A 72,089-nucleotide genomic window follows, 5' to 3' on the forward strand; every position below is an offset into this window, starting at 1 on the left:
GTCCAGGGAGAGATGATGATGGGATTATAATAACTGAAATTAGATAGAGTGGCCAGCCAGTAAGGGAAAGGGAGATATTAACGTTGACTCTAAAATATTTGGCTTGAGCGACTGGGTGGATGGTATTCCGACTAGGGAGACAGGGAAAATGGCATAGAATAAAAGGTTTGAATAGCAGGGTTGGGAAGGTGAATCAAGCATATATTTTTCTGATTCTTTCTCTTCCTCTTTTCTTTTACCATCTATATCTGTATGCCTATACATACTTTCACAGCAGGTAGACATCAATTATATGTAACACAACAAATGTATTCATAATATAAAAATAATGATGATAATCTTATCAAGTCTTTTCCGTAGAGATCAGAGATTGTGCTAGTTGCTGTATATACATTATTTCTTTTAATTTTGACTATAATCCCAGGGCCTATTCCCTGTTTTCTATGAGGAAACCAAAGCCTCCAGAGTTTAAGTAACTTGCACAAAGTCACATTACTTATCTGCCTGGTTATCATCTATCTGCTGAGATTTGAACAAAAGCAGCCTGTTGACACAGTTTATCTACAAACTGAAGTTAAGCCTTTTGAAATGTTAAATGTTTTTACTGTTTTTATGACACTTTCAAGTATTTCTCTGGAGAGAAACATTTCCTTCACGTTGCCATATAGCAGCTGCAGTTCATACTTGTTTACCACTTGTCGCAGGACTAGATCAGTCTACAAATACTGTATTTTGTACCAACAGAAGCCTCCTAGCTGATTTCAAATATGCTGAAACTGAGCCTAGAATAGAGCACAGTGAATTGTCAACTCCACGGTGTATGATGTTCTAAAGAATTTCTATATGCAGTTTCTATTAATGAAAAACACAGTTAGATAAATTTTTTTTTTCTAATCTTGAACAGATTCTTTTGATTCAAGACTATGAATGATTCTATGTCTGCCAGGAAACTGAATATTTGGATTTATGGATTACTGACCCTTCTTTATTGCGCTCTGAGCCCTGAAATCTGCCCTGGACCAGATTGAGTAAGGAAGGGGGTGGGTAAGGAAGGGGGTGTCTTGTGGGTAAAGTACAGATAGAGGGTAAGGAAATGGTTCCCTTGTGATGACTGAGGAAGGGGATAAGGAAGGAAGACTTTAGTGGGAAAAGTACAGGTAATGGGGACCAGCTGGTCTGTGAACCTCAGGCTGCACTAGCAGAGGTGTGGCCCAGGCAGAGCATGGGTCAGGAAGCACCAGATGCCAGCTACTATGCTGGGGGCTCCATATACCATCTGCTTCACACCAAACCGCAGAGGAAGAAATTGAGACTAACAGCCAGAGTCTGTGCTCTCACCTCTCCATCACACTGGTGCTCACCATTAGGGTAGTCAAGGGTTAAAGCTACATTTCAGCAAAGCCACAGAGATCAGGTGCAGAGTCACAGCTGAGGGTCTGTCCCTTGGGCAAAACAGTTGATTTCCAGTCTTACTTTAATACCTTCTTTATCATGATGATTTCTGTAATATATCCAGCAGCGTTTCACTTCCTTAAAGACGTCCTCCTGCAGGGGTAAAGGAAAAGTGTCCCCTTTGCTCTTGGAAGGTTTGCTAAAAAATCAACTAACAGAAAATTAATAAGAGAAAAAGAGATGCAGATTTGTTACTACCATGAGTATACAGGAGAATCACAGAGTGATTGCCTAATATCCCAATGGGATACAGCTTCTTATGTGCCCTACTTCTTTGGGAAAAAGGAGACAGGAAAGTGTGGATCATTTTAGGGAGATAGTAAATAATGTTTAGGGGAATTCAGTGAGCTTGAAGAACATACAATGGTTTGGGACAAAGTCCGTTGGGCCCTCAGAGTGGATAAAGTTGTGACAAAAATTTATCCAGGTTTCTTGTCAGATTTTAGTCTTCCTTCCTGTGATATGGGTTCAGCTAATGAAAACCTAAGAGAAAGGACCAGAGGTAATTGTTTTCTTCTTTGTTAGGTCTAGACTGTAGGCCTAGATAAGACAGCTTCATCTGTGCTTCGGGATAGGGAGAGGATTTGAAGGTGTGGGTGTCGAGATGGATTGTTCTCCATTGTTCTTGGTGGGTCTGTCTGATGTTTAATTCAAAACACTCATTATGCCAAATAGCATATTTTCAGGTGAAGTTCCCTGTGCTCCTTCATTCTTTAATCAACAGTTTTTTCTTATTCCTTTTCACATCACTTTATATTAATTACTATTACAATTTCAATTTTTTGTTTACAAATGAATGGTCATTATATGAAATTGAGACATAACGCCAAAATAAAAATGAAAATAAAACATCCATATTCACACTACCCAGATATAACCTTGGTTGAAGTGCATATTACCTTTCAGATTGTAAACGTATTTTCAGAATCACATTAATTTTGTAAATACTATTTTACTTTACTCTCATTTTAAAACAATAGAACACCATGAGAATCTTCCCATGTTGTTACCTATTTGTCAAAACAAAAACACTTAAAAATATTTATAATCTTCCAGCATATAGCTATGGCATAATAATTTCCCTATTGTTTGCCATTTAAATTTGTGCAAGGAAAGGTGAAACTGTGGTAACAGATGTACCAAAAATATATCATGATATGAACATAATATTTAGATGTACCTAACAGAAGGCGAAAGAAAATTTGGAATAGATACACTTGTTCTTTGGTTAATGTTGTTATTATTTTGAAACAATCTCAAACTAACAAAGAGTTGCAAGAATGTTTTTATTCATGAAACATTTGAGACTAAGCTGCCAACAGTAGGCCTCACCACCCCTGAATGTTTTAGTGCATTTCCTATAAACAAAGATATTCTCCTTTGTTACAATACCACCAATCCAATTTGTGGAAGTTGACATTGGTACATCATCACCATCTAATCTTCAGACCCCATTCCAGTTTCACCAGTAGTCCCAACAATATCTATTATGTAAAAGGATTGAGAATCACATTGCATATTATTGCCATGTCTCCTTGGTTTCCATAAATCTAGTACGGTTCCTCAGTATTTCCTTGATTTTCACAGCCTTGGTACTTTTGAAGATTACACATCAATTATTTCTTGTGATGTCCCTCATGAGTTTCTTTGAGGTTTCCTCATGATTAAATTCAGGTTATGCACCTTTGTCAGGAATATCACAGAGGGGGGGCTCTATTCTTCTTATCACTTCTTACCAGGCAGAACACTACCTAGATTTGTCCTATTACTAGTGATGGGCACATTAAACATTTGATTAAGGTGGTATCCGTCAGGATCCTTCAATGTAAAGTTTATTTTTCCCCTTTTGTCTTTAATGAGTATAGTATTGAGACGGAGCAGGGATCCCTATTAGGGGCCTGCCAGCCTAAGGCCCCATCCCCCACAAGCATGGAAAGAAAGGGAAATCTTTGGTTATTTCAAAGGAAATTCCAGGCACCTGGCTAGCCTGGAGAAATAAATGCTCAACTTGATAAGCAAGAAGGTAATAGTAGCTTAAAACAACTGCCAAGGAAGTTAGAGTCACAAGATGTTTGGTTCCCTGTAGAAACTAAAGATAACAGCTTAACATCTGTCCCTGAGTTGTTTTTCAGAAACCCCCAACTCCCACGAAATGGAAAATGCTATCCACCTGCACACAGACCCCAGCTAAGAGGGAACCAAGGCCTGAACTCTGACCACCATTCTTTCTTCTAAGTTTCTTCCTGAGGGGACTGGAGGTAACACCCATGGGCCATAGCTAGCATTCTTTTCTGCTGACCTTGAAATTTGAGACAAATTTTTGTGTCCTGAACCAATCACAACTCAGAAAAGTTTTGAAGCCACCTATGACCTGTAGGCCCCTGCTTCAAAATGTCCGTCTTTTTTTTTTTTTAAGTCAACTCAATATACAGCCTTCATGTATAGATTTATGACGTTGCCTGGAACCTCTGCCTCTCTGCGTCGTGTATAGATTTATGACTTTGCCTGGAACCTCTGCCTCTCTGCGTTTAACAACCCTTACATATAATTCACTGGGGAATTCAGGTCTTAAGCATGAGCGCTCAGCAATAAATGCCTCACTTTTCTCTTGCTGCAAATCCTGATGTCGGTGTTTGGCTTTGCTTCATTGGGTGGGCAGAACTACATTCAGTTCAGTAACAGTATTTTGAAGGGAAGGATTTTGAAGTTGTGTTATCCTACTGAAGCAGCATCATTCATCCTTATCGGGGGTAAATACCCGAGGTTCATCATTTCAGGCCAGGGAATTCAAGGACTCAAACACACAAGAAGTGAGTTTAAGAGTGGAGCCACTGCACTCCAGCATGGGAGACAGAGCAAGACTCAGTCCCCAAAAAAAAAAAAAAAAAAGAGTGGAGGTTTAATAGCTGAAAGAAAAAGAGAATAGCTTTGCCTCCTGCAGAGAGAGGGGGGCTTTCAAGTGTTACTTCCGGTCAGCAGGGACGTGGACAGGATTTTATAGAGCACTGTAGCTTGAGGAGGCAGTGTCTGATTTACATAGAGCCCAAAGATTGGTTGGACCAGATGTGTTATTTACATAGCACATAGAGAAGCTGGCCACCCACTCTAATCTTTTATTATGCAGATTGGTTCTCTACCTGGCCAGTGCCATGTTGTCTGTTCCTTACTGTACATGTGGTTGACGAAAGAAAGGGAAGATGGAGCTTCCATGTTGCACATGCCTGGCCCCCAGGTAGCCTTTCCTTATGGGCATAGCTGCTGGTATTCACCTGTGCAAGCTTCCAGCTTGCTTATCTATGTTCACAGCTTGATTTTATAGGCTGCTTTTTGTTGGAAAATAAATTATTTGGGAGCTGCTTTTTATTAAATGGAAAATCTTACTGAGGACTCTGTTACCCTCATTATCGGCCTAAATAATTTCTTTTTAACTCCTATATCACTACATTATCCTACTTTGCCTCAAAATTTCAATTATTCATTATTAATTTATATCAATATAGACTCATGGATATCTATTTTATTCAATGGGGTGTAATCTATTTTAACATTTATTTTTATATTTAAATAATCCCAGACTTGGCCAGTGGAAGTTCCTACATCCTTTGGACCTATCTTCATATTTTTTAAGCTCTTTCGTATTTTCCGGCACAATAAGATGTTCTAGACCCATCTTGTACTTTCCCACCCTAGCCCTGGAATCTGCCATTTCTCCAAAGCGCCCTAGTTTCTTTTAGTGGAGATTGGTTTATGTAAACCTGTCATCATGTAAACATTTATAGTGTCTTCCATTATGTTTATATTAGAAAGTCCTTACCCATCAAACAAATTATTTATTTTACATTTTCTTCTAGTTCTCTACCAGCTTGCTTTATTATGTTTAGTTCCTCATCTGGAATTCAATCGGGGCATGTTATAAGCTGAAACTCTTGTTTATTCTTTCAAGTAATTAGCCAATTTCCCATGTAATTTATGAAATAAATATATCCCTCCCCTGTTTATATTCTATTTTCAAATAAATTTCAGAGCTGTTCATTCTGTCTGCTGATTCCTTTGTTATAGCCATCCAGTTTTCATTATTGTATAGCATCCTATTACAGCATAATATCTGTTAGGGTAATTTCCCAACACAAAAAATCTTACATGTAAATGGACTAATATTTTGCTGTTCCCAGAACACATGGAAGCCTGGGTCCAATGATCCAGAAAACTATTTGGAGTTTGAGGATTTTGTGTCATTTCCCAAATGTTATTACATGTCAATCTGTTTCTTTTGATTGCCCTGGATTTTTGAGAGGGAAGAATATATGTTGTATACAATATACTGGCAGGATATAGACATGTTGGTGGCTTCTCACTAATGGGACAGTTCACCAAAGCATCTGCAGGGATAGTGTAACTAACCAGGAAGGTAGATTTTGATCCTTCCATACAAAGAAAAAAAAAAAACACCTCAGCTCGCTCAGTTGTATTTCAACAACTTTCTTACCCGCTTCTTTTGCTTCCTAATTATCAGGTGTCATTTGTGCCGAACAATTTGCATTTGAAAGCACAGCTAGGGAACCACCTCAGATAGCGGAGAGGTTAAAAACTAAATTAACCTAAGAATCAAAAATTAAAACAAAGCATTAGAAAATAAACAGTTCTAGTTTTCTATAAAACTATTAAAAGAACCAGAGTTACTATAAAATCCAGAAAATTTATTTCATTGTACCTGAGTCTGGTTGTTACTGTGCCTTATTTATTCTTCCTAGTGACTGAGATAATGGTGCTCATTTGAAGGAGTGATGTTTTAGCTGGATGTGTGGTAGGCAGCAGCAAGGCAGCAAAGCAACTCTACACCTTGTTGTTATTGGTATTCCACAGGCAGGGCAGCTAGTGTGTCCTTAATTTCTTGCTTCACTGATTTACAAATGGTAACTGTATAGCTGGGAATAAACACAGTGGTAGACTAAGGAGGAAAAAAAAATCCCTAATCTCTTAAATGGCCAGCAGGCAACTGTCCAGACCACATTGTTATCTGAAACAGCAGAGTGACAATGGAAACATTGATGTTGGATGATAATGAGTCACAAAGCTAGATGAGGCTACTGGGTCATTGGTGCTTAAATGTTTCATATTGTTTTCAAAGGTGCAACTTTTATTATTCAGTTCTGCAGTGGCACGTTTGCACAGAAAATACTAAGTGGCTTTTAGATACTATTACATTAAGCACGACCAAATAGAAAAGGCCTTAAAGAGAAACAGCGCCATCAATATTTCAGCTAGAAAGAGATCTTCCTAGGTGTCTGCATATTCACATTACATGACTAAGTCTATTTTCTCTCATTGTTTAAGAAATAGCCACATTTATATAGCACTTAAGGCTTGTAGAAAGCTTTCATATATATTACCTAAACTTTTTAAACAGACACACATTTATTGAGGCCTTGTTCAGCACCACACACCATACAGAGAACACATAAGCAAGGATTATCTCATTAAATTCTTGCAAGGGCTCCGCAGGGTAACTTTCAGGTTAGCGTTTTTACATAGATGGAAGAACAGAGGTTAAAGAGCTCGGGTAATTTCCCAGTGGTTACTCTCCACTTCTAGCGAGTGCTAAGAAAAGAGACAGCTATTCTTTCTGCATTTGGTTATCCGGGCACAACTTCTGTGGATTTCAGAGGATACTTTGGGAGCGTTTATTGATAAACTGATTTTTCCAGTATTAGATATCCTCTGATGTTTCCTTCTGTATTTTTCCTCCCCATCTTCCAATATCTTATGGAAGCAATCACAAAGGGAAGGTTACTTCCAACACAGAGGGAACACCCATTAACTCAATCAATTGAAAGGTTGTGGAGATGAGACAAAATTCAGACTATCAGAGTCTGACAAAGTATCTAAAATACCTTAGACTTTAAGGGATGCAGACTAATGAAGTTCCCCTCTACTAGCATTGGGGTATAAAATTACACATCTTGCTATTGCCAGGTAAAATAAGAAAATTCATTCTTTTAAAAAATTATTTATTTATTTGAGACAGAGCCTGCTCTGTCACCCAGACTAGAGTGCAAGGGCACGATCTCAGCTCACTGCAGCCTCTGCCTCCTGGGTTCAAGTGGTTCTCGTGCCTCAGCCTTCCAAGTAGCCGGGATTACAGGTGTGTGCCACCATGCCTGGCTAATTTTTGTATTTTTAACCTAGAAACAGGATTTTACCATGTTGGCCAGGGTGGTCTTAAACTCCTGGCCTCAGGTGATCTGCCTGCCTCAGCCTCTCAAAGTGCTAGGATTACAGGCATACGCCACCATCCTGGCCAGGAATTTCATTCTATCCCTTCACACCAGGAATTTAAGAAAGGAAAAGTCCTTTTATTCCTCCTCCTCTTGATCTGTAGTCCTTAAAGCTCAGGTCTGAGTTTGAATCTTGAATCTTGGATACAGCCTTTATAGCTATGGGACTTCGAGAAGTTACTTACCCTTCCTGAACTTCAATTTTCTTGGTGTTACATTAGGGATAATAATAACAATGTTTCTTTATGGTGTTGTAATGAGACCTAAACTAGATTGTATCCAGGCACAGAATAGACACAGGTAATTTTGGCAATTATTATTTAAAAAGAAGGACTGTGGAATTTTTAAGTGATGCTTCGTTTCAGATACCAGATGCTGGTACCAACTTTATTTTTCACCCTCCATGACCTCTTCTTCCTCACCACTACCACATGGGCAGCCCTAGACATGGATTGAGATTGAAGATCATTCCTGGGAGAGCTCCGATACCCTTCTTGGATTGTATGCAGCTTGGTTGTGTACAGAGTGGTTCTCCAGGGCTCAACGACAGCATCCCCTTTCCTTGCTTCTGGCACCTGGCCTGTATCTGGTTGTTTAGTGGACAATTCTTAGGTGTTTCAAATTTACCCTGAATTTACCATTATAAATCCAACTCAGCACATTTTTCTCTTTCCTGCAAATTGCTCTACTTTCTGATTTTCCCATGCTCATTCTCTCTAAACTTTAGAATATCTTTTATTACTTTTTTTTTTTAAGAGAGATAGGGTCTCACTATGTTGCTTAGGCTAGTTTTGAACTTCCGGCCTCAAGTGAACTTCCTGCCTCAGCCCTCTGAGTAGCTGGGATTACAGATGAGTATACTCCAGAATTATGTCAATTCCCTTCTTTTGCTTAAATATGACAGTTATCAAAACAGAATTGTTAGCTCTGTTGATGGTGCCTTTACCTGGTACCTCTATTTTCAACCCTTTGTAAAGTTTATACTTATTTGTAGGTTGTTTGTTAAATCACTACTGTTGTACTGTATAAGTGTTCTTTCCTTGTAAGGCTATGAGCCCCATGAAGTCTGGGTCATATCTGGTTTCTCAGTGACAGGATCCCTAGTACCTAGCAAAATCTCTGATAATGATTGGCACCTAACAAATACTGGTTGACTATTGATCTGTTCTGTGTGGTACTTTTTTGCTCTACTCCCATCTCACTGTTGCCAATGACACCTTCTCTAGTGAAAACATCAGCGCCTCTCACTTGGACTTTTAAAGATGCTACTGTAAGAATATTTGGGCCATCAGACACAGAAGAACTTAAATCCTGGTTCTGCCACTTACCAGCCATGTCATCTTGAGAAAGTTTTTGAGCCTCAATATTTCTATTTCTAGAGTAAAAATGATAAAAAGTACCAATAGGATTGGAGGGTTATATGAATTAATCTATTTAAAGTGCTTTGGAATTGCCTGGCACATAGTGAATTCCCAAAGCATGTTGGCTAGAGGAAAATGCAAAATGAGGAACATAAATGACAACTTTCTCCCTGATTTTTAATATGTATTAGATTACCTACTCTGGAACTCTTTTTCCTTTAAATCTCCTTTAAATCCAAATGTCTGAATTTTATTCCCTCAGGACCTTACTCTCTGTGCTTGAAACTAATGGTTAATCTGATAAACTAATATATGCTAATGGCTGATCTCTTAGGGGCTTAGTATGTCATCTCTCTGGTAGTATATTTCATATTAACAGATCCTCTAAAAGACTCCCTAAAAGTTATTCTAAAGATAAGACATTTGAGCACACGGCAGAAAGCCTGGTGGTTTCATCTCCTGCCAGCGTTCTCATACAGTATCGTGTTTTTCTTCCCATAGCTCTGCCTCTGGACTCCTTCCATTGGGCTCAGCTTCATAAAACCCTAAAAGGTCAAATCGACCTATACAAGGGACAGAAGGATCAGTTCTTGCCTGACACTCTGAGACTCTGAATGGGTCCTTCTGTGGCCGGTTCAACCCAAATCTGAGGTTTTCTGCCTTGTCTTGTTGGAGCACCATTGTCCTTCTAGAAATATGGCTTGCATTCCTCTTTCTAGTCTTGTTTCAAGAGACTGGCACCCTTGCTTTGAATCCTAGAGTCCCCGCCAGTTTCTTGCTGTGATAGATTTTCCTCCATGCAAGCACTCTTTGCTTACCTGATCCTAAATAGCATCCACTTTGGAATTACCTGTGCTTCTTTTCTATTTTCTATTTGTGTAGAATACCCCTTCCCTGCCACAGGGCACCTCATGTCTGTTTTCATAGATTCTGGATGTCCAGCATTCTCTGCTTGACTGATATCCCTCCTAGAACCTGTTTCTGCAGCATTTGGCCAATCCAATAAATTATGTCTAGAAAACAGCACCTTCCAGCCTGACTTCTTCACCTGGTGGAATTAACTAATTTCTCTTAGCTGTGATCCCAAAATAAGACAGATGCAGAGGAGATATGCAAACCAGTTTTTTTGCTACTGTTCAAATCATTCTGTGCAGTTATTTCTTCTACATGAGAGCTAACATTTTCAATTCCTTGAGCTAGGCGCGACTAGAGAGGTGGTTAAAAGCACTTTGAATACTAAACAAAACATAAACAAAAACACAACCACAACCACAAAAGAACCCCACATTAAACATTATAATTTACCCTAATTTCCCATAATTATGCTTATTATTAAAGTATCTTTAATATAATTATAAAAGTTACTGCAGTTGATACAGACAGGAGGCAAGAAAATACTGAGTAGAAGAGGGCAGTTCCCTGTCAAAGGCCCCATCCTCAAGCCTGGAAACCTGTGGCCTTAAATGGGAACAGGCACTCCTGTTTTTGAACCCAAATGTTGCCTTTTTGACCGTCCACACCCTTGTATCCTGTACCCATATAACCCCAAACAACAGCCTCCATCAGCAGATGATCAGACAAGCAGATGAGCAAAAGAGCAGAGGAACAAAAAAGCGGTATGGTAGAGAAGGATAGAAGAGAAGGGGCATCTGAATGTTGAGAGGAGTTCAGCTGGGGATAGTTGAAGAGGAGTTTGGCGGTGAGATGGCCAAACTTCAGGGGAAGAGCATCTTCCTTCTCCATCCCCTTTCCATCTCCCTATCCATCCATGAGAGCCACCTCCACCACTCAACAAAATACCTGCATTCACCATCCTTCAAGTCCATGTGTGACCTGATTCTTCCTGGATGCCAGACAAGGACCTGGGTAACAAGAGGGCACTGAACTGGTTAACACTTAATGTTTGCAGATGACAGAGTTAAAGGAGCACTGTAACACATCCACTGGGGCTTCAGGAGTCACAGGCACCCACCCCTAGATGCTGCCATGGGGCTGGCGCCCAAGAGTACTCACCCTTGTTCCTGCATCTGCCTATCTTCCTGCTCCCTCTCTCATAAGGGGTTTGAGTATATGGTGGCCAAACAGATGAGCCACACCCTGTTGCGTGTTCTGTGACGGAGGTCAGGGAACTCTCCCATTTCATAGTCTATCTGGCATGAAGTGGTTTTACTTAAAAAATACTAGTTACATGGCATTCCTCTTTAGGCCTATTATAAAATTATCTGTAAAGCTCTCAAAAATAGTAACTTATTCTTTAATGTTAAAAACAAATATTTAATAGCACATTTGTTATGAGATGTGATAGATTTACATAATCATAACTTTAAAGTGGTAAATAATAATCATTTCCTAAAGACTGCAAACTACTGGAGTTTGTTTATGGAAGCCTCATCTCTTTTATAGCAGAAGATTAATGACTTATAGATCATCTGCCACATTTAGGAGGTATCTGTAATTCTTCAGGAATTTTTCTACTGACTCGATATGACACCTGGGACAAGGGAAATAATTTCATGAGCCTTCAGTTGCCTCAGATTACTGACAGGAAGGATTTCAGAACTGTATCATAAGAAGGGGTAACCCAAGCAGAATGTCAGTGTCCCTGAGTTTAGTTGTCAGAGATTGGAGTACATGGAGGCAGAAAAGGCTAGAATTTTCCAGAAGTACTGGAGAGAAAGGAGCTACCCAGAAGAAAGGGCAGGGGTGGGGGGAAGCCTGTTAGGATGAAATTTCCGGGGAGCTGTAAACTGAGCATTTCCAACCAGCTGAGTCCTGACTAGCCAAGGTGAGAATGTTCATTGTTGAACACACAGAGTACACTAAGGACCACACCTTAGTAGCAGGACAAACTAGCTCTAGAGCAAAGGCTATTCTAGGCCCCCCTCAGTAAGCTTTCTTTACTCTTAGGTTCTGATTTTGATCAGAGTGGCAATGTGCTCAATCACAGACCTTTTTTTTTTTTTTTTTTTTTTTTTTTTTTTTTTTTTTTTTTTTTTTTTTTTTTTTTTTTTTTTAAATCAGCTTTCCTTGTAATGCAGTTTGGACATACGAAAGTTTTTGGAACTGCAATAAAATCTAAAATTTTAAAGAAAATTTTTTTAAATTTTAGATTTTATTGCAGTTACATAAAAATCACTCTGATGGGTTTCTGAAAAAGTTCTTTAAAGGGGACCAACTCACTTGGCTTATGTCTTTATCTTATTTGCTCATCTTCTTCTTGCTTACTGGAATCCAAAAGTGATGTTGGATCAAGTGCAGCCCTCTTGTCACCATGAAGTAATAAGCTTGAGAATTAAGGCCCTCACTGAGGATGGCTGAGAAGAAATTCAAGAGGAAATCATTATCTCTTGAAGGTACTAGAGAACCACTGTACTGGTCGTTAACTGCCTACTTTTAGGTTTCTTGTTAAGTAAATTGTTGAGAAAAATAAAACCCATAATTTTAAAAATGACTGTTTAAACTCATTCTCTGTTTTAAAACATTGGTAAGTTATTGCTCTTCTTTTAAAGAGTTTTTTATAGTTACTTTCAGATGCTTATTTGTATAGATGAATATCATTTTCCTCCTTCTATCTTTTTCTCCCTTCCTCCCTACCCTCCTTCCCTCCTTCCCTCCTTCCTTCCTTCCTTCCTTTCTCTCTCTCTCTTTCTCTTCCTCTGACAGGATTTCACTCTGTCTTGCCCAGGCTGGAGTGCACTGGTGTGATCTTGGCTCATTGCAACTTCTACCTCCTGGGCTCAAGTGATCCTTCCTGAGTAGCTGGAACTACAAATACCCAGCTAATTTTTGTATTTTTTGTAGAGATGGGTTCTCTCTATGTTGCCAAAGCTGATCTTACACTCCTGGCCTCAAGTAATCCTCCAGCCTCAGCCTTCCAAAGTCCTGGGATTTCTGGTGTGAGACACTGCACCTGGTCTCAAGATTTTTTTTTTTTAATTCTGAAGAAATAATCTTATATAAATTTTTATTGGAATCTCCCTAGAGAGCTAGAGGCTGTCTAATTTAGGCTTCAGATCCAGAATGCCTGGATTTGAATCCTGATTATGCCAATAGTAGTTGTATGACTTTGAGCAAGTATGAATGTCTCTATGTGTTAGTTTCTCATTGGTACAATGAGGATAATTGGCAAAATAGAGTCACTGTGAGGATTAAATGATTTAAAATGTACAAAGTATTTAAAATAGAACCAGGCACATAGAAAGTGATTAGGAAGTGTTAGCTATTATTATTTTAAATACATATAGTTGAAAAGTATTTGCTGTCATATTGAGCCTTAGTATCCACAAACAAATATGCTTTTTCTAATATTTAAATTTTCTGGCTGGGTGCAGTGGCTTACGCCTGTAATCCCAGCACTTTGGGAGGCCAAGGTGGGCAGATCGTGAGATCAAGAGATCAAGACCATCCTGGCTAACATGGTGAAACCCCATCTCTACTAAAAATACCAAAAATTAGCTGGGCATGGTGTCATGCACCTGTAATCCGAGGTACTTGGAGGCTGAGGCAGGAGAATCACTTGAACCTGCGTGGCAGAGGTTGCAGTGAGCCTAGATCACACCGCTGCACTCCAGCCTGTGTGATAGAGTGAGACTTCATCTCAAAAAAAATAAAACAAGTAAATAATAAATAAATAAATAAATAAAATTTTATTTTACAACACTCAAGATTTTTAACATTTTCTTAAAGATTTAAAGTTTTCCTTTTTTAGACAATCTCCCATTTAAATGGAAATAATTGTATTTTAATCAAGATACATGTGTTTTTTCTATCCACAAATCAGATACTTTCTGGACATAAAAAGATAGCAATGTATGTTGACAAATTGAATAATTATGTTATCCCACTTAAATACAAATTTAAAACATAATTATATATTGAGATAAAAGAGAACATGATAAAAAATCAATAATCTTTTAGTTTTGTCAGTTCAAGATATTTTTAGCAATCTTGATGATTTACATTTTCCAATGATTTTCTTCCATGGCACTTTTTAAGCACAAAATATTATTTTCTAGAAAGAAATGCAATGAAGAAAAACAGTTAATTTTATTAAAATTGGTTACATTGGCTACTTTTTTCCAGTAAACAAACATAATCCAAATGGAAACATATATGTATGTCAAGGGAAAGATACTATTAATACAGATTGCATCTAAATGTCAAAGCTATGTAGAATTTGTGGTTTTGTGAATGTGCTCCAAAATCCAAATGTCATAAACCTTCAAGTGACCTTTGTATTCCAAGCAGTAACCAAATGGCCAAATCTGGCTTGTGTTACCATGGAGACACACTTTGATGGAAAGACCTGTGATGAGGTTGAGCAGCGTGAATGATTAGGGGGCAGCATTGTGATAAACAAGGATTCGCGTCAGTGTAGCACTCCCTGCAAGAGATTAAGGGTGTGTGTGCTGCACAGATAGCATTGTTTAAGAAAATACTTGAAAGCAGCTAATGTCTACAAATGATGAGAAAAGAAGAGATTCTCTAATATTTTAATATTCTTCTTGGGGTTCTTGATATAAAAATGTTGGGGGTATGACAAAGATGTCAATTCAATTTAAGGACAAAAGTTAATCAGCAGCATAATTTATTTTATGCTTCTCAATAAATATTTGATGCTATAAAAATACTACACAATATAATAAATAATGATCAGAAGACTGTTCAGTCCAAGCACACTATACAGAATAATTTTCTGTTATTGATAGGAGCTGTTCATAAATTCATATTAATTCAATTTTAATCACAAATGTTGTGTCCACTATAAGGATGGCATTGCTATGTGCAATGAGAATCCAAAGAGGGGAAAGATAACATACTCTCTTTTCAAGAGTTGATAAGTTCACAAATATTTAATTTCTTGCTTTTTTTTTGAGATGGGGTCTTACTCTGTCACTCAGGCTGGAGGACAGTAGTGCAATCTCAGCTCACTGCAACCTCCACCTCCCAGGCTCAAGCGATCCTCCAACCTCAACCTCCTGGCTACAGGTTCATACCACCACAGTCAGCTAATTTTTTTTGTAGCTTTGGTAGACACAGGGCTTTGCCATGTTTCCCAGGCTGGCCTTGAACTCCTGAGCTCAAGTGAGCCTCCTGCCTTGACCTCCCAAAGTGTTGGGATTACAGGTGTGAGCCACTGCACATGGCCCACAAATATTAAATTCATATTTATGCTACAACTTGCTCATAACTGAGATTCAAATTTAGGACCATAAGAATTAAGGGGAGGAAAATACTAACATTTAAATGTGAAAAAAAGGTAAATCTTCAAGGAACAGAAAGCCCTTTAACATAAGCAAAGAATAGTATAGGAAATATGTAGCAAGAGTCTCACTAAAATAAGCAAAGTTTGGAGGAAGAAAAGCAAAGCCTATGTGCCCATAGGGCCATTATTAGATGAATGTGCCTGGTACAGAGTAAGAGAACACAGAGGGAAATGAGAATGGATCAAAATGGCAGTCTGAGCACATATGCCCTCCTTCCGTCACCACAATTATCCCATGAAAACATTATGTTAAAACAAACAAAAAAAAATCCATAATCATATGGGAAAACAAAAGTCTAATCAATGCACCAGAAATTTTGAAGAATTCTTGATATAAAATCGATCAGTATCAGCTCTATGGAGATAAGTAACTGGGGGAAATTTAAGCTCCTTAAACATGCTCTCCTGTCATGATAGGTTCTAGGGAGTTCCAACCCAAAAGACAAAAAGCCCAAGGACCAGGAGAGAGCATTATGGCAGTCAACAGAGTAATTAATGGACAATTGCATCTTGAAGATGAATGGGTCTCTCCTACTTGACACAGACAACAGAGCCAAAATTTGTGAGGTAGGGGCTAAACTCCAGGTGCCAGTAGCCCCTTAGAAAGATACCAACAAAGGGCACTGACAGGCAGCCTGCATGCTCAGAAAACAAGCTATACTTGGAGGGTGGCAAAGGTGTGCAAATGTTCTTGCCTTGTATGTTGAGATCACAATAACACTCTAAATTTAGATGATAAAATATATGTTAGGAAAGTATTTATGCTAGAAAGCTAAAGATTCATCTCAGCATACATCTTTTTTGCTCACAAAGGTAAAGATTTAGAATGAACAACTTCCCAACAAAAGAAAAATAAATAGAACAAATAATGATCCATCAATGCAGCAGAACACAGAAAGGGAAACCAGAAAGTATTGAAAAACATACAATAAAATGACACTAGTAAGTCTAAACATATCAGTAATAACAGCAGCATTAATTGATTATTAAGCTTTCCTAAGAAAATACAGAGGTATTCAGGAAGGTAAGTAGAGTCTAGCTATGGGTTGTATTCAAGAGACACACCTAAAAATGTGACCAAAAATATACAACGTAAAGGGATGGATAAACTATATCAGATAAACAATAACAGAAAGGCAAGAGTAGCAATAATAACATCATACCACAATGTAAAACATATGTGGCAAACACTGATTGCTTTAATGGTAGAAAGCCAGTCAAGAGTATGTCCGCTATAAATATGTAACCAACAACACATAAATAAAGCAAAAATAAACATAAAAAATAGACACATCCACAATTATGGTGGGAAACTTATGACATGTTTCAAGAAGTGACAAAATAAAGAAAGGAAAAATTAAGTAAGACTATAGAGAACTTGACTAACACAATTAACAAGATTTATCTTTTAGGTCTAAATAGAATTTTAAACCAATATATAAGGAATACTTTTTTCAGATGCATAGAACATAAAAAACTGAATTAGGCTACATATAAAATTGCAGTAAGTTCTTAAAAGTATATTTCCTATAGACTCATAACTGACTAAAACACAATGCTATATTAATAACAAAAAGATAATTAGGCAAGAGAATATGCACAAGAGAAAAAGATGAGAATTTTTAATGGCCAAAGAATAAATAAGGATGAGAAACTACATATCAACCCTTGAGATAATAAGAATAAAAGAAAATTTAGGGAGGGCGGGGAGCTAGGGAGAGATAGCAAGGGGAGAAATGCCAGATGTAGGTGATGGGGAGAAAGGCAGCAAATCACACTGCCACGTGTGTTCCTATGCAACAATTTTGCATGTTCTTCACATGTACCCCAAAACCTAAAATGCAATAAAATAAATGGGAAAAAAATAAAAATTAAAAAAAAAATAAAAAAAAAGAAAATTTAGTAAACACAGAACAAATACAAATCACTCTATTTATTCAATTAAAAAAATACATTTTGTAAAGCCTAATAAAATAGTCATAACTGACACACCTGATCAAGACAAAAAAGGTGGTAAACAACCTACTTTATTGCTGTTTTGGTAGAATGTGCCCAAGAGTTCTTATCATTAAAATATGGAAAACATCTCTACAATGGTAAGGATTCCTCAGAGAAATAAAACTAATAGGATATATAGTATTCACATGAAATTGATTCATGAGACTGTGGAGGGTTGGCAAAACTAAAGTATGCAGTATAGGCTGGCAGGGAAGATTTGTTTTGGTGTGAGTCCAAAAGAAGTCTGCTGGCAGCCTTTCTTCTTCTTGGGGATGTCAGTCTTTTACTATTAAACTTCCAACTAACTGAATGGGGCTCACCTACATTATGAATGATAATCAGATTTATTCAGTTAACTGATTTACATATTAGTTTCATCTTTAAAATACCTCCACAAAAAATCTAGAATAATGTCTGATCAAATATCTGGTTTTCTTGACCTACCTAAATTGACACATAAAATAACCCATTATAAATTTACCCCATGTCAACCTGGCACCCATACGCAGCTCCTTAAACCATACTTACTTTCCAAATAAAGACAATAACAAGGTCATGCTTCCACCTAAAATGATACAACTATGTACAACTGAAAATGCACTGGCCCTTTCCCCAGAATTGGATGCAAATGTTTAGGTTATGTTTACTTTTCTCCTTGATATCCTTTGTTCTCTCCTTGACAACAAATGCTATGATGTAAAGTTAACAGCATTTTTATACTATGACATCAAGTCAACAAATCTTATGTTGCATGAGAAGAGAATAAGGAAAGGAAGAAAACAGATATTTGCAAGCACACACACATAAGCACACACAGAGTCACAAACACAAGCATAACAAAATAGAAAGGAACAAAATAACAAAATGAGGAAGAAATACACTTGACAATTACAATGCTCATTTCTGTAACTGGTCGTGTTTATGTAGCTCATATTTATAACTACCTTCTTCTACTACCCATTCTGTATTCCCTTTGCCCTTAGCTGTGCATGTGTTTTACCTGGTGGGTTAACCCATAAGGATCTGGGCCATTATTAGTCCTGCCTGGATGGGGTTGTGAATTCCCATTAACTTTAATAACAGAGTTTGGTAATACTAAGAGATATCTTAAGGAGTCTCCTGTATTTCAGACATATTCTTTCTTACCTGTATTGTTGAGTAGCCGTCCAATTTCCCCTTTGTAGTCTGGATCAGTCAACCCAGCCAGCATAGTAACTTCCCTGTTTGCCTGTAGATTCAGTGGCAGTCTTAACTTGAAGTTCAGTATAATCATCGTTGTGTCCCCTGGTGAAACCATTCCTTCCTTTGGAGCAAAGACTTTTAGGACAACAGAGCAAACATTTAGCTAGTGAGTTGCTAGGGAATGTATGGCCTTCCAGAGAGCCTTGCTCCAGCCCTTCAAGATATTGCTATCCATCTGGAACTGTGATGGAATCTTCAAAATGACATTCCACTGTTCTACCAAATAAGCAGCTTCAAGATGATGGGCAATATAGTAAGAGCAGTAAAATCGATGACCAAGGGCCCATTGCTGCACTTCTTTCACTCTGAAGTGAGTTCTCGTTCAGAAGCAATGCTGTGCAGAATGTCATGATGGTGGATAGACATTCTGTGAGTTCATAGATGATAGTTTGGCAGAAGCACTACATATAGGAAATGCAAATTTGTATCCAGAGCAAGTATCTATTCCGTTGATAACAAAATGCTCCCCTTTCAATGATGAAAATGGTCCATTATAATCAACTTGCCACCAGGTATCTGACTGGTCACCCTGGGAATGCTGCCATATTGGGGACTCAAGTGTTGATCTCTACCACAGGTAGATTGGGTACTCAGCAACTGTAGCCGCTCAGCCTTGGTGAGTGGAAGTCCATGCTGCTGAGCCCATGTATCCTCCATCCCTGACCCCATCCTGGCACCTCCATCCCTGACACCATGGCCACTTTGTCCATCAGCCTATTGGGTGATGATAGGGGGAAAGAGACTGGCTTGTATCTACAGAATACATCATCCTACCCAATTGATTATTTGATTTCTCCTCTGCTGAGGGCAGACTTTTTGAGCATTCATATGCTCAAAAGTCATATGAGGGACAGAAATACCTAATATATTTGTCTGTTCTGAGAGATCTGTTCTCTGACCTCTTCCCATGACTTCCTTGTCACCAATTTTCCAATGTAATCCTTTCAGTTCCCGAATTATCCTTTCTATTGGCCACAGCCTATGAATTGGCATATAATCTCACATTTGGTAATTTCTCCTTCTTAAGCAAATGGAACAACAGGTACACCGCTCAAAATTGTGCCCACTGGGTGGATTTCCCTTCACCATGTCCTTCAGGAACATCCTAGAAAGGGGCTACAGTGCTGCAGCTGTCCACTTCTTGGAAGTATCTGTGTATCATGAAAGACCATTTTTAAATTAGGCCTGAAACTTTTTATGTTTTGTCAGCTGATTATAGGGAAACCTTCATGAGGCCATAGGTGCTGGCTGGGAGAGTGGAGGTGGTGTAGCAAGAGTGAAGACTGTGGATGTTCATGGCACTTTTTCATGTCATTTATGCTTGCCTTCAGATCCTGATGAAGCCCAATCTTGAATATAACACCACTCCCATTCGATGACAGAATGTGGCTGTGCATGCCCAACCTTATAGCATGTAAGAGATACACCTGAAAATAGGAGCCAGAAAAGATAAAGAGATGGATAAAACATATCATGAGTCTGACAGGAAGAAAAGCAATTGTAGCAATAACATCAGAAAATGTAAAATTCAATGTCAAATACATTATATGGGACACAAATTTAGGTTTCCCAATTCAGTGATAGCAGCTCCCACTATAAGTTTTTGCCTAGTCAGAGAGCGACCCAGAACAATTCAAGGTTGATAGGGCTTTCTTCACAAATTTATTTCTCACAAATATGGAAAAAAAGCATTCCAGGGTGGATGAGCAGATCTGAAATGACAAATTCATTTCAACTTTCCTTTCTCCATAAGCTTATCGATTCCTTCCTCTGGAGTAATCAGGGTAGTTCTGGCATTTCAAGTTCTTTTTCTATGGGCAACCTTTTCGGTCCATGTTTCAGCCATCCAAGCAAATAAATGAGCTTATTCTGACTCCTTAAGCTGCAATATTCAATGAAGAATCTCTGCCTAGTGAGCCCATATCAATAAATTTGATCTGATCCAATCTTATGTTCTATCACCATTATCCCACATCCTTAGTGATCATTCCCACACATATTTCCCAGATTTGGCTGTATAAATTGGAAAAATCAGGTAGTCCTTTTGGAGTATAGTATACCTCTTCATGGGTCACACCTTTTGCCTTACCTTCCAGGGCCTGCTAGGACTTAAGTGTAGTTTAAGTTCAGAAGCAAAGAGGAATGGTGGGATTGTGTATTAGTTTGTTCTCACAATGCTATAAAGATACTACTTGAGACTGGGTGATTTATAAAAGTAAAGAGGTTTAAATGACTCATAGTTCTGCAGGAACCTTGTAATCATGGCAGAAGGTGAAAGGGAAGCAAGGCACGTCTTCACAAGGCAGCAGGAGACAGAGAGTGCAGGGAAACTGCCACTTTGAAGCCGTCAGATCTTGTGAGAACTCCTTCACTGTCACGAGAATAGCATCGGGGAAACCGCCTCCATGAACCAATCACCTCCCACCAGGTCCCTCCCTCAACACATGGGGTTACAATTCTAGGTGAAATGTGGGTGGGAACAGAGAGCCAAACCATTATCAGGCTGTGCCCTGAGGAGAATCAGCAGGGTCTTGAAAGATCGACTCTAGAAAGACCATTGTAGTTTCAAAACACACATGAAAGAAACAAATAATGATGGTAAAAAGGACAAATATAACCTACTATAGTCAATAGAATGCATACAGCAATGAAAATGGGTAAACCATTGCTACATGTATGAGCATGGATGAATTGCCCAAGCATAATATTAAGCAAAAAGGTGAGATGCACAAGAGCATATGCTTTTATGATCCTTTTTACAAAGTTTTAAATTGGCAAAATTAACGCATAGTAACAGAATTCAAGAGAGTGGGTTCCCTTTGGGGTGGGGAAGTTGCTGAGAAAGAGTGGTTAAAGGAGCCTTCTGGGTGCTGGTCTTTTATTTCTTAATCTCAATGGCAGCTACATAGTTACGATCACTTTGTAAAAATTTATTGGCTGGGCAATAAATTCACGCCTGTAATCCCAGCACTTTTGGAGGCCCAGGAGGGTGGATCATTTGAGGTAAGAAGTTTGAGACCAGCCAGGCCAACATAGTGTAACCCCATAAACATAAACATAGTGTAACCTACTAAAAATATAAAAAAAAAAAAATTAGCTGGATGCGGTGGCAGGCACCTGTAATCTCAGTTCCTTGAGAGACAGACAGGTGAATCGCTTGAACCTTGGAGGCAGAGGTTGCAGTGAGCTGAGATTGAGCCACTGTACTCCAGCCTGGGTAACAGAATGAGACTCTATTTCAAAAAAAAAATATATTGAGCTGTATGTTTACAGTTTGTACATTTGTATATATGCTGTATTAGTCCATTTTCTGTTGCTTACAACAAAATATGTGATACCGGGTAAGTTATAAGGAAATTTATTTCTTACAGTTATGGAAGCTGAGAATTCCAAGGTCACAGAGCCACATCCGGTGAGAGCATCCTTGCTGGTGGGAACTGTGTGTAGCATCCTGAGGCTGTATAGGGTGTCACATGGAGAAAGGGCTGAGCATGCTAGCTCAGGTCTTTCTTATAAAGCTATGGATTCCACTCTGGTGATAACCCATTGATTCATTAATCTATGAATGAATTAATCCATTCATGGGGGCAGATCCAATCACTTCTTAAAGCTTCCACCTCTCAAAACTACCGCATTAGGGATTAAGTTTCAACATGAGTTTTGAAGGGGGACATTCAAATCATAACATATGCTATACAACAAATTGCTTCTAGAAAAAGTGAGTGAGTATTGAGGAAGTGAAGGTAGTTAGCTGCTATAGACTGAATATATGTGTCCCTCCCAAAATTCATATGTGAAAGCATTACATTCATTTGTAATGTGGTGGTCTTTGGAGGTAGGGGGCTTTGGTGATTAAGTCATGTGGGCAAAGCCTTTACAAATAGGATTAGTGCCATTATTAAAAAATACTTCCTCATTCCTTCTGCCATGTGAGGACACGGTGAGGGGACAGCTGTCTTTGAATCAGGAAGCAGGCCTCCAACAGAAACACAGTCTGCGAACATACTGATCTTGGATTTCCCAGCCTCCAGGACTAGAAGAAATAAATGTCTACTGTTTAAGCCACCCAGTCTGTGATATTTCATTATAGCAGCTCAAATGGAGTAAGACAGTAGCTTTGTTCATATTAATGTTTCAAGTCATGTAGCAGCTACAGAAAGGAGAAAAAGATTAGTAAACAGAAGCACTGAAATGAAAGAAGGAAACCATTTCAGCATAGAAAAGACTACAGCCAATTTGTAGACAAAGGGGAAAGAGGAAGTCCAAGGCTGTCTGGAACCAGCTAGAAGAAAAGGAATCAGGAACACAGAGGAATTATCCCTGGAAAAGATGAGTAAAGGAATATAAAAAAGTTGAAGGTTTAGGAAATATTTGAAATACAGATTTTATATTAAAGAGCCTGGATCTGCTCTGTGTGTTATTGGACCAAACTAGGGTCTGCCTGCTCAGTGCAGCAAAGCCAAACACGGACATCTGGATTTGCAGCAGCAGAAAGTGAGGCATTTGTTTCAGGGCACCAGGCAAGGGGAATCGAATAGCTCATGGTTAAGACCCAAACTCCCTGATAGCTGACAGATAAGGGTTTATCAAGAAGAGGTTAGGGTTACCCAGGGGGGTGACCTCCTCCAGGACCCCCAGGAAGAAATTTAGAACAAAGAATGGTCAGAGTTCAGTCCCCAGTTTCTCCTTATGAAGTCTGCGTACCAGCTGATTCATTTGGTGGGTGACCGGGTTTCTGAAAAACAACTCAGGGACATATGTTAAGATGTCATTTTAAGTTTCTATAGAGAACCAAAACATCTCATGACTCTAACTTCCTTGGTTGTTGTTTTAAGCAACTATTACCTTCTTGATTATCAAGTTGCTCATTTGCTTCTCATGGTTACCTAGGTGCCTGATATTTTCCCTTGAAGGGACTTAAGATTTTCCTTTATTTCCATTCTTGGGCAGTGTTTTGGGGGTGCAGCAGGCCCCTAAGAGAGGTTTGTGCTCTATCTCACAACTAGAAGGCTAACGGTGTGGGTAGAGCTGTTTCTACCTGATTATTGGAGCAAAGCAAGTTCTTTGACGAAATGGAAAGTCTAGATGAGATAGTTTAAGTTATGGTGAGTGCTCCTTAATGATCGCATGCCTACTTTAAATAAAAACCTGCTTTGAAATATGTTTAAAATGACAAACTCATATTTTACATAAAAACTGGGAAGGGAACATTGAGTGGCTTCTGTTATAACCAGCTATATGAGAAAGGCCTGCACTATTGCCTTTCTGATACATGTTGTACCAATACAAACAATCAACAGACTTTATATGAAAAATTATCCAACAGACAAAGCTTGAAAAGTAAATGAACGCTCACAGTTTTGCACTTGTAAAAGCTGAGATGCTGAGGGGTTGCTATGCCCGTGGAAGGCAGAGTGTCTGGCCAGCTGAGAGCTTGGATGAGAGCTGCCCTAGGCCAGCACCAGCAGCTCAGCTGCCAGCCATGGCCCCACCATCCTCAGTGGGCTCCCCTGTGTTGTGCCCTGGTAGCCAGGTCTGATGGACTAATGGCACCCTGACAGCTGGCATGGCCATAGGCTCTGTGCTGCACACACTGGGTCATGCCATTGCTGGGGGTTTTGGTGGAAGATGTAAATGCTGAGCCCCCAAGGCCTGACATTGTTGACCTGAGCTCTTGGGAGCCCCCGGGATCCCTGCCCATGAACCAACAGCAGAGTGGTCTTTGCCACTATGAGATGAAGGTTTCTGGAGGGACCCAGAGTGACCTTGAGCTTTGTGAGGGTTTTGGTGAGGTGCAGAAGCAGAGCAGGTTTGCAAATGGAGCAGCCTAAGCAGGCAGTTTAAATCGAAGAAATGGGCCAGGCACAGTGGCTCATGCCCATGCCTGTAATCCCAACACTTTGGGAGGCTGAGGTGGATGGATCACTTGAGATCAGGAGTTTAAGACCAGTCTGGACAACATGAGGAAACCTCGTCTCTACTAAAAGTAGAAAAGTTAGCCAGGTGTGCTGGCACTTGTCTATAATCCCAGCTACTCAGGAGGCTGAGGCAGGAATAATCGCTTGAAACCAGGAGGCGGAGGTTGCAGTGAGCTGAGATCCTGCCACTGCACTCCAGCCTGGGTGACAGAGCAAGACTTTGTCTCTTAAATAAATAAATAGAATTGAATTGAAATGAAAAATTGGCTGTCATGACCAAGTTAATTTAGCACACAATTAAAATTGATAGTGAAATGATAAAGTGCAATGCCTCGAGGTAAGCCTCTCTTTCGCCATTAGTAGCTTTTCACAATAGCAGAAGGGTGTTTTTGCTGGGGAGGAGTCCATTGAGATGGTAAGGAGTTTGGGATGGGCTGAATGTTTGTATGGCATCCTTAGAGGGGTTTTTATGATGTTAATTGTTTGTGAATTAATGAGAATAAAGTGATCTTCCAAAAAATTAAACAAACGTATACATACCCTAATAAATATAGATTATTTAAAAGTGTACATAATTAACTAGAATAGAATTCCTATCCCCAGTGAATGATCAGATATTTTGCTATTTGTAGTAAAAACTAGAAACTCCTATGGAAATGAGATCATATAGGCAACTGTATTTTATTTGATGTTACTTTTCCTGCCCTTACAATTTTTGGTTTCTCTTTTGGCATTCTGGCATCTTCTTCTCTCTCTCTTTCTCTCTCTCTCCTTTTCCCTCTCTCTCTCCCTCCTCTCTCTCTCTCTTTTTTTGAGACAGAGTTTCACTCTGTTGCCCTGGCTGTAGTGCAGTGGCATGATCTCAGTTCAGCTCCCTACGACCTCTCCCTCCCAGGCTCAAGTGATTCTCCTGCCTTAGCCTCCAGAGTAGCTGGGACTACAGGCACATGCCACCATGAATGACTAATTTTTGTAATTTTAGTAGAAACAGGGTTTTGCCATGTTGCCCAGGCTGGTCTTGAACTCTTAACTTCAAATTATCCTCCCCCCTTGGCCTCCCAAAGTGCTGGGATTACTTACAGGTGTAAGCCACTGTGCCCCGCCTCTCTTCTGAAGTCTTGTTAATATGATTATTGATTGGCAGTGTGTTGCCGTCAACTAATATGGTTTAATGTACACCTTGTAAGAAAACAATTCAAAATCAGTGAGTTTAGATACTTGAGATCATACTGAAAATTTCTGTCAAATAATTTTAACTATTCATTGAGCTTTACTTACCAAGCTCTGCTCTGGACGGTATGAGGAATCAAAAATAGTTGCTCCTGACACTCTTCAGAATTGTACACATAAAGCAAGGGCTACAAGGTGCACATCTGCACATTTATTAATTCATTTTCTCATTCACATGTATATCAAATCACTCAGCAACTACTTAATTGGAAAAGTTGTCCTTGGTTGGAGAGCCAATGATGAATATGACACAGCTCCTGTCCTTGAGGAATTTACGGCTTAGGATAGGAAGCAATTGTAAATAACTGCCATCTACTTATTTCATTAATTAATTAATTAATTAATTATTTTGAGACAGGATTCCACTCTGCTGCCCAGGCTGGAGTACAGTGGCAGAATCATGGCTCACTGCAGCCTCAGTCTCCTGGGCTCAGGTTATTTCCTGCTTCAGCCTCCTAAGAAGCTGGGACTACAGGTGCATGCCACCACACCTGGCTAATTTTTAAATTATTTGTATAGGTTCTCCCTGTGTTGCTCAGACTGATCTCAAAATCCTGGGCTTAAGTGATCTCCAGCCCTGGCCTCTCAAAGTGCTCGGATTACAGGTGTGAACCACCATGCCTGGCCTAAATAACTGTAAAAAAAAGTGATACAGAATTGTGCTCCAAGTGTTAATCACGAGCTAAAGTAGTAGCAAGTGTGAAATTTCTAGTTTAACAATATGCTACCTTACTATTCCTTGACAAAGAGGGCCTTTATAAAGCAGAGGAGTCCTGCGAACAAAGAATGTTCTTAGAAACTGCCGATTAGAGTTTCAGCTCTGTATTTCCCACTAAATGATCTGGAAGAAACACACTTAACTGGCCACATCTCCAGGAAGGCAGAGGTTGCAGGGAGCCTAGGTCATACCACTGCACCCCAGCCTGAGTGACAGTCAGACTCCATCTCAAAACAAAACACCTGAATGAATTCTCATATGACATAGTTTCCTTTAACTTTACTTAATAATCTATATGTGATTCAAAATGATGCAAGTTAACATAAAAAGGCTCAAAATTTAGCTATAAAAACTTGTTTGAAATGCCTGAAATTACATGTTACCATGGAACCCAAGAGAGTACATATTAATTATTGCATTTTGATATGTTTTGACCACCATCCCTGGTTCAAACAAGGCATCATAATAAGACAGTTGTAGAAATTAATCCTTTGAATAGAGCTGCTTTAAAGAGAGAATGACAAAAAAGATTCTTCCCCTCCCAGAATGATTTTGAGACCGAGGGCAGAAACTAACAAGAGAATGTGTTCCCCTCTTCCCCGATCCAATCAGTGCACACTCTAAGAAATGAATAAAATCATAAAAGATTTACAGCGAACTGCATCAACGATCCAGCCAAGATTCCACAGAAATTAGGTGTAAAGAATCAAGGATTCCATTGAATTTTATATTTCCCTTTATGTTCACTCTGGAGATAAGAGTGATTTAGATTGTTATTAGAATTGTTGACATTTAATGATCATTTTCTAGAATAGCAACTTTTAGCAAAAAAAAAGGCACATTCTACAGCATAGCAGTTCTCAACCTTTTTGTCACCAGAGACTGGTTTTCCTGGAAGACAATTTTTCCAGGCCAGGGTGGGTGGTAAGGGATGGTTTTGGGATAATTCAAGTGCGCTACATTTATTGTGCACTTTATTTCTATTATTATTACTTTGTAGCATATAATGAAATAATTATGTATTTCACTGTAATGTAGAATCAGTGGAAAACATGAACTTGTTTTCCTGCAACTAGACAATCGCATCTGGGAGTGATAGGGTCAATGACGGATCATCAGGCATTAGATTCTCATAAAGATTGTGCTGACTAAATCTCTTGCACACACAGTTTGCAATAGGGTTGATGCACCTATGAGGCACTAATGCTGCTGCTGATCTGACAAAAGGTGGAGCTCAGGTGGTAATGTGAGTGATGGGGAGCAGCTGTAAATACAATTGAAGCTTTGCTGGGTTGCCCACCCTCACCTCCTGCTGTGTGGCCTGGTTCCTAATAGGCCACTGACCAGGACAGATCTGTGGCCCAGAGGCTGGGGACCCATGCTATAGCAGACAGTTAAAATAGAAATTTTTCTTCAGATATATCTATATATCTTTTTTATTGGCTCTGGGTCATATTCTTATTTATTTATTTATTTTAGAGAAAGAGTCTCACTGTTGTCTAGGCTGGAGTATAGTGGTGTGATCATGGCTCATTACAACCTTGAGCTCCCGGGCTCAAGGGATCCTTTTGCCTCAGCCTCCCGAGTAGCTATGACTACAGGCATGAGCCTCTAAGCCTGGTCTACATATTCTAATTGGTTAAAAAAAAACATGTTGCACTTAACTAGTTACTTTGAAATGACAGTTTACAATAATGGAATTTAATTCAGCCTACAGTTATTTTAGCAGACACTGAGATAATATATGACCTGGGGGATGTCCCTAAAACTAAACTTTCCTTCAGAGCAGTTTTCTATGGAAAAGACTAATTTTTAAAAATGAAACTTTTGGCTAAGCAACACAAAGATTTATGGGCCAACAAACATATGATAAAATGCTCATCATCACTGATCATTAGAGAAATGCAAATCAAATCCACATTTAGATACCATCTCATGCCAGTTAGAATGGCGATCATTAAAAAATTTGAAGACAACAGATGCTGGAGAGGATGTGGAGAAATAGGAGCACTTTCACACTGTTGGTGGGAGTGTAAATTAGTTCAACCATTATGGAAGACAGTGTGTTGATTCCTCAAGGATATAGAAATAGAAATACCATTTGACCCAGCAATCCCATTACTGGATATATACACAAAGAATTATAAGAATTATAAATTGCTCAATTATAAAGACACATGCACTCGTATGTTCATTGCACTGTTTACAATAGCAAAGACTTGGAACCAACCCAAATGCCCAACAATAATAGACTGGATAAAGAAAATGTGGCACATATATACTATGGAATACTATGCAGCCATAAAAAAGGATGAGCTCATGTCCTTTGCAGGGACATGTTTGAAGCTGGAAAACATCATTTTCAGCAAACTGACACAAGAACAGAAAAGCAAACACTGCATGTTCTCACTCATAAGTGGGTGTTGAACAATGAGAACACATGGACACAGGGAGGGTAACATCACCCACTGGGTCCTGTTGGGGGGTTGGTGAGCTAGGGGAGGGATAGCAGGGGTGGGGGGATTGGGGAAGGATAACATTAGGAGAAATACCTAATGTAGGTGACGGGGGGATGGATGCAGCAAACCACCATGGCATGTGTATACCTATGTAACAATCCTGCACGATCTGTACATGTGCCCCAGAACTTAAAGTATAATAATAAAAAAAAAGAAGGTTAAAGCTATTGACCAAAAGAATGTTTGGAGATTAACAAATGCATTTCAACTCTGAATCCAATTCTTGTTACTATTACAAAAGATGTGAACAACCACAAAAACAACTTATACCAAACTCCAGAAGCAGTGGCATTAGCCTCAAACAGGGAATCTGAACAACAAAATTCTTCTATAAAATACTTAACGTAATTTAACTTACTATATGAGTAGTAATTCTCTTGAGAATAAAGCTGTTGTCTTGGATGAATATCACAGGAGAGGTTGCTTATGAAACTGACACCTGGAATCCCTTCTACCGTAAAGCTACTCGTACACCTACCCATGTTGTTCCCTTTTATGTTGATGTTACTACCAGTTAAAACCATAATCCTACCTGAACAGGTAGGTATGGTTAATAACTAACTTCAAATAGGTAACTTCAAATTAGGTAACCAGATTAACAAACAGGCCACGTAATACCTCCCTCCTAGGAAGTAGAAGCTAAGACATATTAATTTTGAGGGAAGAGGTCAGAAAAGTAGAAGAACATTAAACAAGTTTGTGTAGAATTCTGCATTGAAAAATAATTCCTGATGTAAAGAAAGACTCCATAAACCGTCATTAAGATGCTCTTCAATTCTAACATTTTATAATAAAATGTCATTGTTTTAACCTCATTTTTTTTTAGGATCAACTTTGCATAAAAAGAAAGTCAATAAATACCAGTTACTGAAATTTCAAGTGTAAGAAAGCATGAAAAAAACAAAAACTCCCACCAAAATCCCTTAACAATATCTTAGTGTACCCGTTCTGGCCAAATGGTACCATGACTGTCGAGCACAGTAAGCTCCGCGCGCCCTCTAGTGCATCCCTCTGGAAATGCAGCTACTAGTCCTAAGCTTAGGTGTTCGTTCTGTCAAGAGAATTTCCAGAGCAGCTGTGCTTAAAATCTGTTCATTGTGCATAGCCATCTCACACTGAGGTGTTTTTCCAGGCTTCATATAAATTCATTAATTTACCTTATTTATTTCACATCTATTCTGAAAGGTGACTTACAAGAACTCATAAAATATGACAAAATTGGAAATATTAGACTGCATTGGATGAGAAAAGATAAGGGTGAGGCAAAGTGATCAAGAAATTAAATCAAAATAGATAAAATAAAAACTGACCATTCTCCAATCAATGATATATTTAGCAGTATATTAATCAGGTTGCACCAGGCTCTACTATGGTAAAGACAACTCCCAAGTCTCAGGCGTTTTTGACAATGCTTTAATTTCTCTTTCGTTACAGGTCTCAGGCTTCTCTTTGGTTTCCAAGCAGCCATTGTCACTCACACTGGCTTTATCTATTGTCAGACAGTCACTCCCACCGTCTCCTGTTGAGTTCATATTAATATGGTTTAGTTCTCCATGAGCACCAAAACCCAAGGATCTATAATGTGCTCCTACAACCTAGTCCCAAACCAACTTTTATCCTGGAATTAAAGGCAAAAAACAAAAACAAAAACAAAAACAAACTCTATTTAGTGTTGCAGACTTTGACCTACACCTGATGGCTTAAACAGCTGTACACACTGCACTTTGTTCAGGAAACTAGCTTAAAGTAGCTCATTTTCAACAAACTTATCCTGCATAGAGCGCACAATGTCAAGTGGCAGTACTGCGGAGTTATCATTGTCATCAGCTACACAGGCAGCCCAAAGTCCCCTTGTCTGAAATGTCCTGGTTCTCTTGAGAGAGGTCATTCCTAATGTTGTGGAGTACTTGTGAAGGATGATCTGCCATGCTAGTCATTGTGTTTTGATACACATTGATTGAGAAAATGTGTGATGACAAATACTACTGTAAATTCAGTCCGCCTTTGAGTGCATTTATATAAGTCTACTAGCAATCACATCCCTACCTACATATTTTTATGTATATTGGTACATACATATACAGCATTTGTTGTTCAGTCTGTAAAGTTTGGCCCATATATGAATTCGTAGACACCTTATAGTAGCTCCAAGACATCCAGAACTTATTACAAATAAGTTGAATATATCTGTTCTCTACTTTCTTAAACTCTGTAAACCTACTAACTGTTCTCACACTCCTACCCCTCCATCCCTACCCCACTGGAACTCCATGAGATTTTTGTAACTTTAAAGTCAAAACAAAATCGGAAGCAGATAGAACGTACCTTAAAACTTACATGGAAGGCAGACACTGTGGTGCACACCTGTAATCCCAGGTACTTGGGAGGCTGAGGTGGGAGGATCACTTGAGGCCAGGAGTTTGAGGCTGTGATAAGCTATGGTCGTAGCACTGCACTCTAGCCTGGCAACATAGTGAGATCCCATCTCTAAACAACAACAACATCAACAACAACAACAAAATAGTACATGTATATGGCTGAAATGCTTAGAGGTGAAATGTACTGATGTCTTTTTCAAAAAATGAAATGGATAAAAAAGTGGACAGATGAAAACATAATAAAACAATCTGGCAAAAATGTCAACAGTTGTAGAATCTTGGTTGGTTGGATACATGTGTGTGTATTAGTATGTTCTTATGCTGCTAATAAAGACATACCCAAAACGGGGTAACTCTAAAGAAAAGAGCTTTAATGGACTCACAGTTCCACATGGCTGGGGAGGCCTCACAGTCATGGTGGAAAGCAAGGAGGAGCAAAGCCACATCTTACATTGCGGCAGGCAACAGAGGGCTTGTGCAGGAAAACTACCATTTAAAGCCATCAGACCTTGTGAGACTTACAGACTACCATGAGAAGGGTAGGGTGGAAACTGCCCCATGACTCAATTATCTCCACCTGGCCACAGCCTTGACATGTGGGGATTATTGCAATTTGAGGTGGGGTTTGGGTGGAGACAGCCAAACCATATCAGTGCATTTATGATAAAATTCTTTCAATTTTTCTACTGATTTGAACATTCACATAAAAAAAGTTGGGAGAAATACATGCATGATTCTTATAATTATTTCATATAGAGAGACTATACATATAATATTTGGATACAATTATTATATAAATTTATAAGATAAAATTCTAGTTAATTTTTAATGTTAAAATCAGCTCCTTTCAGACTAGGGAAATACTCTTCTCATGTCTCTTGGCCTCTTTCCCTCTCCTGACCCTGATCCCTGGTTGGAAAAACTCACAGAACATCCACCATAGGCTAGGACCTCAAGAATGGGAGGGAGGAGAAGATTTGACTCTGAGCTGGTCTCTGGGCAGAGTGGTGCTATAGGGCAGGCCCCAAAGGAGGTAGCCAGAAATCCATATTACAGTTTTAACGGGAGAATGACATCTGGGTCTGTCGTGGGTTGCTGCTGGCATTCCACAAGGTGCTGGACTTAATAAGGCAGCAAGAGCAAGTCCAGATCTTAAAAATTATGGAGATTGGGGCTGGGGGCATTGGCTCACGCCTATAATCCCAGCACTTTGGGAGGCTAAGGTGGGCTGATCGTAAGGTCAGGAGTTCTAGACCAGCCTAACTAACATGGTGAAACCCTGTCTCTACTAAAAATACAAAAATTAGCTGGGCTTGGTGGTGCACACCTGTACTCAGGAGGTGGTGCACACCTGTAATCCCAGCTACTCAGGAGGCTGAGGCAGGAGCACTGCTTGAACCTGAGAGGCAGAGGTTGCAGTGAGCTAAGATCACACCACTGCACTCCAGCCTGGGGGACAGAGCCAGACTCCATCTCAAAAAAACAACAAACAAACAAACAACAACAACAACAACAACAAAAATAGGGAGATTGGAACCTTCAATGCCCTGTTAAACTTGCTTTCATTGGCTGAAAGACTGGGAAGGGCTGAACCCCTAGATTGAAGACTCTTGGTACCTGGAGCTGAGCAGCATAAAACAGAGTATTCTGGCACTCCAGGCAGGAAACACTTCAGGGGCCACCTGAGGCCCTCTGTCGACACGGGTTTTGGGCTCCTAAGGAAGCCACCTTGGAGATAGGGCCTCCTTAGTTCATTAGCATCTCTCAGAACACTCTTTTGGAGTTTGTTTCACTTTTTATTATAAAAGGAATTAGGCTTTTCTTTAAACATTTTCTTAAATATTTAATGGACTTTTTGGAGCGCCAAATTTCCATTGAGACCTGATATTAGGAGGAAGATGTTTAGAGATTATTATCTTAAACTCCACTTTGATGTAGTGCTGTGCAAGATCAAGACCTGAGAATTTTATTGCCCTTTTGCAAATGGAAGGGGTGCTGTCAATAAGGACACGTGCCAAATATATTATCCTGTGACGGTTTAATATGAATGAGTTCCTGTGCATACTGTCATTAGGCAAGGACTTGAGTGTGGACTTAATTTTTCTGCTTCCCTTCTCTCTCAACTAACCATATACTCATAAAAATCAAATAAATGTGATCCACATTCATGTTGTTCACTTATGATCAATGACAATTTATCAAGGAAATTCTGAATATAAAGGTGAATAAAACAGAGAACCTAGTTTTCCCCAAATGATCACTCTTGTGAATGGTTATCTATCTTTAGCTGATGTTTGTTTTCACAAATCCTCAGCATATAATCCCATCCATGGATCTGCTAGAGCCAAGGTACACTGGGAATGATAGTCACATGCATGAAAGATTTTCTAGCATATAAAGAAGAGTGACTTTATGGTCCTCTTTACCTGTATTCTATGCTCTGATGTTAGAACACACCTAGAAATTTCCTATCTTTGAGGTTATCAGACACTTGTATTTTTGTCTCAGCATTTAGCCATCCACAAACACAATTTGTTACCACATGTACCATTTGCTCATAAAGATCAGCACTGAATTTTGTAGTAATATATTGTTGACAGGACAAGTCACTTTATTATTTAGAATGTCAGGGATTTTCAGTGGAGTCATTTTATGATATGATGAGGCACTCCAGTAATATGATATATTTTATGGAATAATTTAATAATAATGATTTAGAAACTGAATCACTCATCCCTGAAATGAAGAGGAAAACTTCACTGGTTTTTTTGTTTGTTTGTTTTGTTTTTGAGGTGTAGTTTTCTTTTGTTGCCCAGGCTGGAGTATAATGGCACTATGTGGGTTCACTGCAACCTCCACTTCCTGGGTTCAAGCGATTCTTCTGCCTCAGCCTCCCAAGTAGCTAGGATTACAGGCGTAAGCCACCCTGCCTGGCTAATTTTGTATTTTTAATAGAGATGGAGTTTCACCATGTTGGCCAGGCTGGTCTAGAACTCCTGACCTCAAGTAAGCTACCTGCCTTCCACCAAAGTGCTTGGATTAAAGCTGTGAACCACCAAGCCTGGCCAGAAAAGTTCACATTTTAAAAACTAAGTTGCCTTCAAAATTCTGAAAATGATATTTCTACATGTAGAGCCTAAATCCCCTTAAAGATGATTAAAGCACTGGAATGAGAAGTTGAGTTGGAAATGTCTCCTTTTGGATCTAGTTGTTTTAGCTTGTGCATAATCAAAGTAATAATAGTGCATGACATTTATGGGCCACTTTTGATGTTCCAGTCATTATTCTAAATATTATGTCGTTTATTCTTCCAATAGCCCTTTAGGTACAGCCTACCCATTTTAGATGAGGAAACCAAAACCTAGAGAAGTTAAACACTTGCCAAAGGTTATACAGTTAGTGAGTAGGGACTGAATCTAGGCATTGATACCATGGGCCTTCTCTTCCACTATATGAATGTCTGTCAGTCATCAGAGAGTCTACTGTCCTATAACAAACAAATATTTTTTTCTGGGCATTGCATTATAGTAGGTATATTAATTTCTTATGGCTTCTGTAACAAATTACCAAACTGAGTGGCTTAAAATAATAAGTATTTATTTTGCCAGAGTTCTGGAGTCAGAAATAAAGATGTTGGCAGACCATGCCCCCTTTAAAGGCTCTAGGGAAGAACACTTGCTTGTTTCTTCCTAGGTTCTGGTGGCTCCAAGGATTGTTTTGCTTCATTATTTCAGTCTTCATCTTTGTCTTTTCTGTTTGTTTCTTCTCTTCTGTCACTTAAAAGAGCACTTGTCATTGGATTTAGGGCCATCCCTGATAATGCAGGGTGATTTTCTATCAAGATCCTTAATTTAGCTGCATCTGCAGAAAACCTTTTTCTATATGTGGTTACATTCGCAGGCTCTGGAGTTAGGGCATGGACATACTTTTTTGGGAACCTTCATTCAATCTACTGTAGTTATGAATAATAATCATCATAGGCAGCATTTACTAATTATTTATTGCGTGTTAGTTTCTCTGCTAAACTCTGCATAAATCTTCTCATTTAATCCTCACAATGGCCCTATAAAATCAGGACTATTCTTATTCTTAAGCCCATTTTACAGATGAAAAAGCTGAGGATTTAAAAAGCTATTTAGTTTTGATGGCTTTAGATGAGTCTTTTGAAATTTCCTTAAAATAATATTACCTGCATTTAAAATGTTACAAAATGCTTTCTAATAAAAAAAAAGTTACCATATCTAAATGGTTTTATGGAAGTTTTAAGTTTTAAGGCTTTCAAGGAACAATAATTCTGTTATTCAAATTATTGTAATTCATATAAAAGTATTAAAAGATTACCAGATTATTCCAAATATTACCAAATATCAAATATTGCAAATGTTTCGCCTCAATAGTTCAAGCACAGAAAAAAAAATAGGCCAAGCTTACTCATAATGTATATACAAAAATGTCAAGCAAAATATAAGCAAATTAAACATAGTAATGCATTAAAACAATAAAACATAATGACTAGAAGGATCTTTACTAGGAAAATTAGAATGGTTTAATATCAGAAAATCTACTAATTTATTTTACTATGTTAATAAAAACACAAATTTTATCAATATGTGCTAAAAATCATCCTGTGGTATTTAGAAGCCAAGAATAAAATAGAGTAATGGTAGTTCCTGAACATTATAATAAGTATAACATTTCTTAGAAGCCAATTGCAAGAATTATGTTAAAATTTATAAAATAGCCTGGGTCAATTGGCTCATGCCTGTAATCCCAGCACTTTGGGAGGCCAAGATGGGGGTATCACAGGAATTTGAGACCAGCCTGGCCAACATGGCAAAACCCCGTCTCTACCGAAAATACAAAAATTAGCCCGGCTTGGTAGCAGGTGCCTGTAATCCCAGCTACTTGGGAGGCTGAGGAAGGAAAATTGCTTGAACCTGGGAGGCAGAGTTTGCAGTGAGCCGAGATCATGCCATTGCACTCCAGCCTGGGCAATAAGAGCAAAACTCCATTTCAAAAAAAAAAAAAAAATTGTGAAATACGTAGCAATCCTGCTACTGAGTGTATATACAAAGGAAATGAAATCAGTATGTTGAAGAGATATTTGCACTCCTATTTTTATTGCAGCTGTATTCACAATAACCAAGATATATAATCAACCTAAATGTCCAACTAATAAACAGATAAAGAAAATGTGACATATATACACAATGGAATACTATTGAAGCATTAAAAAGGAACGAAATTCTGTCATTTGTGGCAACATGGATTAACTTGGAGGACATGATGTTAAGTGAAATAAGCCAGGCACAGAAAGACAAATACCTCGTGATCTCACTCATATGTGGTATCTATAAAGTGGTTCTCATAGAAGTATGAAGTAGAATAGTGGTTACCAGAGGATGAGGAAGGGAAGGGGAAGAGGAAGATGTTGAGAGATTGATCAGTGGTTACAAAGCTATGGTTTGATAGAAGGAATAAGTCCTGGTGGTCTATTGCCTGCAAGGTGAATAGCGTTAATAATAATATATCGTATACTTTAAAATAGCTGGAAGAGAGGTTTTTGAATGTTTTCATCACAAAAAATGATAAACGTTTAAGGTGATAGATATGCTAATTATCCTTATTTCATTTTACAATCAAATTAAATATACTATACATGTTACTCCCATAATGTATAATTATTATGTGTCATTCATAAAAAAATGAAAAATATATTAAAGGAAATGCCATGAGAAATTATTCAGCTTTGTCAGAGAAAAGCTGGTAGCTTGGCTGAGTCCAAGCCTAAAAGCCTCAAAACCAGGGAAGCCAACAGTGCAGTCCTGAGTCTGAGGCTAAAGGGCCAAGAGCCCCCAGGAGGTCACTGGTGCAAGTCCCAGAGTCTAAAGGACAAAGAACCTAAAGTCTCAGGTCCAAGGACAGGAGGAGAGAAAGCAAAGAGCCCAGCTAGAGAAGAGAGAGAGTGAGAAGACTCAGCAAGCTGTTTATCCCTTTCTTTGGCTTGTTTTGTTCTTGCAGTGCTGGCAGTCAATTGGATGGTGCCCACCCACCTTGAGAGTGACTCTTCTTTTCCCAGTCCAGTTACTCAAATGTCATTCTCCTCTGGAAACACCCTCAGACACTCATCAACCATCTAGGCATTCTTCAATCCAATCAAATTGACACCTAATATTAACCATGACATTAGATAATAGAATAGGTGAGCAAAGGAAGAGCAAAAGTGTAAAACAAATTGGGGGAAACTGTATATAGACAAACCATTTTAGTCATCAATTTCAAATGCTGCTACCATGATTTTTGCCATTTATGCTTCCAACATTTTATATAGTACAAAACAAAGTAAAACAAGACAAAACAATACATGTAAAGTAAATAAAAACTAATAGTGTTATTATTTCAACTCAGGATTACAAAATACTTTGTTAATATATATATATATATATATACACACATACATACATATATATATATACATATATACATATATATATACTTCAGGGTCTCACTTGTCACCCAGACTGGAGTGCACACGATCTCAACTCCCTGAAGCCTTGACCTCCTGGGCTCAGGTGATCCTCCCACCTCAGCCTCCCATGTAGCTGGGACTACAGGTGCATGCCAGCACACCCAGCTGATTTTCTTTTTGTTTTGTAGAGACAGGGTTTCACCATGTTGCCCAGGCTGGTCTTGAACTAACTTTTGGGCTCAAGCAATCTGCCAGGCTGGTCTTGAATTCCTGGGCTCAAGTGATGCCCTGCCTTGGCCTTCCAAAGTGCTGAGATTACAGGTGTGAGCCACTGCACCTGGCCTAAAAATATATATCATTTGGTCAGCAAAGGTTCAACCTAGAATAAGGGCCCAACAGAAAATGGAAATCATTTTATTTGGAAAAGAGAAGGATAAATTTAAACACAGGTGAATTTAGTTATGTGTAAAATTAAAATATTAATGATAATTTCTTATTCATTTTAGTGTAAGTTGCCTCAAATCCTCTGTGAAATAAAACAGATATATAGCATTCAATCAATCCATCACCCACTCAAGATAAAACACAAGGTAAAATTTCAACTGTGTCATTTATGGTTCTATTTCTAAAATCTTGTTCATTTTTTTAATTTTCTCAGTACTGTTGCAATATTTCTAAATGTTTACCAAAACTTTAGATTTTCACAGCTGAATTCATCCTCACCTCTGCCCACTAATTTACTCATTTGTTTATTTCCCACTCCCTATCAATGGCACCATCATTTTCTGCATTACAAAAGCTTAATATTTTGAGTCATCGTTGACTCATTCTTCTTATCTTTTGATTTTAGTCACCATGAAATCCCATATAATTGCTTTGCAAGATACCTCTGGGTTGCATCCATTTGCGTAAAATTGTATAACCTCACCTCCTTGTCCTCGTGTAGCCTAAATACTCCTTGTGTACCTGGATCTCTGTGCCATGTCAGTTCAGAGAAATAAAAAGAAAATCGATTACAACTCAAGACTTTGCTCAGTCTCTCAAGAACTTTGCAGTCTAAGTGGTTAACAGCCAAGGTCTGAAGCCAGATTGCCTTAGTTAAAAACGGACTCTGGCAATTCCTAGTAGTGACTCAGTTACTTCATCTGTAAAATGGCAATAATAATAGTATTCTAAACATCATAGGATTATTGTGACAAAATGACTTAACACACAATTATTTATAACAATGCCTAGTATATGAAAAGCTGTTATTATTAGTTTTCTTGTTGTTAAAAACCCTTATTAGTCTTGGTTACTATCAAAGGGGATAGCAGGTGTTTTCCCTAATTTATTTCTCTACTATCAAAGGGGATAGCAGGTATTTTCCCTAATTTATTTCTCATCTCCACTCTCTCCTGCCCACCCAAATTCTCCTCCAGGAGGCAGCCCACACTGCTTCCCATGTCTCTGGCAATTTTTTCAACTTGGTAGACATTTTTCTTGTCTTTTTCCAAGGCAAAATTCGCTAGCCCATCTCTGATTCTTTTAGATTTTTTTAAACTTTCTATCAAAAGGAAGATGGTGAAAGCAGTCTGCCAGGCACAGGCGATAAAGGATGCTTCCATTACAGAGAATTTCAAAAACAATAATCAAATTGATAAAAAGTCCGTTTGACTCTAATCTTTACCATATACTGGCAATTATTGAAAATAAACGCAGAAGTCAAGGCACAGTGGCATGTATCTATAGGGCCCAGCTGCTCAGGAAGCTGAGGCAGCAAGAAGATTGCATCTAGGAGTTCGAATCCATTCTGGGCAACATAGTAAAACCTGGTCTCTGAAAAAAAAAAAAAAGGAAAAAGCAATAAGTGATAAACTGCTCTTTCCTTCTTCCTTCCAAATACTTTATTGATCTAATTTCTATAGTTGCTGTTGAGTTTTAACAGAATATACATTTTCATTACTGTTAACAGCATAACAACAATAAAAATGAAATAATATAAAGCTTATACGTGTAAATATGTATATACGTGTACATTTTTATACATGTATACATATATATATTTACATGTATATAGGTATAAGCTTCGTATTATTTCACTTTTATTACTTATCCCCTAGTCAACATTGGATTCTACTTGTAAATTAATTTGGATAGCTCCCAGTTAACACAGTTGTCCCTAACACATGTGAACTAAAATTCCCATATTGTTTTGATAATAAGTTTATGAGTGGTTAGAGCCATTCCAGCAGGTTCAACCACAATCTCTCTCCAACTCCTGTGGTATTGCATATTCTTGCTCTTAGACACTAGTTTTAAAATAAACAGTGGCATCACAGTGACTATAAAGACAAAGAAACTGAAATTAAATTTCTTCAATTTTGGCCTGCTGTGTGACTAATCAGAGTTTTACTTTGAGTTTAAAGTCTAAAATAGCAAAACAAAGAATGTAAAATTGCAATGTATAATTTATTGAATTCAAATAGCCTGAAAACTTCTTTTTAAACTGTTAATTGTTTCAAATCTAAAGAATGCATCAAGGAAATCATGCATGATAACTGCATGATTATTACAAAAATAATTATTTCATACACACCAGGGGCTTTTAAAAATGATTTGTCTCTGTGTATCAAATATTCTTATAGTAGCTTTCTTTCAGTATCCCTGGTCTGCATGACACAAGACACAAAGCCTGATTGTTCTGACCTGGCATCCTTCTCAGAAAAGGGCTTGTGAAGGCTGGGAAAACTCATACGCATTAGTAACTCTTGTATAGTTCACAGATTACTGAATTGGCCTTCTAGATAACCTTACTGCACAAGGTTGTGACTCTCTATGTTAAACTTTACTTTCAATCTCTAACTCCTTTGCTCAATCTTACATCAGTACAACAAATCTAAACTTCTCTGTCGCTTTCTCAAAGTCTCCCATAGTCACTGTGTCCCCATCTCACCATTCACGTGTACCTCTTTCTATCTCCATTTCACTGAAAAGGTAAAAATTACAATTTGCTATCTATGCAGACTCATGGTTTGAACAACAATGATAGTAATTATACTGAATCAATTACTGAACATTGTGATGGTTTGCTATTATCCATCATTGATAGTGGTTCACAAGAAGAATGTAAGCTTCTATTGGATAAGGAGGGGATTATAGAAATGTTATGTATTCATCACAATGCTTAATCTGGGACCAAGGACAGGTTACTCGTTGAAGTTACTCTTTCAGTCCCTCATATGGTTTGGCTGTGTCCCAACCCAAATCTCATCTTGAATTATAGCTCCCATAATTTCCCATGTGTTGTGGGAGGGACCTGGTGGAAGGTAATTGAATCATGGGGTTGAGTCTTTCCCATGATGTTCTCATGATAGTGAATACATCTCACAAGATCTGATGATTTTATAAAGGGGAGTTCCCTTATACAGGCTCCCTTGGCTGCCACCATGTAAGACATGCTTTGGCTCCTCCTTCACCTTCACCACGATTGTGAGGCCTCCCCAGCCATGTAGAACTAACTGTGAGTTGAGTCCATTAAACCTCTTTCCTTTATCAACTATGCAATCTCAGGTATGTCTTTACTAGAAGCATGAGAAAAGACTAATACAGTCCCTAAAGTGCTGTGAAATGCCGTCTCAACTTGCCCTGTCCTATACACTTTCAGTTGAGGGAGTGCTTTAGTCGGTGAGCTAAAACTCTATAATATGCCCACACTGTGTTCCGATTGTTATATTATTCTGCTGCCGAAACAATGTGATTTCACCCTTAAAGAAAAGAAGTGTGTTAAAGGAGAATGTTCCCTGTGTCATGTTCACATCAATTATAATTTCTGACTCTTCCTCAGTTGTTCAGCACATTCTCCTTTCCTCTGGTTTGGATCATGTGTTTCTTGTTTAGCTGTTGTTTTTCTTGCATCCTACTTTCTTTTCCATTTTTCAAATCTTCTTCTTATATGCGTATACCATATTACCATATCATCATGATCCGTTCACTTTATCAAGATATCTACTGCAGTAAATCTACTTCCTCCTTGGAAACATTCCTCCTGCAGCTCTCAAACTTTCTGTTTCCATGGAAGAAGTTACTCTCTAGAACTCTAACGGCCATTTTTTTTTTTTTTTTTTTTGAGATGGAGTCTTGCTCTGTTGCCCAGGCTGAAATATAATGGGGCAATCTTGGCTCACTGCAACCTTGGCCTCCTGGGTAATTCTCGTCCCTTAGCCTCCCAAGTAGCTGGGATTACAGGCATGCATCACCATGCCTGGCTAATTTTTATACTTTTAGTAGAGACACGGTTTCACCATGTTGCCCAGGCTGGTCTCAAACTCCTGACTTCAAGTGACCTGCCTGCCTCAGCCTCCCAAAGTGCTGGGATTTTTGGCTTGAGCCACTGTGCCTGGCAGCCATCATTTTATAAGTATGTTTTTTAGTTTTAAAAATCACTGAAATCATTTTGTTAAAGTAATGTTTAATATGAGACTTAAAAATAGCATAAATATTTATAATGATAATTTAAAAATTTAGTGTCCTGCACCATTTTTCCCCAACCTCATTATTAGACTCTTCTAAAGCAATTATTTAATTATTTTCACTATCTCTTTTGAAATTTGCCTCCCAAAGTGCTGGGATTACAGGTATCAACCACCATGCCCAGCCTCAGCAATGTTTAGTAGTTTTGAGAGTACAAGATTTTTTTTTTTCTCTTTAGTTAAGTTTATTCCTAGTATTTCATTCTTTCTAATGCTATTGTAAATTGAATTATTTTCTTTTCAAAGTTTTTCACTGTTGGTGTATAGAAACACAATCAATTTTTGCAAGTAGGATTTGTATACTTTACTGAGATTATTTATTAGTTCAAGCAGTTGCTTTTTTGGTGGAATTTTTGGGTTTCCTACATGTGACATCATGTCATCTGTGAACAAAAATAATTTTACTTCCTTATTTTCAATTTTTATGATTTCTATCTCTTTTTCTTGTCTAATTGCTCTGGCTAGGACTTCCAGTACCATATTAAATAGAAGTGGCAAAGTAGACATCCTTGTTTTTCACCTGATCCTAAAGGAAAAGAATGATGTTAGATGTGGGCTTTTCATATCTGGCCTTTATTATGTTGTGGGAGTTTTCTTTTACACCTAATTTGTTTAATTTTCTTTTTTAAATCATAAAGGAGTGTTGAATTTCATCAAATGCTTTTCTGTGTCTATCAAAATAACCATATGATTTTTATCCTTCCTCTTTTTAACATGCTGTATGATACTGATTGCTTTTCATATGTTTAACTTGTATTTCAGGAATAAATCCCATTTGGTCATGGTGTATAATCCTTTTAATATGCTATTGATTTTGGCTTTGTAGTATTTTGTTGAGGATTTCTGTATCAATATTTATAAAGAATATTGGTCTGTAGTTTTCTTGTTTCTCTGGCTTTGGTATCAGGGTAGTGCTGGTTTCATAGAATACAATTGGAAATGTTTCCTCCTTTTTCCTTTTTTTTTTTTGGGAAGTGATTAAAGAGGATTGTTGTTAATTCTTTAAATTTTCCATAGAATTCACCAGTGAAGCCATCTGGTCCTGGGCTTTTCTTTGTTGGGAGGTTTTTGATTGCTGATTCAATCTCCTAGCTAATTATATGTCTGCTCAGATTTTCTGTTTGTTTATGATTCAGCCTTGGTTGGTTGTGTGTTTCTAGGAATAGCCATTTCATTTAGGTTATCCCTGTGCAACAATTTTAAACCTTACAGTATTAAAACACAAAATAAATTTACAATGGAATAGCATTTTTTTAAAATAGAAGAGTAAAGTTAAGATGTTTGGTAACAACCATTCTGGCAAGGAACTAAGAAAATGGGAAATATTTTGCACAATTGGTATGGTGTTAGTACAACAACTGAGAGTATTTTGTCTATGGAACATGAAATGCTCACAGTCACAGAGTCATTCATTAGAACTAACACATACTCTACAAAATATATTAAGAGAAGTGTGCATTGTTACATGTACAAGAATGAAAGTTGCAACATGGTATGTACAAGATAAAAATTAGAAAACATCTAAAATGCCATTGTCAAGAAAAAAGTTGCAATTCTGCATGGCTTTAAAAATGCTTATGTTACCGTTCTCGTTTATTTTTAATTTAATAAGAGGATGCTTTGAATTTATAGATCCTATTTGTTGTACAATCTCTCCTCCAACTGATATCTTTATAATATTTCTTCCTTATATTTATTAGTTTATCAATTCATTTATTCCTATTCCCTTCTACAAGCATTTATTGAGCATCTTCTAGAGGCCAAGTACTGTGTATACTAGGTATAGAATAGTGAATGAAACAAAGCCCTACTCGCAGGGAGATAAGCCATAGATAGCATTTATCTCTTCAATTGTCTTCCTTAAGATCTTGAAATGCGATTTTATCATTTCTTTTGTTTATTTGCTTCTTCTTTTCCTTATTTCACTTTCTTTTCTTCACACTGGTTTGAAAGAGCTATTTTCTTTGAGCGATTACCCTTGGAATTTTAACCTTCGTATTTACCAAAGGCTGATTTATTCAGTATCTCTTCTCATATAACATAAGTGCTCTTGGAATGCTATAACTTCAGTTCTATTCCTCCCAGTGAACATTCATGGTTGTTCTGTATCTTATTTCCATCTTGTTTTAATTATTCATAACACCACATATTAGATTTTTATTGTTGTTTTATCATTCCAGTATTTGTTTAGATTTGTCTACATATATACCTTTTCAATTTCCTCTCAAAATATAATCTATTCAAATTATTTGGGGTATATGTAGTTCAGAAAGTCTGTATCTATTTATCTTAAAATATTTTTATTTTGACTTTGTTGTTAAAAAGATATTTTTATGGAGAATATAATTTTTGATTAATTATTTTCTGTTTGGTTTGGTTTAGTGTGGTAAGTAGTTTGAGAATAATTTTTATTTGCTGAATTCTGCCATCCAGTGTTGCTTTGGAGAAGTCAGCTGTCAATCTAATTTTTGTATTACTTTGAAGTTGATATTTTTACTCCGTGATTCCTTTATGATCATTCACTCTCTTTGGTGTTTAGCAGTTCCATTATAATGATTCTTCCCAAATATATATGTTGATATTTTTCCTCAGTTCTGAAGCATTTATGCAGACAAGAATATTATTCATTTGAATCTATATCTTTGCACTACAAAACTGTTACATTCTTTCTCTTCATTTTCACTTTTGTCTCTTTCCTATTCCTTTTGAACAAACTGTCAAAGTTTGTCCTGTATTACTGTTGAAAATTCCTGTTTAAATGTTCTGTTTTAAAATTTAAATGTGATCAGGTACAGTGGGTCATGCCTGTCATGCCAGCACTTTAGAAGATGGAGGTAGGGAAGTTTTCTGAGCCCAGGAGGTTGAGGCTGAAGTGAGCCGAGATTGCACCACTGCACTCCAGCCTGGATGACAGAGTGAGACCCTGCCTCATAACAACAACAGCAACAACAGCAACAATAATAGTAATAAAATTTAAATGTAAAATTTTGTTCCCTAACTCTGGTATTTTTATTTTTCTTTCATTTATTTTTATTTTAATGTTTATTTATTTATTTTTGAGATGGAATCCCGCACTGTAGCCCAGGCTGGAGTGCGGTGGTGCGATCTCGGCTTACTGCAACCTCCGCCTCTCAGGTTCAAGCGATTCTGGTGCCTCAGCCTCCTGAGTAGCTGGGATTACAGGTTAGTGCCACCATGCCTGGCTGCTTTTTTTGTATTTTTAGTAGAGACAGGGTTTTGTCATGTCGGCCATGGCTGGTCTCAAACTCCTGACCTCAGGTGATCTGCCCACCTTGGCCTTCCAAAGTGCTGGGATTACCGGTGTGAGGCACCACACCTGGCCTCATTTATTTTTTAAACTTCAGACTGATCTTTTTTTTAATCTCCACTTTGGTCTTAGCCACTCTGTCTTCCAGTTTCTTCTTCACATTTCATCTTAAAATTTTTTGAGGAGAGCAAGATCTAATTTCTAAAGTTTTCTGTAGAACTTTAAAGAGAAACACTTTTTCTCTGAGTCTTCTTCATAATCATAATTTATGATGTGGATTAGCTGAGAATTTCCCAAAAGGGGATAACAGAAAGGAGGGGAGTGTTCTAAACATGTCTTTTTGTATATATGAGTGTTGACTGGTTCATGTTTTTAGCTGGACATCTGATATACAAGCTTGGGGGATTAGTAAACTACCTTCAACACTTGTTAAAGTTCTCCAAGGAGATTCTGCTTTGCCCATGATACTTTAACACGACAAGAGTAAGATACAGCCTATATTTTTTTTCTTGGCTTAGGTATGGGCTCTGAAAGCCTTTCCCCATAAGTGGTCCCACTGCCAGGGTTCCTGCTGTCTTTGTGCTCATCAGCAATGTTTCTTTGTTGGTTACCATGTGTCTCAGAACATACTATGCTTTCCACTAAGAAGTTAATAAAAGGAATTGAAGGGGTTATAGTGAAGCAGAAAGGTGCAGCTCAGAAAAAACACCCAGTTAAAAACAATCCCTGTGTAGTGGAGGGTTGCTATGCCAACTGTACATCCTTCTATCCCTATGTTGCAGCTAACAGGGAGTTAATTTAAGACTTGCCTTCTTCAATGCTGTCTGTTATATTCTGCTTTGAAGTCAGAATGTATGATGTTAAGGAATGCATTTCTCTTTTATCGTCCATAATTTGCATTTAATGGGAATATCTCCAAGAGTGTTATTACTTTTAGTTTTAAATGGTGTAATTGGGTTTTGTGATTATTTGGCCATTGATATAGTGCTTTTCATGGGAAATTGGAAGAAGTGTTTGCTGGTTTTCTGAATTGAAAGCCTGGAGTTCTGTATTTGCATATTTCCCTATATTATCTTCCTTCCTGATTTTTAGGATTTTTAAAAATCATTTATGTAACATAGACTACCTCTCTTTGATATTGCTGATTTTCTTCGTGTCATAAAATTGGTCTATTCAGAAAAGAAAAAAGTTCCCATGATTTCTACTTCTATTTTTCCTTAGAGGAGTCTTGTTATTTTATGAAACTGTATGAGCTAGACTCTAAGACAGTCATCTAATTGGCTGACTAGTAAGACGATGGATCGATTGCCTACATCTCTCTTTTTTGGGACTGATGAATTAGATGTTCTGAATCTACAGTGGCTACGTTACTCATACTGTAACTTCCTTGGTTATCTCAGCCACCTTCCATCTGGTTTTCTGATGTCATAAGCATATTACAACAAAATATTTCCCAACTTTTTATCACAAAAAAAAAAAAAAAACGCTAGAAAATTTGAAAGACTATTACAACAAACATCCATCTACCTCTAACCTAGATTCACCAATTATTAACATTTTACCACATTTCCCTCCATGGGTGTGTGTATCACTGTTTTTTTTTTTTTTCCTGAATCATTTCAAAGAAGCATATGAGTTGTATACTTCATGACCCTTTACTTTTAAATGTTTCAGAATGTATCTCCCCAAAGCAAGCTTATTCTCAAATAGAACCACAATAATATCAAAATAAAACATTTAGTCATATTGATACAATAATATTAGCTGATAAGTTTATCTTATATACAGTCCCAAGTTAAATGTATACAATTGTCCCAATAATATACTTTATAGCTATTTTTTTCCAATCAGAATCTAATCAAGATTAGCTATTGCACTTAGTTGTCATTTTTCTTTTTCCTTTTCTTTCTTTCTTTTTTTATTTTTGGGGACAGGGTCTCACTCTGTCACCCAGGCTGGAATGCAGTGGTGCAGTCTCAGCTCACTGCAACCTCATCCTCCCAGGTTCAAGCAATTCTCATGCCTCAGCCTCCTGAATGCTAGGACTACAGCTGTGTACCCAGCTAATTCTTGTATTTTTTAGTTGAGACAGGTTTTTGCCATGTTGGTTAGGCTGGTCTTGAACTCCTGGCCTCAGATGATCTGCCCAACTCGATTTCCCAAAATTCTGGGACTACAGGTGTGAGCTACTGGGCCTGGCCAGTTGTTATTTTTGTTTAATCTCTTTTAATCTAGAATAGTCATTCTGCTGTTATATTTCAAATCCAGACACCAGTGCAGCTGTAGACAGAATTATGTTTTAGGTTTATATAAAACTCAAATTTATCTGACTTGGAAGATTAATAAAATGATTTATTTTTGAATTGGTTATGTTCCCATAAAAAATTATCCATTTGTTAATCTGCAAAGGATCTCTTAAAGGCTAACATCATGTCATTATTCTATTAATATAAATTGAACAAATTATACTCATTATAAACATTTATAGCTTACAAATTGTTGTTTAAATTACAAAGACTGTTATCATAATAAGGCTGATTTTACCCATCACTAAGATGCATAAATATAACATCTTTCATCACTAACCATTCCATCCTTCTATCCATATTTGACATTCATTTTTTTATTTCTTCTCATCATTTCCCCTCTAATTATATCCCCTCTCTCCTCATCATTTTTATTATCTGTTACTTTCCCTCCCCTTTTCTCTGTTCCTTATCTCCCTCTCCTGCAGTACCATTTTCTATAGCAGGAATGAGTAATTTATCCTTGTTAAAAGCGTTTTTCAATATGGAATAAACATCCAAACGTTTAGTTAAATAAACTATAACTATTGTTTCTACCAAATGTTGGGTGACTTTTAAGGTTAATCTCAGCATAAAAAGGAAGCAAATGAAATAAAAGCAACCTCAGAAAGCGAACATCACGGAGAAGTGAGCATGGAGAAGTCCATCATCTTGCCCAAGTTCACAGAGCTGCTAAGTGGTAAATCTGGGAAATGAATCTGAGCAGCTGCAGCCAGAATCCCTGACCCCAATCACTGTATTTAACTGCCTCCCCAAGGCAGACACCTGAGAGCATTTGAGTTTCTGATTCCTATCTTGTCTTTCAGGATGTGTTCTGTTCTTTTTCTCCCGTTTGGTAGAAAGCTTTCCAATAGCTTTCCTTGGGACCTCCTCTCTTCACCCCTCTCTGATGGCATTTCAGCTCCTTGCATCTCCTGGCTGCCTCCTGGGATCCACCTCTCTTTGTCCTCTGCAGGGAAGTAGGCAGAGTCATTGTGGTTATGGGCTGCGGCCAATTAGTTCCATTTAGTTCAGCTTCTATTCTGGGATAGGGAAAGGAGGCTTCTCATTACGCAGGTTGAAGATATTGAGATAAATAGTCCTTCACCACACAGGGATATGCATCTACTCTGCTGAGATGAACCTGTTTCTTTGTTCTGGCTTTATTTCCAAAAGGTCCCCCTCAGTTGACTTTGGCTTAGTACCTGCCAGGCCCCAAAAGGAGTTGAAGGTGGGATAGAAAACACTATAGGGGAAGTTTCTCAGTTAGCTGAGCTTCTTTACTGCTCTAGGCCTGAGACAACACACGCCTAAAATAAGGATACTAATGCCAATCTGGTGTTCTCTTGTAAGTACAAAAGTCCCCCACTAATCTGCAGTGTTGCTTTTTGGGGTTTTTGTTAACTGTAGTCAACCGAGGTCCAAAAATATTCAGAAAATAAACAATTCATAAGCTTTAAATTGTGTGCCGTTCTGAGTACCGTGATGAAATCTGCTGTCCCGCTCCATCCTGCCTGAACTGTGAGTCATCCCTTTGTCCAGAGAATCCTGTACATGTTACTCACTTTTCAGTCACTTAGGAGCCGTCTTGGTTATAACATTGAAAAACAGCATATTTAGGGTTTGGTACTGTGAAAGGAAAATATCTTGTGCCCCCAAAATCACTGAGCAAAAGGGAAAATTCAAGCTGGGAACTGCTCGGGGCCAATCTGCCTCCCATTTTATTTAAAGTTATCCCTCTGCTTGCTCAGATGGATATACGTTCTGATTGCCTCCTTTGGAAAGGCTTATCCAAAACTCAAAAGAATGCGACCATTTGTCTCTCACCCATCTGTGACCTGGAAGCCCTTCCCTGCTTTGAGTTGTCCCTGCCTTTCTGGACAGAATCAATGTAAGTCTTACATAAATTGATTGATGTCTCATGTCTCCCTAAAATGTATAAAACCAAGCTGTGCCCTGACCACCTTGGGTGCATGGCATCAGGACCTCCTGAAGATGTGTCACGGGCGCATGTCCTTAACCATGGCAAATCAACCTCCTAAAATGATTGACACCTGTCTCATCATTTTTCTCGATTAACAGTACTATCTGTAGAGGGGACTACTGTATTTGGTAAAATTAATCACATGAAACACTGAGGAGTTAAGCTAGTTAAAAAAAAGGAAGCACTTAAAAAGTGGTAGCTATTCTTATTTATCTTGACAATCTTATATGAATTAAAGCAATTTTTTCCAAGACTCTGACAGTATTTCTGTGTAGTTATTAGTATTCACAGGATCCTGATATATGTTTATTTCACTGAGACCTAATATACATCCAAGATTGTCATGAATAATTCTCGTGGTATATGGATATGATGCTTTTGATGTGTTTTGCTGTGTTGCTTTGTTTTGTTGCTTTGCAGGGGGAGTGGTAACTTACTGCAGGATACATTATTATAATTTTGCTTAAATATAATTGCATAGTTTCTCAGAAAATCACATGAGACAAATAGCAGCAAATCGTGACTTGATTTAGAGGAGTGACTTTATTTTTTCATCAATTTTCAAGAAATAGACATGACAGGTTTTGATTACCCACGTGTTGAGGCTTCCATTTTGGTCTTGGAAGTCACTACAAATATGACTCACCTGGACAATTTCAAAAACAAAAGCCAGAATTTACCTTAAACCAGGGTTTTCAACCTCAGCACTACTGACATTTGTGGTTTCATAATTCTTTGTTGTGGGGACAAGGACAGTCCTACACATTGTAGATTGCTTAACGGCATCTTGAGATCTACCCCCTAGATGTTTGTAGCATCCTCTCAATGGTGACAACCAAAGATGTTTCTAGACGTTGCCAGATGTCTACTGGGAGTGATGATGGTGCAAAATCACTCTAGTTGAAAAATCATAGCCTTCAGCTTGCACTATATTTAATTTTCCTGAGCAGGAATTCAAAGAATTGAGAAAACAATTTCCAGTAGGAAAAAAGGTAAAAAGAAGAAAGAGGCTTCAGATGATCCATTCCTATTGATTTTGCATTCGGGACAGTCTTTTGGTCAAGCTATTTTCCTTAAAGAGAAAAGAATCCACCCACTATTCTCACAAACACACTTTCAGCTCCTTCCTGCTTGACAGATCATTTCCAGGCAAAGCAAAGAGCTCCTGATGGCTGTAATTTATTTCAGCATTCAATACACCAATTTCCTCCTCACATCTTGAGCTATTGTTCTTCCTCCAGTATCATGTGATAACATTTACCTCCCCCCACTTCACAGAGACTATTTCTCCAGACACTATAAAGTCAAGGACTCAGTATTATGCAATTAAATGGTCCTTTTTAAGACTTTACAAAGCTCTATGGATTCATTTAAATAGTGACTCATCACATTATCCTTCTCAGAAGCAAAACCCACTTTCCATTCCTCCATTTGTGGCCTCCCTACATCATGTGCTTGAGGTGATGTCTAAAATCTTAGGAGTCTGCTAAGACACAAACTCAACATGTCTTTAAATTAGAACAGGGGTCATGAAGATACCAGAACTCGCAGCTGATCATTCCTGGTGACAAATATGTTTTGTTTTACAAAGCAATTTCTTGCATTTTCTCTTTTTATTATCCCAATAACCCTTAGAACCATCCATCAAACTGCCATTCTTACTTGAATAAAGCACCTGTCAATCTGGTAAGTGACTAAAACAGAATTTTTCAGGGCATAGGGAAACAATAAATTTGATCTCACAAGATAGTGTCTGAGATACTGGCATGAGTGGATCAAATTCCCCCTTCTGCCTCTTCCCATCCCAGCCTTTGATGTCTGCTCTCCATGCAAGATTGAGAGAGATGGTGAGGTGTGGGGTTTATTTGTTTGGAAGAGGTAAAAGGTCAGTAAAGGCTATCTTCAGAATCAAGAATCTGGCTATGCTGGGGAACACAGAGAAACTCTGGCAGGGAGGAGTTTGAAAGCAGTTCTGTTCCTCCCTGGCTACCCCATGGCTCCCGTCCTTCACCTAGATGGGAGAAGAATGACGTCAGTCTGTCTGACAATCTAATCGTCTCTGAAAGGGCCAAGATGTGGTATGTAAATTCCACACACTGTCATCTTTCCAGGACTGGCTCCAATGGCCACTTTTCAGGCAACTGTCTGTGTTCCATCACTTAATCACAGTCCTGTCTTTTATAAGGGAGTGTCTCTCAAGGCTCTTATCCCTTTATACATGTGTTGCGTTTACTTACATATGAGCCTTTGATCTCTTGTTAGATGATGCAGTCCTTCAGAGCAGGGCTGTGGTTGTTTGTCTGCAGGCATCCAGCTCTGTGCTACAGCATGTGTCTTCCCTGAATAAAAAGAGGAGAGGAAGCCTGTGCCAGATGTCCACTCAGCATGACCTTCACTTCAGAGCATCCCTAAAATTTAAGTCCTCACACCCCCAATCCTAAACCAAAATACTCTGCACAGTAGTGATAAATATCCTTGCTTATTTGCTTCTCTTTATATGCAGTGTTTGCATCAGCAAATGTTATTCAAGCAATAGTTATAATTATACTCACCAGTGCAGGAAATCTGAATCCACCGATATATTTCTCCCTCCCTCTCCCTCTCTTCCTTCCCTCTTCCCCTTTTCCCTTCTGATGTGGTTTGGCTGTGTCCCCACCCCAAATCTCACCTTGAATAATCCCCATGTGTCTAGGGCGGGGCCAGGTGGAGATAATTGAATCATGGGGTGGGCCTTTCCTATTCTCCTGATAGTGACTAAGTTTCATGAGACCTGACTGTTTTATAAATGGGAATTCCCCTACACATGCTCTCTTGCCTGCTGCCATGCAGGACATGCCTTTGCTCTTCTTTTGCTTTCTGCCATGATTGTGAAGCGTCCCCAGCCATGTGGAACTGTGAGACCATTAAACCTCTTTCCTTTATAAATTACCTAGTCTAGGTTATGTCTTTATTAGCAGCCTGAGAACAGACTAACACACCTTCTTCCCATCCCCCATTTCCTCCCTCCCTTCCTTCCTTCCTTCCTTCCTTCTTTTCTTCCTCCCATCACCAAATATGTTAGCATCTACTCTGTGGCAAGTTTTCTTCCAGGCACTGGGATTCATTGGTGAATAAGATAAAGTTCTTATCCTCACTGAACTTACATCTTAGTGTAAATCTCACACTTATCCTGGAGGTCTCAAAAGTGATTTGGCCACCTTCCTCTACCCAGGCGGGCTTGTTAGAGGCCTGATAAGCAGAGCCTGCCATCATAGCAGCATGGGGTGCCTTGGGTCCCTTCCACGAGGTATTCATGAGCATTGCACTCCTGGCTTCTGCCCAGGCCCATACACCTCATTCCGCATTACTTTAGGTAACTGGAGACAAGGAAACAGCCTCTCACAGAATGATGAAGCCTTCTGTAATAGCATACTTTGTTTACAAAGTGATTTCTTGCATTTCTTCTTTTTCATTATTCCAATAACCTTAAGAATGATACATTAAATTGCCATCCTTATTCGGAAAAAGTTCCCTTCAATTTGATAAGGGGCCAAAACACAGAACTTTTCAGGCCATAAAAAAATCACAAAGTGTTAGGTTGATCAAGAAGTGATTGTGGTTTTTGCTATTACTTTAAAAAAGAAATGGGCCGGGTATGGTGGCTTACACCTGTAATCCCAGCACTTTGGGAGGCCAAGGCAGGTGGATCACCTGAAGTCAGGAGTTAGACCAGCCTGGCCAACATGTTGAAACTCTGTCTCTAGTAAAAATTAGCTGGGTGTGGTGGCGCATGTCTGTAATCCCAGCTACTCAGGAGGCTGAGGCAGGAAAGTTGCTTGAACCCAGGAGGCAGAGGTTGCAGTGAGCCGAGATGTTGCCATTGCACTCCAGCCTGGGTGACAGAATGAGACTGGGTCTCAAAGAAAAAAAACAGACAAAAACCACAATTACTTTTGCACCAATATAGTACTTGCTGATTTGTTATCTGACACCTCCGTTTACTGATACTATGAAAAACTGTTGCTTTAAGAAAGGATGCCCAGGAAAACTCTTTATACCCAACATAGAAATTAGGGCTTTGTAGGCCCCTGACATGGAAGGATTTTTTTAAAGGTATTTCCTAATATGAATTTCTAGTCTATCGATAGAAATGTAAATTGTTGCATATGTAATGTCTTACGTTGGGACTTACCACTAGGAGAAAAATTATTTCCATTTTGTGCGTGGAAAAACTAAGAGACATTTTAAAACTGCCTTATTGGAAACCCAGGAAAGAGAAACATGACAAGCTATAGGCAGAATGATTACATGCCATTAGAAGGAGAGAAAATGAGTTTCTGCAAAGGCACATTTGATTTTCTGTTTGAGAAACAAATTATCTCATATAAGGGGTATTTTTTGAACTATTGAGAAATGTATTTCAATGCAGAAATGTATTTCAATTTCAAATATTGTTCCTTCTCGGTGACAGCGTGTCCTTTATAATGATGTTATGTGATAAAACTCTAGTGAAGGAATTGTTTTTTGTGCCCCATTTAAACTAATTTTATCAGCATGTGTAAGGAACCAATATTATAAATCAAGGCACTAAACACACTCATGTCATTCATCACATTTTCTTAACGTTTTTTCAGGTTATTGTTCTTACTTCTTTTCTGGGAAACCTATTTAGTTTCTGTTTGTGCGTGTTTGTGTTTGTTGTATGTCCCAGAAGAGCATTTCTATGGAACACACATCAAGAGAAACTTCCTCCAATGGACCAAGTGAAGTCACTGTTCATGCGTGCTGTTTGTGCTGTCAACACAGCGTTTAATGCCATAGCAGCCACCAGCCACTTTCTCTGTGGACTCCACACTTCTGCAAATGCTTTGTGAATACATGTCACCATGTATCCAAAATATAGAAAAGGCCAGGATGCTAGATGCAGTTTCCAACATGGGGTGTTATCATTCTGTGTCAAATTTGCCGATTTGCCGAGCAAACCGGTACACTGCTAATGGTTGGTAATCAGAACTGTGCTTCTCAAACCATCTGAAGAATAACTAACAACAAAATTCTATTCTATCATTGGTTAATGCTTTACAAATTAGAATAAATCATAAATCACTAGAAAAAGTATTATAAAAAATCAAAGACACAATACATAATAAAATACCATTAAAAATTAGATTCTAGCTGGACATGGTGATGTGTGTGTGTAGTCTCAGCTACTTTGGAGGTTGAGGAAGGAGGACCTCTGGAGCCCAGAAAATTAAGGCTACAGTGAGCTATGATTGCACCAGTGCACTCCAGTCTCAGAGACAGAGCAAGAATATACATATATATACATATATACACACATATATACATATATACATATATATACACATATATACATATATATATATATATATATATAAAATTCGATAGACATAAAGTTGTGTAGGAGAGAGAAAAAGTAAGACCTTTTCAAGGAGACAGAAAAAGTAGTACCTTTTCCTCATCCATTGCAAGTTTCATGGCCGAAATCCCTGTAACAAAAGACAGAGAAACAGGAGAAAAGCATAACCAAATTTATTTACCATAAGTTTTAGGTAATATGAGATCCTTCAAGATGAAGACCTAAATACCCGGGGAAAACTGCATTTTTATAGTTAGATTTGATGAACAGGGATCAGTCATACAAAAGTATGATTCAATCAGGGTGGGGATGAGGTGGGAGTGAGAGGTATTTGTTAGAAACTGAGCACAATGCACACTTGGGGGTAAACAAAAACATAGCTGGAAAGATAAAGCAGATTTATAGAAGGGCATGAGATGAATAGCCAATAATTTTTCCCTGGATAAGCCTTTATTACCCAAGGCAGTGTGTATTATAAAATACGAGAAACCAAAAAGGAAGAGGAGTCAAAGGCAAACTCATGCAGATCATTAATCATTGATAAAGTAGGAAGACAAGACCAATTTGAAGGCTCGGTGTAATGGCCTTGAGGATTCTTTATCACAAAAGCCTGGGTAGATTGTAAATATGAGACAGTAAGAACATGAAAATCACTGATATCTGTCTGAGAACATCTGAGCAATGTACATGCGATCCTATTTTCAGTGAATACTGATGGGGCCATGGGAAGAGAAATTCAAAAGCAGCCTAGTTTGTTCCTACGTCAAGTTAAGAATGAGTTAGATTAATTTGGGAGATGAGAATGCTGAGGATTCAACAAGCCTAATTATGGATGCTCACTTTTTCATTTAGTGGAAATATAGCCTTAAAATGGCATAACCTGCCATTGTAAAGTACTAAAACAGCTTGGTGAGTGGGAAAGGGATGTGACCTTGACTTTAGGAGACCTGGTTGCAGACTCAAGTCCTTCAGTAACTAGCCAATTGACCTCAAGCAGATCTCCAAACCTATTATTGCCTCAATCTTATTACCTGAAATATGGAACTTTTGCAGAGGCCAGGCACCATGGCTCATGCCTGTAATCCCAGCACTTTGGGAGGCCAGTGTAGAAGAATCGCTTGAGCTTATGAGTTTAAGACCAGCCTGGGCAACATGGCAAAACACCATTTCTACAAAAAATACAAAAAATTAGCCAGGCATGGTGGTGTGTGCCTGTGGTCCCAGCTACTTGGGAGGCTGAGGCACGAGAATCGCTTGAGCCCAGTAGACAGAGGTTTCAGTGAGCTGAGCTCATGCCACTGCATTCTGTCCTGGGTGACAAAGCAAGATTCTGTCTCAAAAAAAGAAAAAAAAATCTGCAGGGTTTAATTGATTGACCAGGTTGCTGAGTGAAAAAGCAGAAAATGACTGAGAGGTGTAAAACCTGGGAAATACAATTATACACTTAAAAATAGCTTAACTTGGTCTTGATTCTAGAGAGGACTGAGGTTCCTTTATAGTATGTAAATAAATTTAAGATATGTTTTTATTTCTATATTTAACCTGTTCCAGATAGTTTTTAGGTAATTATGTAGGCTGTGTATTAATTAAGTTCATACTAATGACTTATGGGATAGACTTTTCTTTCTCATAATGTAAAGCTGAAGAACTAAAAACTAAAATATAGTGGGTTTCTGTTTTTAACTGTTATTTTTGCTGTTGCTATTTTATTATTTTAAACAAATTCTTAAATTTTTTTTTTTTTTTTTTTTTTTTTTTAGGCCCAAAGAGGATACTTTATTCCTGTTACCTGAAAATGCTCTCCTTTCTATTTTATACTTACCTGAGGGCCTTGAGTCCATCAAATGTATCTTAATGGAAGTGAACTATAATCAACCAACCAATCTGGACATTAGTTATTTCTCTGCCGCTTACTGTGTAGTGTTTCAAATTGATTCCTTGTGGCTCAGGGCAGAAAACTGACTAAACCCCAGTATCCAGAGCTTTTGATGAGTGAGGAGGGGAAGTGGGGTTGTCATCTGAACTGTGGGGTCCACAACTCCCATTCGTTCTTTGCAACTGTAGGCTGACACTCAGGGGAGCTATAAGAATAAGCTCAACCCATCAGAGTCCATGCCCCTGAGCCCAGTCTGCTGGCCAGCAGCCAGTCTCATTTTCCCAAGGCCCGCCTGTATGTAAATGTCCACAGCTAGTCAGCTACATAGGAGCAGCTGTTAACCTCGAAATGCTTTAATTGTTGGGGCCCTATTTCCATTAATATGTGTTCCTTTGTCTTCATCTCTCCACTAATGGCATACAAATTAGCACAATTTATTTATTACTTGGGAAATCCTGTAATGGTGCCCAGTGCATTTTAAGACTAAGGATCTCCCATAATACTATTGTCCACATTCTAGAAGGAGGGAATGCTTCTAGAATGCTCCAGGGAGCATTTCCCATTTCCCAAAGACACATTTGATCTGATTTAAATGGATTCATATTGCTTTTCAATATTTAAAGGGAGGTAAGGGGAATAAAATTTAAGTATCTGAATTCCAAGCAGTTTTTGGTGAAAAGACCAAATTCTAAACTTTGCTACTTAACCTCTACATTACCGCAGACCTAAAGATGTCAATTGAGCTTAATTTCTCAACCCTGAAGATGCAATGCTTAAAGAGTCCAGCTTTTTAATCTTCCTGTCTTGAAGCATACAGCTTGATGGGCTGGACAAGGGGCATGAAAGGTCCGTAAAGTGTCCAAAAGAAATAGAAACAAAATGCATTCCACAAATGAGTTTTTAAAGCATTCATTGCAAGGCTCCTATGATCATAAAAGAAATAGATAGCTAGTTATTGATTTAAAACTTTTTTTTTTTCTTTTTGAGACGGACTCTCGCTCTGTCGCCCAGGTTGGAGTGCAATGGCATGTTGTCAGCTCACTGCAACCTCCACTTCCTGGGTTCAAGTGATTCTTCCACCTCAGCCTCCCAAGTAAGTGGGACTGCAGGCAGGTGCCACCACACTGGGCTATTTTTAAAAAATTATTTTTAGTAGACATGGGGTTTCACTATGTTGGCCAGGCTGGTCTTGAATTCCTGACCTCGTGATCTGCCGGCCTCGCCCCAAAGTGCTGGGATTAGAGGCGTGAGCCAACACACCAGGTCCCATGTAATACTTTTAAAAGCGATGTAATCTCACTCAGTTTTAAAAAAATTCAGTATTTCCATTTCTTCACTTTTACTGTTATGTAAGACTCAATGTTTAGCTGGACTGTATGTAAATGACAGAGAATTTCAGAAATTTTATTATCAGAAGACATTTGCGTATATCACACTAAATATTATAGTAGTTCAATGTAAAGTCTAGAAGAGATGAAGGATATCATAATTAAACATGAGCCAATTAATAGGAATTTCACTTCACATAACTTAAAGAAAAACATGGCTGTTTCAATAAATGAAACTAAAATTTCTCCTGGATCCCAGAATTCAAATTGTATTTATAAATGTATAATATATTCAGCTACTGTTTGGTTTAAATGAACTTGTTGGGCTAGCCTGGGAAATGCTATCATTTCTGCTATTTTGTACAGAGAAAATATGTTCTAATTTAAATTGGAGATATCTGTGCAGCCATTTCTCTACAGTTGTACTTAATATAAAATGTTTTTTCTATAAAATGAGCTAATGTGCAAAATATTACTCTATACCATAATAAAGAGAGTAACACTTTGACAAAGAGATGAGCTGAGTAACATGAAGCGTAAATAGATTACAAAAACAAACCAAAGCATTTCACGGGTTGCTATGAGCGTCCAATGAGGTCCTATATGCCGAGGCCAGCTTGGTCATGGAGACCCCAACCCTGCGGCACTGAAGGAATTAAGAAACAAACACAAAGATTGAACAGCAAAGTGAATCAGGGGACTAACAGCCTTCAGAGCTGAGAGCTCCTGGAGCAGACTCTGACCCAGGTGATTATTTATTTTATTCTCTCTGAAAAGGTGATTATTACTAACAAGCAGGTGCTCTGTGTTTTCTCATAGAACAAAGATGAACTAGGCAGACAACTGGTACCTGCTTACCACTGATCAGAAACAAACTACAAAGCATGCTCCATGAGGGAGCAATGAGGGTAGGATCAGAGATCCGGTGTTTAAAGAATTGGTTTAACTAGTGTATGATATGCATATACTGTTCACTATTTTAGAATGCCCTGAGCAGTTTTCTGCTTGGGGGCTGGCTCGGTTTTCCTTGCCGTCATTCTCAGTAAATGATATAATCCATCACACATGTTAGGACTTGTCCCGGCATATTTAAAGTGTTTTCAATAGCGCCTGTCCATAGTGAGCTTTCAGTGGAGGTTTACTGACTACTGCTCCTATTACTAATGCTCTCTTTATTAGTTTTCATAGACTTTTTCCAGAGAAAAATACACATGTGTTCCAAACTCCTACACCTTCATCTTGAGAAATATTACTGAGATTCTCTGAAGCAATTTCCAGTAATTGAATCATGGATTGAGTTGCAGACTGTTATAGAAACTGTAAAATCTGGAAAGTGTCAGAGAGACTTCTGAAATTTTTAAGAGGTATTCCTCCTATACAGTAGCTTTTGAAGAAGCATTTAAAATTTAGGGGAGCAAAATTCTAGCCCCACTTGGGGTGAGAGTGGGAGGCAGGGACAATGATGAGGAAATGCTGGTCAACACCAAAATGATCGTTGAATGGATTGCGAATGTTGCAGCAGCCTATTTTAGAGGAAAGCACTTTTATAACCAAAGATATACCCAGCATCTTGTTACCACTATTGGGATGATTCACCTTCTACAGCTTTCTTCATATTCTTCTTTCCCCATCTATTGTATTTAAGAGACTTAAAGCGCCTAGAAATGTAATTAGCTCAAAAGTGATAACATGTGTGGCCAACATTTGAGCATATTTGCTGAGCTAAGCACATAAGCAGGGCTGGTTATTTAATGTGGGTAGTTTATCAGTTTCATTTAGAGTGATTAGAAAGTCACTATTGCCCATTATTTTAAAAAGTGTATTTCTTTTATCACTTTTATATTTTTGGATGAGAGACAGGCCCGTGAGGAAGACTACAGACAATTTAAAAAACTAATGTACGCAGCATTTCATGGCTCTTCGACAGAATTAATGAGAACAGTATAATCATGGATACATTTATAATGAAATAAATTTGTTTGTTTAGATCATAATTTGCACAGATTAAGCTACAGTTAGTCTAAAATAGTATCTTCCTCTTTGACTTTAGAACATACACACATACCAAAATCAAAATAAAAAGTTAATTTAGTATTCTTGGTGATGATAGAAATAGACCTCCTAATTTTTTAAAATGCCTCTTGTTATATGTACCATTGGAGAAACACAGGTTTACATCCATTTCCACAGAGCCATTTGCCTGTGACCTGCAGCTTGAGGGGCCCCACATTTTGACCATTCTTCTGTTGCCTGGTTATGGCAAGAGGACAAGAGAAACTCCATCATGAACTTTGATCACAATTGATATTGATCACTCCCTGGTACTAGATCAATTTAAGAATGAAGGATAAATCCATCTGTGAAGAATTTGGAATACCTGACCCCTTCTCTACACTTCAAAGTTCAGTACCTATATAAAAGGGTGGAACAGGTGAGTCCAAAGGCAAAATTATAAATTGTGAATAGTGGTTAAGTATCCTAGCTTTTTCCTCTCCCCAATTTATGCCACTGTATTTTGTACTACCAATGATTATTTGTAAGTAGACAAAGTTCTGAATTAGTTAGAAGAGCTAAATAGAAACTATTGTCCCAATGACTGTGATATTATTGGTACCATATTTGTCCACGTATCACTTTTAAACTGAAAGATTTCATGATATTAAGTGACTTGCCAGGTTATTTCTCATTATCAGTAAATGTTTAAAAGTTCTGGGACGAGCTCTGCAAATAAATTTTATCAGACATATTCCTTGTTCTTTAGTAATTAGTAGTTGGTAACTGACATAGGCGTCTACAACAAATCAAAGTGTAGTTTTTTCATGCAAAGGCAGAATAAAGTTTGGCTTTATAATCATATGATTTCATGAATAGATATATCATAAATCAGTAGGATTTGAGCATTTGAACCACACTTCCTTCTTCATTGATTTGGAATCTTACCTTCAACCATTCCCATACTTGCTATGTTCCATACTCAGTTACACTTTTAATCCCAACTTTGTTGATCAAATATTCATTGTAATATGCATCACCATGATCAGAGACTATATAAATTTATGTTAAAAATTCTGTCCAAAATAATGCTCTCCTTCTAAGTATAATAGCTAATACCTCCTCTGACTCCTGTAGCTTCTTTTCTGGGCTGAGGGATGAGAGAAGCAGCATCTTTGTTCTTCCCAATAGCTGGGTGACCGAAGAGTTAAGAATCTGTCAGTCTTCTTACCAATCATTCACTATAATAAGCCATTATTTAAAAGCCCTCTTTTCCCTCCAACAATATCAGATATTTCACTTGAGGGACAATGGAGTTAAACTATTTAAAGGTCAAAGCACACCTATGATACTTTCCATCCAAACTTAAACTTAATTCTATTTGATTCTTGTTCCGTTAATGATGTTAAATCCCTAGCTACCCACTGTATATTCATTTTATTATGCTTGCCTTCTTATTATTCCACACCCAATGAGTCCCCAGGTCTTTCAGACTCTTCCTATAGGAATATTTCTTGCATTGATCATGTTCTCTTCATTCCTGCTGGTTTAACCCTAGTGCAAGTCTTTGTTGAATAGACAACTTCCTTTTCTGGATGGTATGATCTTTGGAGGCTCAGATTATACTTTGTGCCTGTTTATATCCCCCAGCATGTAGAATGGTATCTGCTCATGAGAGACCTTCAAAATGTTTCTTAGAGGGTTTTTATTCTGCATTGTCACAAATGACTGTGCAAAAATGGCTTCATTCTCAAATTCAAATATGCTTAATGTCTTTTAAAGTATCTATTAAAATTCCTGAGTTAATTTTTTCAGTTTTCTAAAAAAATAGAAGCATACATATTACAAATGTCTGATATATGAATTGTTTGGTTATACACTTACTGGTAACTGACTCTGAAATGCACATACTACAGTACTAGAACAACTACACTTTAGAAAAATGAGAGCTGTTAGCTTAAACTGTGAAATAGAGTGGCACATTTTGGTCTTGGTTAATAATGTACCCACATTTATTCCTCAGCTGTTCATATGCCAAAAGCTAGCACCAGTCAAGCATAATAGTGCCAGATGTATGTACTTTTCCATCTGAAATGAGGGCATAAACAATTTGTGCAAGCCCTTTGGCTAGTTGACATGGCATATCTGTGGGGAAGTCAGAGTCCCAGATTCATGTGTGAACAGGTTCCTTTTGTGCATTCATGGGTGAGTCACAGCTGACTAGCTGCCATGAAGGGCTACTCTTTCTTTGAGGGCATTCCCTTTGGTTTCATATGATCTTTAAAAATTTCAAGCTGCTTATTGACAGAATCAGTTTTAATCTGTTACTCATTTACACTGCTCACATAAGTCAAATAATAGTTCTCACTGATATTGACACACTGGATGTTTGTTAGCCAGAAGAGCTTTGATGGAAAAAAAGAAACATTTCACATGATAGAAACAGCTAAAATGGAAAATTAAAGGAAATAAAGTGATCTTGAATCATCTTTCTTCTATGAATCTTGGCATAAGTTTAATAACACTAGTGACATTCTTTTCATATATGTATACAATTTTCATTTATAGAAGACGTTATGAACACACACACACATACACACACACACACACACACACACACACACACACACACTCCACAAGCCTTCAGGCCTAGCTTTAATGAGATAACCAGATTCTATTGAAAGGAGTCCAAAGTTAAATAGCCATATAATGATTTCTGCTGCATGGCAAATGGTATTATATAAAGGGGAGGGGATGTTCACAAACATAGTTATAATAATATCTAAATGTTTTCTAAGGCCCTGGTTGATTTTAACTACTCAGTGTGTGGTAAATCAGAGGAAGAGTATCCCTCTCCTATTTTGATTCTTGTCTCTCTTCAAATAAGAGTGATTGAGTTTACCAAGTCTCATGAAATATTTCCTGATGAAATTATATTCATGTTAATCACTATATTTATGAAAATTGGTATATATTTCCATTTAGTCATTGCTTTCACACTGTATGTAAGTCTGTTGATGATTTTTATCATTCCTATACCTTTATCTTTAAAGATGGAGATTCTTACCCCTCTGGGTTAGTCTGGCTTGATCCGGTAGCCTGAAATTTAATAGTCCTTTCTTTGGACTGTTTATTCTCCCTACTTGGTAGACTAGTCTTGAGTGGACACATAGAAACTTCTAGGGCATTCGTGAAAGTTAAGTGAATTAGTTAGGATAATTATACCCAATGAATGAAATTTTAATACTCAGGATCGACTGCATTTTTAAATGGTCCTGATAAGACTGCAGATAGTGCTAAGGGTACTATTTAAGCAGTGAGATGTGATATTTGTGGTTATTCAAAACTGGAGAATATTAGTTTGAAGTTAATGCCTCTATGGTATAAAACAGCCAAGGTAAGCTGCTTGATATGATTTAATATTTCATTTTTAACCCCATCATTCTTTGTGCTGACAAATGAAACAGCTTTAATCTGGTGAGCTTTAATGACATGGATTTTAGTGAAGATCTTAGGGTGAAGATGAAAAATAAATGACCTATCATAGAGCCTCCACCCAGCTAAAGAAAGAGAACCTAATAGACATATACAGAACTCTCCGCCCCAAATCAACAGAATATACATTCTTCTCAGTACCACATAGCACTTATTCAAAAATCGACCACATAATTGGAAATAAAACACTCCTCAGCAAATGGAAAAGAGTGGAAATCATAACAGTCTCTCAGACCAGAGTGCAATCAAATTAGAACTCATGATTAAGAAACACACTCAAAACCGCACAACTACATGGAAACTGAACAGCCTGCTCCTGAATGCCTACTGGGTAAATCACAAGGTTATTTATTTTACTGTATAATGTTATTTATTTTGAAACAGAGTCTTGCTCTGTCACCAGGCTGCTGTGCAGTGGCTGATCTTGGCTCACTGCAACCTCCGCTTCCTGGGTTCAAGCGATTCTCCTGCTTTAGCTACCCAAGTAGCTGGGCTTACAGGCACGTGCCACCATGCCCAGCTAATTTTTATACTTTTAATAGAGAAAGGGTTTCACCATGTTGGCTAGAATAATCTCAATCTCTTGACCTGTGATCCACCTGTCTTGGCCTCCCAAAGTGCTGGGATTACAGGCGTCAGCCACTGCTCCTGGCCTATTTTATTTTTAGACAAGGTTTGGCTCTGTCACCCAAGCTGGGGTGCAGTGGCACAATCTTGGCTCATTGTAACCTCTGTTTCCCAGGGTCAAGCCATCCTCCTGGTCTCAGCCTCCCAAGTAGCTGGGACTACGGGCGCTCACCACCAAACCTGGCTAATTTTTGTGATTTTGGTAGAGACAGGGTTTCACCATGTTGCCCAGGCTTGTCTTAAACTCCTGAGCTCAAGCAATCTGCCACCTCAGCATCTCAGAGTGCTGGGATTACAGGCATGACCCACCAAGCCTGACCAGAATATTAAATTTTGTTGAAATTTTCTGCATTTATTGAAATGATCATATAATTTTTCTGCATTAATCTGTTAGTGTGGTAAATAAAACATATTAAAATATTTTTCTAATATTGAGTCAACCTTGCATTACTGGATTAAATACAACATGGTCATGCTGTATTATTTTAAATACATTCTGTGGCAGATTTTATACCTACTCACTGATATACAATGTTACTTTTCTTTGCCTTCCTCTGACAGACAGGTAAGCCTCCCTTTCAACTAGAGTGGCCCTATGACAGAGCTTGGGTCAATGAGATGTAAAATAGAAGTCTTGAAATTTCTGGAAAAAGTCTTTGTTCTCCTGACCCAGGTGTCAAACTTTCCTCTTTATTTTCCCCTTTCATTCTTCCTACGTAGAACTAAAACCTTATGGCAGGAGCTGAAACAGTCCATCTGCGACCTATGAGAGAAAAGCTAAGAAAATACAGAGACTTTGGTCCCGACATTCTTTTTTTTTTTTTTTTTTGAAAGGCGAAACGGAGGCGGAAGATGACCGCGAGGCTCAGCTCCCGGCGCTGCGCCTGCGTCTGCTGGTCCCGACATTCTTAAACTTCCAGCTGTTGCTTTACTTGAGACTTCTTATTTGAATAAAAAATAAAATAAAGCTCTTAGAGTATAATCCGCTAATTTGACAAGATTTCTATTACTAAATTCCACAGCCAGATTCCACTCTGAATTGAAAAATTTGCTCATGTTTTGCTCAAAATTTTGGCATCTACTTTTATAAGTGAAGGTGTTCCCTGAATTTTGTTTTTCCATTTGTCATTTTTTGTTTTACTGTTAATGTTATCAGTGGTGTGCTGGTATATGTTTAACAACCAATCCTCCAGGGAAAAAAGAAACAAACAAAAACACTTTATTTGTAGCATTTTCTGGTTTCTGTGATGTAAACACTCCAACTGTGGTCAATTTCTTCTTTCTTCCTTTTTTTTTTTTTTTTGAGATGCCCACCGTGGAGTGCAGTAGCATGATCATGGCTCACAGCAGCCTAAACCTCCCAGACTCAAGTGATCCTCCCACCTCAGCCTCTCAGTAGCTGGGCCCATAGGCATGTACCATTACACCCAGATAATTTTTAATAATTTTTTTGTAGATATGGGGTCTCCCTGTATTGCCCAGACTGGTTTCAAACTTCTGGACTCAAGTGATTCTCCCACCTCAGCCCCCCAAGTAGCTGGGACCACAGTACTTGTAAGAGTTCCTTATATATTTTAGATATTAACCCTTATCTGGTATATGACTTGTAAATATTTTCTCTTATTCCGTATAATGCCTTTATATTTTGTTGACTGTTTCCTTTGTTGTGCAGAAACTTTTTAGTTTGATGTAATCCTTCTTGTCTACTTTTGCTTTTGTGGCCTGCATTTTGGTGTCATAGCCAAGAAATCATTGCCAAGGCCAATGTCAAAAGTTTTTCCCCATGTTTTCTTCTAGGTGTTTTATAGTTTCAGGTGTTACATTTGAGTCTTCAATGCATTTTTTATTTGAATTTTGTATATGTTACAAAATAAGCCTCCAATTTCATTCTTTTGTATATACTCAATTTCCCCAATACCATTTATTGAAGTGACTAGCCTTTTCCTTTTGAATATTTTGGCACCCTTTTTGAAGATTAGTTCACTGTGTACACACAGGTTTATTTCTGGGCTGTCCATTCTGTTCCGTTGGTCTATATGCCTGTTTTATGACAATATGACACTATTTTGATTATTGCAGCACTGTGATGAGTTTCAAAATTAGGAAGCGTGATGCTTCCAGCTTTGTTTTTCTTGCTCAGTAGAAATGTCTCTAGTGTCTCTTATAAATAACCTAGAGTTAGATTATTTTTATTCAGACTGAAAATCTTTGATTTTTAATAAAAGAACTTGGACTATTTGTATTAATTATAATTTTTATATATTTGACTATATGTCTTTTGTTTTCCTTTTTGCTTTTGATTTCTTCTGATTTTCTGTTCGCTTCCTTTTCTTCCTGGTCTTGACACCCACCCCCTCTGCTTTTTCTAAAAAAATTATTTTATTTCATTCACTCCCTTGTTTTCCTTTACTAGTTTTCAAATTATGAAATCTTTTTCTTTTCCCCTAGTTGTTATTGTAAAAATTTTAAAATGTGCTCTAATTAAGTAGTCAATAACTTTTTCTTAACCTCCTCCAGGCCATACAAAGATTTTATAATGTATTAATATCTATTAGCCTACTTTCATATTATATTGTTTTAAAGTATCTTAATTTTATCTTTTTAAAACAAATCATTTATTGTCTTATAGTCAATATGTATGCATTTGTTTACCGTTTTCTTTTCATCTATTTTTTGAACCTCCATCCTGGTGCCTTTTTCTTCCTGAAGTACATCAGGAATTTTTCTGAAGCTTTCTACTGTTGCTGCTCAAGCCAAGAGCAGAACAACTTTTCCTTTCCTCTCTGCTTTCAGTCTTCCACCTTCACCTTCTTTTGGTGGAACCCAATCATGGACCAACTGGCAAGAGAATCTGAGAAATGTAACTTTCAGGACAACAGCTCCAGGCAAGCCAGGGAAGAACACAGTGAGTTGGGAGCAGGGTTGAACACCATCAGACTATATCTGGCTTAGGAATATGCACTCAGGTCACAAGCCCAGGTGAAAGCTGAATTTTAAGTGATTTCACCTGCTCCCTCTACCGCAGCTACTATGAGACAGGCAAGTTTCCTTCCCGACTTCCTCGAAGAGTATTTTCCCTCCTAATTCATGTTCTTTCTGATGGCCCTTCAGTACTTGAGATTCATTTTTCAAAAAGCATTGGCTACTGAGATTTAAATTTTTAAATCTGAGTAGCTTACAGCTGAGCTTTATTTCTCACTCACAGTGCATGCGAATCTTGGGAGGCTGAGAGCTCTGTTCCATACTGCCTTCCCTGAGAAACACTGGGGCATGGAGACTCTATCTTCTGATGCAGCTTTGGTTTGTTGTAGAGCGACGGAAACTATTAATCCCCCTTGCTCCTTAAAGGCCTTTGTCTTGAAATGATACATGTCATGTTGGCTCAAATTTTTAGCCAAAGAAAGGCACAGGAAAGTGAAATCCTACCAAGTGTCAGGAAGAAGAAAATGAAAATATCATTGAAGAGCCCTGAGGACTATTCTACTTACATTTACTTTAAAAAAAACTGTAGGTGTCTGTGGGATGTCTTACAGTCATGTTTGTCAGGGATTCTAAATGTGAGTTTGGAGCTCAGAAGAAATATCTAGGCTTAAGACATAGACTTGACGGCCTACAGGAACAGATGAGATCACCTGGAAGGAGTTACAGGTCTGCACTGTCCAACACAGGAGCCATTAACATGCAGCAATTGAGCACGTGAAGTCAGAGTATTGAGATGCGCTGCAAGTGTAAGATACACACTCAATTTTGAAGACTTAGTATGAAAAAAGCATGTAAAATATTTGAATTACATTAATGAAATGTTGAAATGATAACATTTTGGATATATTAGTTACAAAAATATATTATTAAAATTAATTTACCCTGTATCGGTCTGCTTCTTTTCAACATGGCTACTAGAATATTTAAAATTACATGTACAGCTTGCATTGTGTTTTTACTGGACACTACTACTAGAGAATGAGAAGAAATGGGTCTGTGATAAAGTATTTAGAAACACAGGACCAAGCTTCCAAGAGCAATTAAAGAGCTGCTTCAAAGAGAAGTGATCTGTTTGGCAAACTGTTAATTTAGTGGCTTTGATCTTATTTCTTATCAGAGCTGAAGGGACTGTCTTATAATGGTATTGCCTAAAACTATCCACTGCTACCATATTGACCAATTTTTCATGCACGGAAAGTGGAGAATTGTCATGAATTATTAAAAGACTAAGCTTCTGTTTCCTTTTTTTATATGGATTGTATTGCGTGTAACTCCTTTTCGTTAACATATTTCTTGCTTACGACCAATGTCCTAAGTGTAGGAACCAAATTGAACTCACAAATTAAGAACTACTTCAAATAGCATTCCTTGTCCTTATTGTATTTCATGCTAATTAGACATAAAAGGATAATGTAGGTTATATAGGTCATTGCAACCCGTTCTATTTTTTATGACTTTAAACAACTATGAGGAAAGTAATTCAGCAAACTTTTAATAATTTTTCTTGTCATTAGTCTACATTATGGCAATTAATATATTTTATATTATGATGTTTGTTAATATAAACATTAATACCTTATAAATAGTGCTTATAATTAATGCAAATATTGTATTATATAATTATGCTAATTATATAGCAACATATTAATATTAACTAGTATAAATGTTTTAATATTAAATGTTTATGTATATTAACATTTAGTATTAAATAATTTAAATATTAGACAGAATATTTCAACATTTTATGTGAATGAATTAGCTATATTTTATTATCCTTAGTCAACCCATTATAAAAACACTGGGTTTTCTGCAGGCAAGGGTACCCTTAGATGGACTAATAACAGTTTGTGGTCCTCTAGCCATTTCCTTTGCTGAAGGATTGGCGGTGGTAAACGAAATTGTTCTTAGTGGTCAGTCCCATAACCCAAGTGCTCTTCCTGAGGAATTTGGAAGCTCTAGTCCCTCCAGTACCTAAGAGTCTTAAAAACAGTCTCAGTGGCTGGGCGCGGTGGCTCACACCTGTAATCCCAGCACTTTAGGAGGCCGAGGTGGGTGGATCACTTGAAGTCAGGAGTTCAAGACCAGCCTGAACAACATGGGGAAATCCCAACTATACTAAAAATACAGAAATTAGCTGGGCATGGTGGTCGTACCAACTACTTTAGAGGCTGAGACAGGAGATCTGCTTGAACCCAGGAAGCATAGGTTGCAGTTAGCCGAGATCGTGCCACTGTACTCCAGCTTGGGCAACAGAGTGAGTGAGACTCTCTAAAAAAAAGAAAAACTGTCTCAGATGAAAGACATGGTTCTTTTCAGGTTTCTTCTCCATTGTTCAACAGTAGAAAAGCACAAACATTTATTTTTGTTCTTGTCTAGGAGAAAGCTAAACATTATCTTCTCATACCATTTAGCAATCAAAGGTGATAGAAGATGATTCCTTCTAATAAAGAGGCAGCTATGAAACCGCCAATCTGAAGGGGTTTCTAAGACACCAGAAAAGCAGTGCAGTAAACAGCTGGACAAGGTGGCTGAGGGAAGTAGAGGAGGTGAGATTATCCACCAAATCCGGAAGTTAGAATGGTGTTCATTAGCAGCCATATGGATGGAAACGATGCTACATGCACTCAGCATTGAATGGAGCAGTAGCATCAGGGCACAGTAACAAACCCCATCCTGCCATAGAAAGTCGCAGATCTGAAACCCTGAGGGCTTCCTTTAGCTTGATGAGATAGAGTTCCTAATGCCTTATTGCAGGAGAATGGCTGTTTTGGTGTGAGCATATAAGGATAGTCATCAGAAGCCCTGCTTGGGAGGACTGAAAAATGCCGAAGTGGGGATTCAGGCACAGAGGGTGCTGGCCTGCTATGCAGGGTGATGGAGAGGTGGATGGGAATACAAGGAGGGCACAGCCTGGGCCCTGACAGATTCAGATCTAGGCAGAGCACCTTCTGGTTTCTTTGCACACTCCAGGAGGCTCCTGCTTTAGGGCCTCAGCACTTCTTTCTTCTGCCTGGTATGCTTGGTGCAAGATCTATTCAGATTGCCTGCAATGCCATAACACAATTCTGCTGTTCACCATCCAGAGTTAGTGTACACTACACAGGTTTAAGGACACAATCTCCAACAAGACTGTCTTCACTTCCCATACCAGCTGCAAATTTAAGAGTCTCCAGGCTACCCTCACTTCTGACCTACTGACTGCAAATTCAGGAGTTCCTATAACCCTTTCAAATACAGTTTGCCAGAATGACTCACTGAATTCAGAAGCACACCATACTTATAAGTACAGTCTTATTTTGAAGGACACAAATCAGAACCAACCAAATGAAGAGATATGCAGAGCAAGGACTGGGAGCATCCCAAACACAGAGCTTCCTTGCTGTCTCTCTGTGGAATTATGATGCATCGCCTTCCTGGCACATGGATGTGCTTACCAGCCAGGAGGTTCACCTGAGCCTTGATGTCCAGTGTTTATTTTTATTTTAAATTGATGTTTAGAGATGGGGTTTCACTTTCTTGCTCAGGCTGAGGTGCGATGATGCAATCATAGCTCAGTGTAGCCTTGAACTCCTGGGCTCAAGTGATCCTGCTTCCGCCTCTTGAGTAGTTAGGACTACAGGTATACACCACCATACCCAGCTAAATATTATTTTTTAAGATGGGGTCTCACTATGTTGTCTAGGCTGGTCTCGACCTCCTGGCATTAAATGATCCTCTCTCCTTGGCGTCCCAAAGTGCTGGGATTACAGGCATGAGTCCCAGGCCCAGTGACGGGCAAACCCAGAGTTTTTGTTGGCTTTATGTAGGCCTAACTGATTGAATCATTTGACACATGATTGATTCCACCTCCAGCCCCCTCGCCTCTCTGGAGGTGGAGAGATTGGGCTGATTTCATGTGGATCAAAGCCTCAATCCTCTAATCACATGGTTGGTTTTTCTGACATGACCAACCTCCACCAGAATCATCATTAGCATAAACTCAGGTATGGTTCAAAGGACTCATGAATAGCAAAGACAATCCCATAACTCAGGAAATTCTAATTAACTTTCCAGGATCCAGGGACAAAGACCACTTTCTGTATTATATAACAGGCTATCTCCTGACCTTTGGTGATAGTTTTCTTATAGCAAAGTGTTATTTGAGCGTCGCCATTTGGTATAGCATTTATATAACAGATACAGCAATAGAATCAGCGTAAATACACCTAACATTCGGAGAAGCCAGTGTGGGGTTGGGATAGGAGAGTTTAACTCAATTTCCCAATACATTTAACCACTCATATCAGATTATAATCTTACCAACAATGCCAGTGTCACATCATATTAGAGTGTAGTAGATGTAACCTGAGAAATAAAAAATGTAACCTGAAAAATAAAAGTTCAAAGATACTTGAATATTACTAGAATTCCATTCAGTCATTATAATTAGCCTGGCTCATCATTATATTGTAAACCAAAATGTCTTGCAGGGTGAGTCTACTAAAGTGTGCTGGCTCCCATTCAGTTTTTTCAAGTTCCACAAACAGGTGTGGTTTCAGAAATATATGACTTCACCCA

General features: G+C 38.2%; 1 long non-coding RNA gene across 1 annotated transcript; it reads left to right on the forward strand.

Moving 5' to 3' along the window:
* Positions 1–20,916: 20,916 nt before the first annotated feature.
* Positions 20,917–46,407, forward strand: LOC119472267. The gene is made up of 3 exons (XR_005201393.1): positions 20,917–21,021; positions 40,957–40,970; positions 46,398–46,407. It is a non-coding gene; the product is annotated as an uncharacterized LOC119472267 (long non-coding RNA).
* The last annotated feature ends 25,682 nt before the right edge of the window (positions 46,408–72,089 follow it).

Source organism: Cebus imitator, unplaced genomic scaffold (genome assembly GCF_001604975.1).
Source record: "Cebus imitator isolate Cc_AM_T3 unplaced genomic scaffold, Cebus_imitator-1.0 Scaffold92, whole genome shotgun sequence".
NCBI classification, from domain to species: Eukaryota; Metazoa; Chordata; class Mammalia; order Primates; family Cebidae; genus Cebus; species Cebus imitator.